The following is a 72,089-nucleotide window of genomic DNA, read 5'->3' as shown; positions in this document are numbered from 1 at the left end:
CTATCTATCTATCTATCTATCTATCTATCTATCTATCTATCTATCTATCTATCTATCTATCTATCTATCTATCTATCTATCTATCTTTCAAATATCCTATCTCTTACTTGACCGCAAGCATGTCCTTATTTGCAAGGTCTCTATCTATGCTTATCTATCTATCTATCTATCGATTACACATCTCATAAACCCATATTTTATTTACAATATAAAATATATCAAATGTTTAAACTGAGAAGATGTACCCTTAAAAAACAAAACAAAAAGGTCATTTTGAAATTGATGGCAGCAACATATATCAAGAAAGTTGGGACAGAGCCATGTTTACCACAGAGTAGCATGTAACACTCTGTAAATGTCTCGGAACAAAGAAGACCAATTGCTGGAGTTTTAGGAGAGGAATGTTGTCCCATTCTTGCCTTATATAGGATTCTAACTGCTCAACAGTCCTGGGTGTTCTTTGTCATTTTTTTCATTTCAAAATGCAAAAATTTTCAATTAGTGAAAGGACTGGACTACAGGCAGGCCAGTTAAAGCGGAGTTCCAGCCTAATCACACACTCACCTGTCCAACGGTCCAGCAATGCGGCCGCCCGAAGCCTCGCTCTTCTCCCTCTCTGCTCTGTGGCGCCGGCATCACTGGTGTGGGCACCCGGCTGTGACAGTTTGCGGCTTCACAGCCGGGTATGCACTGCGCATGCGCGAGTTGCGCTACGCGTTGTGATTGTCCGGCAATCTTCTGGGACCTCTGACATGTCCCAGAAGATTGCAGGGAGGGAAGGGGAGAGGAGAACTTCCGCTCAAAGCACCGCGGCGCTCCGAGCGGAAGTGGGAGCAGGTACCTGTCAAATCTAGGTACCTGCTCCCCCCCAAAAAAAATGACATGCCAAATGTGGCATGTCAGGGGGTTAGAACTACCTAAAGCGGAAGTTCTACTTTTGGGTGGAACTCCGCTTTAAGCACCCGGACTCTTCTACTGTGAAGTCATGCTGTTCTCATAGATCGTATGCGGTATAGAACTGCCCTGCTGAAATACTCAAGGCCTTCCCTGAAAAAGACTTTGCCTTGATGGGAGCATATGCTGCTCTAAAACCTAAATATATCTTTTAGCATTGATGGATTGATGGCACCTTTCCAGATGTGCAGGCTGCCCATTCTATACAGACTAATGCACCCCCATACCATCAGAGATGCAGGCTTTTAAACTGAGCAATGATAACAGGATGGAAGGTCCCTCTTCTCTTTAAGCTGGAGGACACAGCATATATATATATATGTATACATATATTTTATATATATATGTATATGTATATATATATATATATATATATATATATATATATATATATATATATATATATATATATATAACATATGTATACATATATATATATATATATATATATATATATATATATATAAATAAATGTATACAGTTGGTTTGGGCTGCTCATTCACAAGAATTACACACACACACACACACACACACATATATATATATATATATATATATATACATATATATACTGTATATACATATACATATATGCATATATATATATATATATATATATATATATATATATATATATATATATATATATACGTATATATATATACGTATATATATACATAAAAAGTACAATAAAACTGCAGGAAAGGGCACTGGGGGGCAAACTAATATGATTTTTTTTTATTTTGAATAGTATCAGTGTGTTTGGTGTGTTTTTACATTTGAATTTGCCGCCATTTCCACCCCCCTGCGAACATCACGTCACAGAAGACGGAAGCTGGGGCACGGAGACAATCGGGAGGAAGATCCGCCGCGAGTCACCGTCGGGACACATCGCTGGATCCCGGTGACAAGGTAAGTAACCCTGCTTACAGGATTCAACGATGTTTCTGGCGGTACCCCGAGTGTGGCTCGGGGTTACCGCTTTTGGCTCTGAAATTTAACCCCGAGCCACGCTCCGGAATACCGCTGAGAAGGTTAAAGTGGAGTTCCACCCTATTTTTATACTTACCTCCATCTTCTCGCTCCGGGTCACCTGAAAAAGAAATGGATAATCGCATATTTTTTTTTTTTTTACTTACCTCGTAGCGAAGAAAAAATACTTACCTTACTTCCTTCTTCCTCCTTCCTCGGCCGCGGCCCGTCGTCACTTCCTGGCTCTGCAATGATTCCTGGAAGCTGAACGTCATAGCTCCCAGGAATCATTGCGCCTGCACCGGCCCCGACGTCAGTTCCGGGGCGCGCGCGTCATCCCCTTCTAAACAGCTTCTGGGCATGCCCAGAAGCTGTAGAGGGTTGACGCGCGAGACCCGGAAGTGACGTCGGGGCCGGCGCAGAGCATCGTGGGACCAAAGAAGGCGGAAGAAGACGCCGAAGGGGATCTCGCTGGCTTCAAGCTGCCCACATCTGAGATGGCAGCGCTGGACAAGACGTTTGCAAGGTAAGTATTTGTCCTAACAGGTAAGTGCAACCCGGGACAGATCAGAGGCTAGCCATTGTGGAATGTACTAGCCCTGACTGTCCCGGGGGTATTAAAAAAAAAAAATAAATCCAGGGTGGAACTCCGCTTTAAGGTGTGTTGCTGTCATCATTTTCAAAATTACCCTACTTTTTTCTTAAAATGGTACATTTTCTTAGTTTAAACATTTGATATGTTTTCTATCGTGAATAAAATATAGGCTTATGAGATCTTTATCTCTATCCCACTATCTTGCTCTGTCTATCACTCTCTAATTCTATATATCTCTTTCTTTCTATATCCTAATCTCATTCTTGCCTGAAGGCATGTCCTTTTTTGCAATATCTATCTATCTATCTATCTATCTATCTATCTATCTATCTATCTATCTATCTATCTATCTATCTATCTATCTATCTATCTATCTATCTATCTATCTATCTATCTATCTATCTAGTTCAAGGTATGTCCTAAATCCGGAATGTGTTGCCTGCACAGTATGACACCTCTTAATTAAAGTGGAGTTTCACCCATTTTAGTAACTTTAGATGTATGTAATCCCCTTTAAAACGACTTTTACCAATGGAAACTTTTTTTTTTGCTAGTAAATACCTTATTTTCTTCTTTATTCATCCTCTCCTCACTTCCGGGTTTGGTCGGCGATTACGTCATTCGGCGATTCGCAGGGGGTGCTGGGATGTATCTCATAGCATGAAATCTCGCATTATTACACAGGAGCTGATCTGTACTGTTTGTATTGAGGTCGTGCTCTGCCCCGCCTCTGCCCCGCCTCCTCTCAGTGAGCTGTACTGTATGTATTGTATTGAGGCCGTGCTATGCCCCGCCTCCTCTCAGTGAGCGAGGACTGAAAGCATTATATCCTCACTGAGCTCACTGAGAGGAGGCGGGGCATAGCACAGCCTCACTACAAAACATACAATACAGCTCACTGAGAGGAGGCGGGGCAGAGGCGGGGCAGAGCACGACCTCAATACAAACAGTACAGATCAGCTCCTGTGTAATAATGCAAGATTTAATGCTATGAGATACATCCCAGCACCCCCTGCAAATCGCCGAATGACGTAATCCCTGACTGGACCCAGAAGTGAGGAGAGGATGAATAAAGAAGAAAATAAGGTATTTACTAGCAAAAAAAAAAAGTTTCCATTGGTAAAAGTCGTTTTAAAGGGGATTACATACATCTATGTAATCTAAGTTATTAAAAATGGGTGGAACTCCACTTTAAGCTCGTTATACAATTTTTCCACTCAGCCATTTAGCCGAACAGAAACAAAAAGGGGAAAATACATTAACAGATACTTCCATCCACACAAATGAGATGAATGAAGGAATCCCCCCAATCACCTGTTGGAACATTCTTTTCTGACAGCGGCATCTGCAAAGCAAAAGCAGCATTGTCACCCTTGGCTGCTTACTCACGATTTGGACTGCAAAGCTGACTAAAGGCCCGTACACACGTACCGATCGTCGGCATACAAACGTCGGCGGACGAAAGATCTGCCGATTGTACGCGTGTTAGTATGGTGCCTCCGTCAGATGTCTGCGCACAATCCGCGGACAAAAGTCTTTCGTGCAAACATGAAAATTTTTGTCTGCGGACACCAGAACGGACGATTGTTCGCCTGTCAGTACAGAATTCGGCCGACAGACCGCAGATTTGCAAGACTGGGCATGCTCAGAAAATTAAAAACAAAGGGAAAGTTAACCATTACATGACATCACTTCTGCAGTCAGCTGAAGTCTGCAGACAAAATTCTTGTGCTGTCCTTGTGCTGTCTTTGCACTTTTCAACAGACACCGACATCCCGGGGAGAAAAGACGAACATTTGTATGCCGACGATCGGTACGTGTGTACGGGGCTTTAGCCTAATGAGTTGCTGGTCAGGAAAGGAGCAGCACAGATTTAAAAAAAAAAAACTAAATGGTAAGTATGAAAACAGATTTAAATAATAATAATAATCAGTATTAAACCCTAGGAAAAATGTTATGGCTAAGGTTATGCTATACTGCAGAAGGGTGCACTCGTTTAAGTGTGCAGGGTGTATGAGAAGACTGGATAAACTTGGTTAAGTAGAAAACCCTTTAAATTGGAATGACTCACCGCTTTAAGATAAGCCATGTTACTCTGGCGAATAGCTTTCAAAAGTTCATCCCTTGGCATCAGTTTGACAAGAGGTGGTGGCTGGTTTCTTGGCACTGGCTTGAGAGTTTTTATTACATCCCTGAGATTGGTTTTCTCTGACAGCTCTGAATTTTGAGACGTGCTTGACTTGGGTGCTGCTCTCTTTAGTTGTATCATGTCTCGCAGGCTGGTTTTATGGAGTTTTTCTGGCGGAAGAAACACCCTGGCTGAGGACGAGTCCAAAGTCAGGCCGAGGTAGTCTAGTCTCATGGAAAGGACCAAGGATGACTTCTGAAGGCTCAGAATCCACCCGAACTCCTCCAGAGTTCTTATGGTGATTTCAAATTTGTTTCCAGCACCGTAGGAGACTCCGCATAGAGAAGCAGATCGTCCAGGTAACCCAGGCCCGATATCCGCCGCTGCCGCAACAGTGCCAGGATCGAAGCAAACACCTTTGTGAAGACCCGAGGAGCAGAGGCGAGACCAAAGGGCAATGCCACAAACTGATAGTGATCCTATCCCACGGCAAAATGGAAAAACCGTTGGTGTCCTGCACAGATTTGGATGTAAAGGTAGGCATCTTTGATGTCTATGGAGGCCAGGAAATCCCCCCCTAATGTAGGGAGACCACCACCATGCCAGGTAACCCAGGCCCGATATCAGCCGCTGCCGCAACAGTGCCAGGATCGAAGCAAACACCTTTGTGAAGACCCGAGGAGCAGAGGCGAGACCAAAGGGCAATGCCACAAACTGATAGTGATCCTATCCCACGGCAAAACGAAAAAACCGTTGGTGTCCTGCACAGATTTGGATGTGAAGGTAGGCATCTTTGATGTCTATGGAGGCCAGGAAATCCCCCCTAATGTATGGAGGCCACCACCATGCTAACCGATTCCATCTTGAATTTTTGAACTTGCATGAAGCAATTTAGTGTTTTTAAGTCCAGGATTGGATGCACCTTGCCTTCCTTCCTGGTAACCCTGAACAGGTTTGAATAAAAGCCCTTAAATGTTCCACACACGGAACCCGGAACTATTACCCCCTGTTGTACCAGGTCCTGAAATGCCCCAGAGAGCGCCCGCAATCGATCCAGGGACCGTCGCACATTGGAAAGGAAAAACCTCAACGGAGGGACGGATCGAAACTCGATCTTGTAACCGGACCATATGACCTCCTGAACCCATTTGTCTGGTATCTGGGATAGCCACAGGTCCGGAAACCGGCAAAGACGTCCCCCCTACCCAGATATGGGTGAGGGGGCACCTTCAGACCGAGGTAGGCTTGTCCGCAGGTCTGGAGAAACCAGACTTTTGTTTGCCAGACCAGGGTCGCTTAGAACCGCCCGAGGGAGCCTTGAAGCGCTTTGCCTTATCGACTGACCCTGAAGGACGAAAAAACTTCTTGTGTGCTGAAAAAGAAGGGACCCCATCTGCGACGAGGGTCTTTACCCTTGTTAGCCTGTGGAAGAAAGGTACCCTTCCCCCCCCCCCTGTGAGAGCCTTAATGATGTCATCCAGGGTAGCTCCAAACAGGCAATCTCCTTGAAAAGACAGATCAGTCAAGGCATTTCTTTGAAGTCTGATCCACAGTCCAGCACTTTAGCCAAAGTATACGCCGGAGGACCACTGCCGAAACCGACAGTTGGCCCAATATGGGAGCAGTGTCCAGCGCAGCATCACAAACAAATTGCAGCCCCTGCACCAGCTGGTCCAACAGCTCCTCAAAGGCAGGAGGGAGACGTTTACCCTCCAAGTCACGGCGTGGTAACTTAGCCCATTCAGTCAATGTTTGCGTGACAAGGGCAACCGTAAACACCGGTCTCAGTGCAGACCCCGCCAGGGAGTACATATTGTGGGCCACAGACTCCGCCTTCCTATCCTCCAGATCCTTAAAGGATGGGGAATCCTCCACTGGAATCACGGTAGCTTTATTCAGCCTAGAGACCGGAGGGTCCACCGTAGGTGGCACAGTCCACTTTTTTTTATCAGGGACTCCTCAAAAGGGTAGCATCTAGCAATCGGCTTAGGCACCCCAGAGGAACGCTTTGGGTGGTCCCATTCTTTTTTGAGCATGGCGTCAAAATACGCAGGTAAGGGAAAAACCTTTGCCGCTCTGGATGGCTTGTGAGTGCCAAACGTGACCTGCGCCTCAGTCGCAGCTGCATCCTCCATGTTTAGGGTTGCACACACAGAAACAACTAGTGCATCCACCAGCGCCTTATCTAACGTGGCAGTGGAGGTAGAAATGTATCATCCTCACTATCAGAGGAGACAGGGCGCGAGGTAGCTGACCCAGCAGGGAGACCCGCGTCTGCGGTGGCTGAATCAGACTTAGAACCTGAGACATCAGATGAGGCAGGGGTAGGCGGAGGGCGTTTCTTAGCAGCTCGCCCTTTAACCACCTCAATACAGGGCACTTAAACCCCCTTCCTTCCCAGACCAATTTTCAGCTTTTAGCGCTGTTGCAATTTGAATGACAATTGCGCGGTCATGCAACGCTGTACCTAAACCAAATTTGTGTCATTTTTTCCCCACAAATAGAGCTTTCTTTTGGTGGTATTTGATCACCGTCAGGTTTTTTTCTTTTTTGGTGCACAAATAAAAAAAGACTGAAAAGTTTGAAAAAAAAAAAAAAGTTTTTTTGTGTAGGTTATAAAATTTTGTAAATAGATATGTTTTTTCCTGCACTGATGAGCACTGATAATGCCGCACTGACAGGCACTGATGAGGAGACACTGATGGGGTGGCACTGATGGGGTGGCACTGATGGGGTGGCACTGATATGCAGCACTGATGGGCACTGATAGGTAGCACTGATATTCAGCACTGATGGGCACTGATATGTGGCACTCATAGATAGCACTGATATGCAGCATTGGTGGGCCCTGATAGGCAGTGCTGATGGGCACTGATAGGCAGCACTGATGGGCACTGATTGGCGGCACTGATGGGCACTGATAGGTGGCACTGTTGGGCGGCAATGATCGGCACTGATCGGCACTGATGGGTGGCACTGATTGGCACTGATGGGGGCACTGATGGGCACTGATAGGCAGCACTGGTGGGCAATAATGGGCACTGGTGGGCGGCACTGATAGATGGCAATAACGGCACTGGTGGGCAGCACTGATAGATGGCATTGGTGGGCAACACTGATAGGGAGGGCACTGGCAGGCTCTCTGGGCCCTGCTTGCCATCCCTGGTGGCCATAGTGGGCATCCCTGGTGGTCATCCCTGGTGGCTTAGTGGCACCCCTCCCCCCCCCCCCAGGGCTGCACTGGTAATCAATGTTCTGATTACCAGCACAGACCCCCCCTGTGATCAGTGAGTAATCAGAAATACTCACTGATCCCCCCGGCTGCAGCACCGATCCTTTCCTCTTCTCCTCACTGACAGGATCTGTCAGGAGGAGAAGAGATCGAAGCCGTTACAACGGCTCTATTTACATTACATGACATTACATTACATTACATTACATTGGACACAGCCGTCATGTGATCAGGAGGGCCAATCACAGGGCCCTCCTGCCGAATGATGTTGCTCTGTGTCCGAGGGACACAGGCACATCGAGATCGCGCCGCTGCGCGTGCCCGCGGCGGCGCGATCTCTCTCCTTCTGAAGGACGTCCATTCAGAAGGACGAGACTCCCGCCCGGCCGTATATGTACTATGGCCGGGTGGGAGGTGGCTAAAGGCCACCTCTACCTGGGACACAAACGCTTCCAGGACCGCCAAAATTGCATCTGTAGACAGCTGGGGTCAAGTGGGGACACAATATCTGTAGGGTCCATGTTGCACCAGGGGAACCCCTCAGCAAAGGCTGAAAAAAGTGACACAAAAAAAGTTTTTTTTTTCCAAAAAGTCCCACTAGGCCACACAGGCTGGTATCAAGCTCCCCAGTTTACACAAGCACAAAACTGGTTCTAGGATGGAGCAACTCTTTAAGCATGCTGGGAGTTTTTGTAGAGGCTCTAATGAGCCAACTTACTTCAGCTGGACTTATTACCTCTACCACTGAATGACTCCAAGCACTTCCCCATAGTGGAACAAATATATATATATATCTAGTATAATATAAAACAAGGTAACGCCAATATGATAAAAATCAACAACAATGAAAGTCCATAATACAGTTGAAAGGAATATACGTCCAGGACCAATGAATAGAAATGGATTATAGTTCATAAATCAACAATCATAGTCCATCATAAAGGTAGAGGGAAAATACGTCCAGCACCAGTGAATAGAGGTAGAATATAATGCATAGATCACCCCGTGGCTATTCCAAACTGCTTACCAGATGAACATGACCCTCAAATTATAGAGTGGTCATATAAGGCAATAGTAGCAGATATTCAGCAGTAGTGACACCAGATGAATGATAAATGGGTGACTTTCAACATTGATGAAGAGTGAATACCTCGGAACAAAAGAAGACTGGGATGGTGTAGTACATCCAAAATCAATCTTATATGTATGGGTGGTTCCTGCGCTATCCGAGGTCGTATATGTTTCCCTTCCTGCTGCTGCACCACAATACTGGTACCAGGAACCAGTCAATACAATAGTGCAATTTGGGTGGGTGGTGCGCTTCAGAAGTGGAAATGTAACTTATAAGGGTGTGGCTTAAAACATGGCTTAAAATGGTGAATATATAAAATAAAGACGTGTTCCTGTGATAAAATTGTGTATTCGTTAAATTATGCCGTGGTGATCAAACAAATTAAAATGTAAATAAACCATTACAATATATCTTCTATACAAAAAAAGTGCTGAGTACTTCAATTTCATAAAAAATCAGTAAATAAATAATCCGTTAATAAAGTATAAATATATAGATGGAGTTTCAAAACCAATTAAAGGTGCTTTGTGCTTTCTGAAATAAATAAATAAAGTGCACTGTTCAAGGTGTCCATTTATAAAAATCCAAAAATCAGGTACAATTCCCTTCAATAGCTTCAAAGAATAGTAAACGTGCTCTCATGCAAGAAATAAGGGTGTTGTGACTTGCTGCCTCCACCAGGTGTCACATCTAGGTGTTCTATATTCTCACCTCAATAAGGTGTATATTGCGCCTGTATGTAAAGCTTAGCCTCCGGGTAACATGTAGGCTTTTGCTAATTCCAGTCTCCTGTTTCGACCTCCGGGTGTTTTCCTGTCCTGTCCTTTCAGCTTTTGGGGTGTAATCTGTAATCTCAATAAGGTGTATATTGCGCCTGTATGTAAAGCTTAGCCTCCGGGTAACATGTAGGCTTTTGCTAATTCCAGTCTCCTGTTTCGACCTCCGGGTGTTTTCCTGTCCTGTCCTTTCAGCTTTTGGGGTGTAATCTGTAATCTGGCTATCCCGGGCCGGGCTGCTCCTGGCCGGGCCGCCCGGGATAGCCAGATTACAGATTACACCCCAAAAGCTGAAAGGACAGGACAGGAAAACACCCGGAGGTCGAAACAGGAGACTGGAATTAGCAAAAGCCTACATGTTACCCGGAGGCTAAGCTTTACATACAGGCGCAATATACACCTTATTGAGATTACAGATTACACCCCAAAAGCTGAAAGGACAGGACAGGAAAACACCCGGAGGTCGAAACAGGAGACTGGAATTAGCAAAAGCCTACATGTTACCCGGAGGCTAAGCTTTACATACAGGCGCAATATACACCTTATTGAGGTGAGAATATAGAACACCTAGATGTGACACCTGGTGGAGGCAGCAAGTCACAACACCCTTATTTCTTGCATGAGAGCACGTTTACTATTCTTTGAAGCTATTGAAGGGAATTGTACCTGATTTTTGGATTTTTATAAATGGACACCTTGAACAGTGCACTTTATTTATTTATTTCAGAAAGCACAAAGCACCTTTAATTGGTTTTGAAACTCCATCTATATATTTATACTTTATTAACGGATTATTTATTTACTGATTTTTTATGAAATTGAAGTACTCAGCACTTTTTTTTGTATAGAAGATATATTGTAATGGTTTATTTACATTTTAATTTGTTTGATCACCACGGCATAATTTAACGAATACACAATTTTATCACAGGAACACGTCTTTATTTTATATATTCACCATTTTAAGCCATGTTTTAAGCCACACCCTTATAAGTTACATTTCCACTTCTGAAGCGCACCACCCACCCAAATTGCACATCCAAAATCAAATAACATTTATTGAGAAATGCACTTACATAAAATCAGTTGAAAGCTGGCATGTAAACATATGTGAAAAGACTGCGATGCAAAGTGTGATGTCATCCAACGTAGGGTTCTGCCTTATGCATTTCGTCATCAATTTGACGTCTTTAGAGGCGTGGCCCATCAGACACAATGTCTCCTCTGCTGCCACTTCCAGCGACGCTGCCTCGCATATATATATAGGAATGCTATGATTGGGCAAGGTGGAGATTGCAATACCCCCCCCCCCGTCTCTCCACCTCTCCCAATTAGAAAATGCCTTGTAATCATTGATAAAAATACAAGGCATTGTGTGAATGGTGGCTGTGCTCAGTGAGCGCCCCCTGTATTCACTATGCAGAATGCACAAGACATAGAAGACTGTGGCGATCACTGTGGTAGTTGTGATAACTACAGTAATTACCTGTTTCCACAACAGTCCCACAGGTATGGAATATGTATACTTACATTGGTCTAAACTGGATCATTGTAACCAAGCAATACCAACCCTACCTGGAATTCAGTTTTGTTGTGTTACAGTCTATTGTTAGAATAGTACATGTCCTAAAGAGAAATTCACTTTATGTGGTGAAATGTGTCAAGGATATGCATCTTAGGCAGCAAATGGCCTTCTTTCCAGTCTCAAAATTTGAATCACCTCTCTGCACCCTGTTAGACACCCTTATCGTAGACATCATTAAACATTTCTAAGAAACCTTGCATGAAAACAGGGATTTTTGGTTCACATATATTGCAATACACGGTAAAGCTGATCAACTGCATCAAAGTAATCCCTCTCTAGCCAGTTCCTACTCTACAAAATGCTAATGACTGACTTGCTTATAGCCCCTACTTCAGCCACTATAGTGGCAATTTGGGGCAAATAGACACAAGTTGGTGAGCAACAGGTTTAGGTCCGGTCACTGAGCTGCACTGCAATAGAAATAAGATATTTCTGTGCTCAAATCCACATAGCTTTACACATAAATATAATCTATCAGGTGCTAAAGGGGTGTGACCACATGTGGGGTGTGAATAACAAAAAATCTGAATCAACACTTACACATTTTTATCAAACTTTACATAAAAACAGGGATTTTTTGGTTCACATGCATTGCCATACATGTTTAAGCTGGCCAACTGCGTCAAAGTAATCCCTCTCCGGCCAGTCCCTACTCTACTCTACTCTAATCTACCCGCAGTTGATCCAGAGGAAGGCGAAAAAATCCCTGCATAGCTTGATCCAATTTGCTACAGCAGGGGAAAAAAATTCCTTCCTGATCCCCCGAGAGGCAATCGGATATTCCCTGGATCAAGTTTATCTATAAGTGCCGGTTCACATTAGTGCGATCACAGAGATCGCATGTAATTCAGAGTGCACTGCTCCTAAATTACATGCGATCTCTTTGCGGTGCAAATTTCAGCCATACAGTTTGTATGGCTGAATTCGCACCGCAATCGCACTAAACACACACATGACCCTTTTTTTAATCCGCAGCAGAATCGGAACACATGGTGGTTCACACTAGTGCGATCCGCTTCTGTGCGAACTTGCAGATCGCACTGCGATATGCGATCTCAACTGGGGGTGTCGTTAACTTTTAATTGACACCCCCTGCGCATCTGGTGACAGGCAATGGTGACACGATGCATCTGGTGACAGGCAATGGTGACACGATGCATCTGGTGACAGGCAATAGTGACACATTGCATCTGGTGACAGGCAATGGTGACACGATGCATCTGGTGACAAGCAATAGTGACACATTGCATCTGGTGACAGGTAATGGTGACACACTGCATCCGGTGACAGGCAATGGTGACATGTTGACCCTGTGATAGGCAATGGTGACACAATGCATCTGGTGACAGGCAATGGTGACATGCTGCATCTGGTGACAGGCAATGGGGACACGTTGCATCTGATGACAGGCAAGGGTGACACGCTGCATCTGGTGACAGGCAATGATGACACGCTGCATCTGGTGACAGGCAATGGTGACACGCTGCATCTGATGACAGGAAATGGTGACACGCTGCATCTGGTGACAGGTAATGGTGACAAACTGCATCTGCTGGCAGGCAATGGTGACACGCTGCATCTGGTAGCAGACGATAGGAGCAACTGGCAAGCTGCATCTGGTCGCAGGCGAAAGTAGCACATTGCATCTGGTGGCAGGTGACTGTGGCAAGTGACGAGCTGCATCTGGTGGCAGGCGATGGTGGCAAGTGACAAGCTGCATCTGGTGGCAGGCAGGACAAGGTGATCCAGTGCCCAGGGCAAGGATGCCAAACTGCGCCCCCTTTCCCTTAGGGTTAGGGTTAAGGCGCCCCCCCATCCCTGCAATAAACCGTTGTGCCCAGAGTAACCGCTCCTCCTGCCCCCCCCCCCTGTCCCAGCACTGGTGGCAAGTGACACGCTGCATCTGGTGGAAGGCGATGGTGGCATGTAACAAGCTGCATCCGCTGGCAGGTGACGGTGGCATGATGCATCTGCAGGCAGGCAACGGTGGCATGCTGTATCTGCTTGCAGGCGACGGTGGCACACTGCATCTGCTGGCAGACGACTGTGGCACGCTGCATCTGGTTGCAAGTGACAAGCTTAGGGCTCCCACTGATTGTGCATTATGGTAAGTTTAACTATTTTAATATATATTAAAATGTAATAATATAAATAATGTGTTTCAATCATCCTGACACCATATCAAGCATGGTGTCTGGATGGTTTAAGTGCTAATACCAGCCATTCGCCTGAAAAATCAATCCCCTCCGAATTCCCTGTCAACCCCAAGACTACATCCCCCCCCCCAGTCCTTGGCAAATGTTTCCTCCATGAAGCCGGTCCTTTATGTCAAAAAAGGGGTTCGGGACCGCTGCCCTAAGGTGACATCACTCCCTACTAATGCTCTATGCTATAAATAGCCACGCAGGAGAGAAAAGAGTGACAGATGCCATGGTCAGCGAGGGTTTTGAAATCATCTTTTTTTGGGAAGGTGGGGGGAGGCAGAGGGGGTTCCTGAATGGCAGTTTAGAAACGTGGTCACCTTAAGCTGATGGGCATGAGTGGGCCCTTATGTCTACGTTTTTTGCCGTCTACACCAGCAGGGCAAAGGGGGTGGAGTCTGGGGCGGAGTCAGTGGGGCGGCAAAACGAGGTTTCGTCTAGGGTGTCAAAAATCCTTGCACCAGCCCTGACTTGTGTCCACCTAGTGTGGTCATCTATAATGTGTTCATCAAGTGTGGACATCTATTTTAAAGCCATAGCAAACATATAGCAAGCAATGTTATCAGGAGTTAATGGCACACCACAATGCTACTATGTGCAGTGTTGGGGGTAACTAGTTACAAAGTAACTAATTACAGTAACTACATTACTTTTTTTGGTAACTAAGTAAAGTAACTAGTTACAATACTAATATTGGTAACTACACTACTTTACTAGGCTATAGGAGGTAACTACACTACTTTACTAGACTATAGGAACGCGCTTTCCTGCGTTACCCAAGCCGTGCGATACAATCGTTATTTCGAGAGGGATGAAGTTTATGACTTTTTGTTGCACTTTATGTTTTATTCTGTTTTTTCAGGTTTTGTTCTCATGTTTCCCAAAGCCTGTGTTATACAATAAACTTTATGCAGAAAGAATGTCATGTATCTTCTTCTACACGTTCAATTAAGAAAGAGGAAAGTAAAGTAATAAGTAGTGAAGTTACTTTTCAAATGCAGTAACTAGTAAAGTAATCTCATTACAATTTACAGAGGTTACTAGTAACTAGTTACATTTTTTGAGTAACTACCCCAACACTGACTATGTGTAATGTCAAGGAATCTCTTTTGCACAGCCTAGTAACACCAATCTTTTCATTATCTGTCTATATGGTGCCAGTGATACCATCGCTATAGATTTTTTTTCTGTTACTGGTCCAGGAGCAACTTCAGAAATAGCCCTAAAGATCAGCAGGACAGTATGTTCCAGAAAAAGAGGGGGAAAGAAAATGAGAAAGAGAAAGAATTAAAATATTGGCAGAAAAAGAGAGAGAGTGAAAGACGTAGAGGATGAGAGATGGAGAGAAGGCGTAGACAGAGAAAGATTTAGACTCCATTGAACACAATGCAAGCAAGTAGGCTGTCAGCATATTTACATTTAATGAAGAGACATTAGTTTAAATGAAGCATTAGGTCAGTATTTCTATGTAACAGAAACTGTTACATGAAGGTTGGTGATCAATCATGTCAAACATGCACAGGTATTAGTAGAATGACAACATGCTTATTAGGCTTGCCTGTCCATATGCAATTTCATCCTTCAGCACAATTTCAGTAAGGTGATCCATATATTCTCATTTCTGCCAGTGTTCTTACCTAAACATTTCCCATGATTCCAGAACCTATTGCATAAAGTGTAATCTTACCCCTGTGAGAGCCACTGGTTATGATGGGTGCCCAGTTTTGCCTCGACTCTTTAAACTGCTGTCCCCACTGACACACCTGGTTATGTTGTAAACTATTCACACCTGTGTAACTTAAGTGTTAGTATATTACCACTAATATTCACTAAATACGTCACAGACTGCTGAGTGATAAGATAAAGTAGGTATATTGTAATAAAGCAAGTCAAACACAAGGCATAAACCAGTAGGTTGAACACGTTTAAAGATGCTGAACTAATTAGGGCGAACACTGGCCTATATTATGGTAATTACTAAACTGCAGTGATGCTAAAAAAAACTTTAACGAATGCAAACAGGCTTAAAAGTATCAGCATTAACTAGCTCAAAAGAGTAAAGGTCCTCATGTGCACACATCGCATACAGCCCTAATAGCGGGTGGGCACATGCGTTTCTAATAAAGGGGTCCTCTAGAGGTGATGGCAAAGTGCCTGGCACCTAAATGTTGGCCAGCTTTCATTGGGGCCTGTCTATTAAGTGGTGCACATAAAGCGGTCCCTTTAAGAGTGTGTAATGGTTGGCTGATGGGCTTCTAAACAAGGATGATTCTCTATTGCCTTAAATGTGTAAGTGTAGAGATAAGAGCAGAAGATTCGTCCCACCCCTTATGACATGCAACGAGTCTGGTCCTTTACGCTTGGTGGTATGTGGTCCTAGAACCCGCCAATCCTCCCATTCAGGTTCTCATATGGCTCAGTTTTTCAGCTCTGGTCCTCACCAGACTCAGCCTCCCACTGGCATAAGCAACAGGTCTCTCCAGCTCTGGTCCCAGCTTAGTGAAAGACCTCCCAGTGTCTCAGTACCAGGCTCTCTCTCATACAGTGCAGAGGCCCCAGAAACAGGACTGTGTTCCTCATGCCGATCTCCTCTATCTCTAGAATTGCCCAGAAAAAACACTGATCTTTCCTCTGGGCAGCAGGCAATTCTGGGTAATAAAGTCTGCAGCTTCATTAGCTTCTATTGACTTGTATTGTGCAGCAGCCCTTTAAGGACTACAGTTCTCAGAATCCTTAGCATATTCACAATAAATCCTCATTCCCCCTGATTGGCTCAGATCCTCTGCTGCCAGGAGGGAGGGGGAGCAGGAGCGAACGGGAAGATTTCACAGCTGGTGGCAGCACCCAGTTATACCCAGTTACATTTTGTTTTTTTATTAGACAGGATAAAAAAAGGTAAACCTATTTATTCTTTAGCAAGGTTTCCAGGCCTGTGGCCTAATGTGGGTCTGCCATTAGTACCGGAATCCTCTCCAGCCCATGTGAGCTGAGTCCCTGGGTGTGACAACTGAACCAATGACAATTCCGGCATCTTTGTTTGTGGTTTTTATTATAAGTTAAAGGGGATGGGAGAAGGGAATGAGTGGGATACTCCTTTAGGCTCGAACTAATTACAATTGGGACTTTGATCCTGAAAATGCTCGTTGGCGCTTCCCTGATGCCAACCGGCGCCAGCCAACGCTCACTAACACTGAGTACACACTGCAACTTGATAGAAGTGCTGAATCTTCGACTGAAAGTCCAGAAGATCCAGGACTGTGAAACTGTAGAACTCCTGACACTGTTATGCTGTACAATTCACTGAATACTGTCCACCGCTTTGGCAAGCTTGAGGTAGTATGAAGTAGAACTCTGCAAATCTGTACTTGCAACTGACACACTCTATGCAATTCAGGGCCCAGATCCAGATGCCCCCTTGACTGTAACTGTTCAGGTTCCACTGACTAGATACCCCCTTTGCAGCTAGCTGACATTGGATCCTAGAACCTCTTCCAGAGTGGTCCCCTCTGACTCTAGGCAGACCCCCCAGGGGCAATCCTCAGTACTCACGACCTGTGTAGGCTTTCCTGGGACTGGACCCCTCTTGCTCTCCACAGGCTCTCGGCACACCGGATCCCCTCAGCTCAACTCAGCACTCTCTGGATACTCAGACGACACCCCGAGATATCCTCTTCCTCAGACAAGAGGAGAGACAGCCGTACTCTCCCTTCTGGGACTCTTCTCCCGCCAAAGACACTGTGCCACGCACTTCCCCCCAAACTTATTCCCACTCCCAGAATCCTTTGCAGCCTAATCGGCCTTGTGGGGTAGTTACAAGCTGGGATGTGTCCCTTGATTGGGCTTCCCACACTGCCCTTTCGAGAAGCCTCTCACAGGAGCCAGTGGGGATTCCTTTCCCTTCAGCAGGCACATCTGGAAGCCCTGACACCCTAGCCAAATAAATCATAGCCCTGCTGTTAGGCAGACAAGGCCCACTATACATTTACCTAGCACCTACCTGTAGGGTGCTAAACCCACCCCACACCAAATGAGTCAGGTCCCTCTGACTCTGAGGCAGCCGCCTCCTTTCAAAACTCTGCCAAAAATCAGGAGTATCCCACAAACCTGGAAAGGGGGAAAAGGGAAAAACAAATTTACAGAATAAGTTAGTGTGAAAAAAAATATATATACAATCTGCTGTACATATATAATACACAGTTTAAGGTGCATGAAAACTGATGCACCCCCTACCAAACAAACTCACCTGGTGGAGAACAATAAGGAAAAACAATGCAATACAAACATCCTGACTGTCTAACTCTAAGGTGGTCCCACCTGTATAGAGAAAAGGAAGCAAAAGTTAGTCAATCTCATCACATAGAAATCACATCACATTTCTAACTAACTGAACAGTTGAATGGAAAGACATTACTTAAAAAAAAACAAGGGCAACCTTTCCATTCCCTCCCTGACTACCTCTGCCAACCAGTGTCTTGACATGCCGGGGTCCTCCTTTAACTCGAAGGAGCTTGTTCCCTAACACTGGCTGTCTAGACAGAGTCAGTGGCGGCTGGTGCTCAAAAACTTTGGGGGGGGGGGGCGCAAAAAGAAAAATGTAATAGGTATTGCTTTGCGGCAAAAAATGCGGTTAAAAATTGCGTGACTTTGAGGTCATGGTACAGGCATGGCACAGATGATGGTATAGGCATGGCACAGGTGATGGTATAGGCATGGCATAGGTCATGGTACAGGCATGGCACAGATGATGGTATAGGCATGGCATAGGTGATGGTACAGGCATGTCACAGGCCATGGTACAGGCATGTCACAGGTCATGGTCCAGGAGATGGTATAGGCATGGCACAGGTGATGGTACAGGCATGGTACAGATGGTGGTATAGGCATGGCACAGGTGATGGTATAGGCATGGCACAGGTCATGGTACAGGAGATGGTATAGGCATTGCACAGTTCATGGTAAGGGCATGGCACAGATGGTGGTATAGGCATGGCACAGGTGATGGTATAGGCATGGCATAGGTCATTGTACAGGCATGGCACAGATGATGGTATAGGCATGGCATAGGTGATGGTACAGGCATGTCACAGGCCATGGTACAGGCATGTCACAGGTCATGGTCCAGGAGATGGTATAGGCATGGCACAGGTCATGGCACAGGTGATGGTACAGGCATGGTACAGATGGTGGTATAGGCATGGCACAGGTGATGGTATAGGCATGGCACAGGTCATGGTACAGGAGAGGGTATAGGCATGGCACAGGTCATGGTAAGGGCATGGCACAGATGGTGGTATAGGCATGGCACAGGTGATGGTATAGGCATGGCACAGGTCATGGTACAGGAGATGGTATAGGCATGGCAATGGTCATGGTAAGGGCATGGCACAGGTGATGGTACACGCATGGCACAGGCATGGCACAGATGGTGGTATAGGCATGGCACAGGTCAAGGTATAGGCATGGCACAGGTCATGGTACAGGAGATGGTATAGGCATGGCACAGGTCATGGTAAGGGCATGGCACAGGTGATGGTACAGGCATGGCACAGGCATGGCACAGATGGTGGTATAGGCGTGGCACAGGTGATGGTATAGGCATGGCACAGGTCATGGTACAGGAGATGGTTTAGGCATGGCACAGGTCATGGTAAGGGCATGGCACAGGTGATGGTAGAGGCATGGCACAGGTATGGCACAGATGATGATATAGGCATGGCACAGATTATGATATAGGCATGGCACAGGTGATGGTACAGGCATGGCACAGAATAGTAAATGGTTATGGCACACAGTGGCCTGGGCTGATAGTCGTTTAATTTCCACATATAGAGATATCATACAAAGAACTCAATTATAAACAGAAGTTACAATATGCTTATACTGTAGTAAAAATGTTTTATGTATGGTGAAGATTACAATGGTGAACATAAAGTTATTCACTAACATATACTCACTTGTACACACAACAGATGAGCCCACACCAAAGACCTCTGCAATTCTGACCTCTGGCTCGCAGATGCTCACTCCTCCAGGATGTTTTTCTCCCATACAACTAGCAAAGCCATCTATTCCACAGTGTGTCAATGTACAGTGTGTGCTGTGTGTGTGTGCTGTGTGATGTATGTATTGTCTGAATGTACAGTGTGTGTGCTGTTTGTGTGTGTACAGTGTGTGGATGTACAGTGTGTGAATGTACAGCGTGTGTGTGTGTGTCTGTCTGTGTGTGTACAGTGTGAGTGTATGTGTGAATGTACAGTATGTGTGTGTGCTGTGTGAGTGTATGTATCGTGTGAATGTACAGTGTGTGTGTGTTCTCTCCTGCATGGACCCTGGCTGTAGAAGAGAAGACCTGCCTTGTAGTGGGATATCCAGGATGGCATACCTGTGGATGGAGGAAAGGATCTCTCTATGACAGCTGATAGAGTGGGTGAGGGGGTTGGTGCGATGAAGTCCTGCAGATCGCACTCATGGACCATAGAGCACACAGTAAGTGCCCATGTCCCCCACCCCCGTTATCCTTCTGTCACTCTGTGTGTGTTTTGCAAGTTTGCATAGCACAGACCTGCTCTGTGTCAGTCCTGCCTGATGGCCGCTTCCTCCTCCGGCTCCCTGCTGACAAAGATCATGACCCCAGACCTCCTGCTGTGTCTAATCACAGCGGGGGGTGCCGCTCCGTCGACGTGCATGCGCCCTGAAACTGCGTGCACGTAATCACGTAGATCTACGTGATTATGCGCAACCGAGCAACCCTGTCGCAGTAAATCTGCATGGGGCTGTCGGCAAGTGGTTAATCATGATCAGGCAGTGGTGAAACTGATTCCACAGGGGCCAGTGAAAGTACATAGGGCCTGTGAATTATGAGGCCTAATGTAACCAACTTGTCCTTCCTGTATTCTCCCCTCCCTGCCTTCTTTATAAATCCTCAGACGTGCTGACAATATTTATTGTCATTTTTTATTGTCATTATTGAATATTTAATTAAAATATAGCACCTGCATATGGTTTATATGAGACTAGCTGAAATTCAGACAAAATGATCCAAATAATCCATATGCTTAGCAAGAGCGCATCAGGGCAAAAATGGAAAACTAACAGCAGAGAGGACAGTTGCCAGGAGACAAAAGTTGCTTCTGACCAAAACATCTAAGTGGCCCCTGGCAGCTTCCTACTTATTTCCAATGTGCGCAATATGCAGCACCACTATTACCACAGATGTATAGTAACTAAGTAGAACTACTTCACTACTGTACTTAAGTACTGAAAGGCGGTATCTGTACTTTCCTAGAGTAGAATTTTTTTCTCCTACTTCCACTTTTACTTCACTACATTTTTTCGATGATTTCAATATTTCTACTCCGATATTTTTTTTTTGTGCTGCATAGTTACTCGTTACAATTATAAAAATTACCACTGCCAGAACAGTAGATGGCAGGTTTCATGAAGCTCAAAACGTGTGTATTATCAGTGCATACGAAAATAAATGCTACTGTATGTATAAATAAAAGCTGCATTTGAAATAATAAAAAACAATATGATGTTCAAACTTTTGACTTCTTTCTTTAATAACTACATAACACAGTACTTGTACTTTTACTTTCAGTACTTGAGTAGCAATTTTTTTTTCAAAACTACTAGTACTTTTACTTTCAGTACTTGAGTAGCAAAATTTTTAAAAAAACTACTTGCAATACTTAAGTACAAAGTCACTTTTTGATAGAGCACTTCCACTTCTACTCAAGTCACTTTTTGATCGAGCACTTGTACTTTTACTCAAGTATGGGTTTCGAGTACTTTATATAACTCTGACTATTACCCTCAGTTCCGTCAACACTGTATTTCTGGACTTTTCCAGCCACAGGAGAAATGTGAAGGATTTAGCAATTAAGAGCCTAATGCCCCGTACACACGTGCAGATTATCTGAAGACTTTTGTCTGCAGACTTACCAAAACCATATAATATGAGGTCAAACCTAAACACTTTCAATTTGTATGCAATCCGGCAGGCCCTTGCACTACATAGAAAAGGTAAGTCTGCAGACAAAAGTCTACAGATAATCTGCACGTGTGTACGGAGCATCAGTTTAAACCCTGACCATTATCCCTGGTTTAATGTTATTTGTTTGAGCTAATTCCTCTGTGTGCTATTGTTACCTCTTGTGTGTGAAGTTCCCCAAAACAGAAACTGAACATGCAAATGTGACATATTTTGTTACTAGAATGGATTTTACTACCAAAAAGCCTTGCACGTTACAACGCAAACACCTATGCAAACTGAAATGGTAAATAACAGACCAAGCCAGCTGTACTAACTGCTAACATGAAATTTAGCTTCAGTGCGGTATTCAACTTGAGAAGGTCCCATGTAAATATGTGAATATGGACAGGTGGGAATGTCCTGGCAATTCTTTGTCCGAGTTCACTAGCATAACATTTTTTAAACCTTAATGCTTTGCCTATGTCTTGTGTCTACATTTTGGCCTAACGAAAAAGATATTGGGGGGCATACCCTAAACACACAATTCTAAGGTTGGTGCTGCTAAAAGACCAATATACAAATTAAACAATATAATAGAGCACGCATACACAAAAAAAAGTTGCTTTCAAATCTTGCAAGGCTATTTAAAAAACACCTGCTCTTATTAAGTAAACATGGGGATTTAGACACACCATATGGCCATATTGTGCTTAAGCTCACCACTACATCAAAGTACCCCATTTTTAGTGGGTCCTACACTATTCATAGAAAAGATGTATCCCACTTCTCAGAACCATAGGGCATACTCACTCTTTGATTGCTTGTATTGGTCTTTTAGCAGCATCAACCTTAGAATTGTGTGTTTAGGGTGTGCCCCCCAATATCTTTTTTGTTACATGTTTAGTCCTGACCAGCTTTCTGGGTGGAGCACCCCACTCTCCCACACCAATACCTAATTATCATTGTCCACCTGTGAGTAGTTATAGGAGGGGTCAATTCATTGCAGTTTTAGCAGAGGAATCTGCAGCTAGCAAACTTATCCCATGAAAGGAGTGATTATGCCCTAAGGTTCTGAGAAGTGGGATTTATCTTTTCTATGAATAGTTTAGGACCCACTGAAAATGGGGTACTTTGACGTAGTGGTGAGCTTAAGCACAATATGGCCATATGGTGGGACTAAATCCCCATATTTACGTAATAAGAGCAGGTGTTTTTAAGTAGCCTTGCAAGATTTGAAAGCAACTTTTTTTTGTGTATGTGTGCGCTATTATATTGTTCAATTTACATTTTGGCCTATTCTGGCCTATTAAAACTTTCCTGCCAGCCAGTTTAATGCAGAACTAACATCTATTGTCTTGTGTCTTTAGAGTGAAAACTATTGGAACCATACATATCGAAAATATATTGGAACCCTAACCCCAGTACATCATAGTGGAAAAACCTGCCTGAACACAGAATTCTCCTTAACCACTTAAGCTAGATTAAGCTTTTACCCCCTTCCTGACCAGGGGGTATTTTGCGATTCGGCACTGCGTGACTTTAACGGACAATTGTGCGGTCGTGCAACGATGTTCCCAAATGAATTTGACGTCCTTTTTTTCCCACAAACAGAGCTTTCTTTTGGTGGTATTTGATCACCTGTGCGATTTTTTGATCATGCGCTATAAACAAAAAAAGAGCGACAATTTTGCAAAAATAATAACATTTTTCACATTTATTTTATATGAAATTCCCCCCCAAAAAAAAGTAAAAATCTAATTTTTTTTAAATTTTTGGCCAATTTGTTTTCTGCTACCTATGTTTGGTAAAAAAAATCACAATTAGCGTATTTTGATTGGTTTGCGCAAAAGTTATTGCGTTTACTAACTAAGGGAAAGATTTTTGTCATTTTTGTTGTTTTTTTTTTTAACGAGTAATGGCGGCGATCTGCGATTTTTTTTGCGGTACTGCGACATTGCGGCGGACAGATCGGACCCTTGACTGACATTTTTTACGCTTTTGGGGGTACCAGTGACATTACTACAGTGATCAGTGCTATACATATGCACTGTTACTGTAAAAATGACACTGGGAGGGAAGGGGTTAACTTTATTGGAGAGGGAGGGGTTAAGTGTGTCCCTAGGGGCGTGTTTCTTACTGTAATTGGATGTTGCTGTGTGTGTAACAGCACAGATCAACGGTCCTACATAGCAGGACCGAGTGATCTGTGCTTTTACACAGGGGAGAATGACAGGCGGCTTTGTTTACATTAGCCACCTGCCTTTCTCCCTCTCTACCCGATGATCGCGAGTGACCGGCGGACATCGGGTCCGCCGGTCACACGCGCCGGCTTCTTCGGGTACGAGCGGGGGCGGGAGCGTGTCTCCGGTGGTGCGCGCTCACCCCTATTCGCTCCCAGGTTAGTGACGTACCGGTACGTCACTTTGCCTGGGAGAAGATGACCGCCGCCGTATGTAGTCCGGCGGCGGTCGGCAAGTGGTTACATTTTATATAGCACAGAGGCCTTCTTATACCCAGCGCCAACAATATGAAACCAGAACCTGTACCCGTTTCAACAAAAATCTTCCAACAAGATTATATATGCATTATACATATTTTTTGCATGGTATTTACCTGTAAAAGCCTTTCCTTGACAGCACATCCAAGAGTGCTACTGAGCGCTGCCATTTTGGATGTGCGGTCAGCAGCCCCACAGAACTTAGAGCTGTCACTCAATTGACACTCTATACTAATGCCTCTTCCCCTGGCAGCTGCATGAAAGGTTATGTAGGAAGGTGAAGGGGATATGGTATATGTAAAGAAGCTGTGGCCAGCAAAGAGAAATAATTAGATGCTTGTAAATGAAGAGAGGGCTATGATGTGCAAGTGACTCATCCTGGAGTAGTCACATATTCTGGAAAGTTCAAAGGTACATTGCAATTGAATAAAAAATAATTCATGGGCAGGAAAACACTGCATGTAAACATTGAAATACTTTAAACTGAATGGTTCAAAGAGTTGACAGGATCTTTTTAATTCCAGAAGGCACCATCACTAAATGTACTTAAAGTGTTACTAAACCCAGGAGCCTGCATTCACTATATCTGGTCTCCCACAGTACACAGAACATTGAATAGTTTTAGTAAATATAAATTGCTAAATATCTTTTCTCATCAGCAGTTTTCACTTTACTCTGACTGTCCTATGAGGCCACAGGACCCCTGACCCTCTGTCTGGACAGTGCTGATTGGCCCTGTGCTAATCACATACACTCTCCAAAGAAAAGAAAAAAATCAGATGGTTGGGGACAGTGGAAGAAGGGGAGTATCAGAGAAGACAGGATCAAACAACCTTTTTACGCAATGCAGAGGATAAAACTCTTAGGTTCCACAGTGAGTATAACAAGCATGCTTTACTGCATACACAGGCTGATTTTACTATTGTGGGTTTAGCAACACTTAAAAAGCAATAGATCTTTAATAAACAAGTAGGTTTTAAGTCCCCTATGAGTCCCCATGCACATAGGACTTGCCCCCTTAAAATCCAAGCATTAAAAATATGAAATAAAATAATTATTTCATTTCTGTCATTGCTGGCTGTCGCTCAACCCCCTTAAGCTTACAATCAGTGGCGGCTGGTGAAGTTTTAAGATGGGGGGGCGCAAGACCCCGCCCTTCCATTTGACCCCTCCCATTTATCAGAAGCCCCACCCCTTATAGACTCCACCCATTTTGTCCCCTGTATTTTGCTTGCGTGAACCAATTCTCCCAATATATCACATATTAAGGGGTCCATCAGTACTAGTATATCCCATAATAGGGAACAGGGGCCCTATTATGGGATATACTGTGAGAGACATCCTATTATGGGATACATGGACTGAGAGTGGCACAAACCCCACAGTACAGACCCCCCCAGCACAAACCTCACAGTACAGACCCCCCCAGCACAAACCCCTCAGGCACAAACCCCGCACAAACAGCTCAAGCACAAACCCCACAGTACAGGCCCTCTAGCATAAACCCCACAGTACAGGCCCCTAGCAAAAACCCCACAGTACATGCCCCCTTCAATATAGTGACCAGTATAAATGCCCCCTTTCAATGTAGTGACCAGCATAAATGTCCCCAATGCAGTGACCAGTATACATGTCCCCAATGCAGAGCTATGCGTGCGTGCCTCCAATGCAGTGACCACCAGTGTACATGTCCCCAATGCAGAGATATGCGTGCGTGCCTCCAATGGAGTGACCACCAGCGTACATGTCCCCAATGCAGAGCTATGCGTGCGTGCCTCCAGTGCAGCCAGTGACCACCAGTATACATGTCCCCCAATGCAGAGCTATGCGTGTGTGCCTCCAGTGCAGCCAGTGACCACCAGTATACATGTCCCCCAATGCAGAGCTATGCGTGCGTGCCTCCAATGCAGCCAGTGACCACCAGTATACGTCCCCCAATGCAGATCTATGCGTGCGTGCCTCCAGTGCAGCCAGTGACCACCAGTATACGTCCCCCAATGCAGAGCTATGCGTGCGTGCCTCCAGTGCAGCCAGTGACCACCAGTATACGTCCCCCAATGCAGAGCTATGCGTGCGTGCCTCCAATGCAGCCAGTGACCACCAGTATACGTCCCCCAATGCCGAGCAATGCGTGCGTGCCTCCAATGCAGCCAGTGACCACCAGTATACGTCCCCCAATGCAGAGCTATGCGTGCGTGCTTCCAATGCAGCCAGTGACCACCAGTATATGTCCCCCAATGCAGAGCTATGCGTGCGTGCCTCCAATGCAGCCAGTGACCACCAGTAAACGTCCCCCAATGCAGAGCTATGCGTGCGTGCCTCCAATGCAGCCAGTGACCACCAGTATACGTCCCCCAATGCAGAGCTATGCGTGCGTGCCTCCAGTGCAGCCAGTGACCACCAGTATACATGTCCCCCAATGCAGAGCTATGCGTGCATGCCTCCAGTGCAGCCAGTGACCACCAGTATATGTCCCCCAATGCAGAGCTATGCGTGCGTGCCTCCAGTGCAGCCAGTGACCACCAGTATACGTCCCCCAATGCAGAGCTATGCGTGCGTGCCTCCAGTGCAGCCAGTGACCACCAGTATACGTCCCTGAAAGATTGTATTAACATGCCTTATGATATTTCAGATATATATTTCAGTTTAATGCCATCCTGTGATGAAATGTGGGCCCTTGCATTTACATATTAACGAGCTAAGACTGACAACCATTCATCCACCTTGGACAGCAGCCAGCCGTAATCTGCATTTAGACGACATGTTAAACCGCCTCTCCATTCATTCATTTGAACACTTGACAGTTGGATATTTTGCATTTAGATTACAAGACATGTTGCATAGGGATTGCTGACGCCACCCATAAACAATTGACAATTGCTTACATTAACACATGACAACTGAATGCAGACGGGGCGACTCTCACAGGACACATATTCAGATACGGGAACACCTCATATTGACACAAATGCATGGCGAAAGCAAAGGCCCTTTTATGTACTATTCTGTCTGATATGTGCTATTGACTGATGAATCGTAAACCAGTTGAAGCAGTTTTTTCCCGCTTAAATATGCTTTAAATAAGAGCTACACTTGCAATAAAATTAGTTGTGACTGCACTAAGTTTGAGTGCTGTGTGTCGTCATAACTCCCGGCTGGATGGAGGGGAAATTCATTATCTATTGGGGGGTTAGCAACTGAAGGGCTGTAATATCATCGTGATTGCCTCCTGACGAGATTTGAGCTAACAGTTTTGGTGTCAGAAAGTGAGATCTGCCAAAAACACAGTATGGGGTAAGTAATTATATTTTTTATTATTATTATTACTACCCTATACTGTCAGAGCAGATAAACGGTACCCAGTTAACCGCTAATTTTAGCACCTCCCGGGAATCCGAAATTCCCAAAGATGGGGTCTGATACTCCAGGGCCTGAAGCCCAAAGATAACATAGGGTCTGGGACCCGGTTACAAAGCAGTACTGTGTGTGATAGTGAATTCTCCCTCCAAAACGTGTATATATTTGTATAGACACTTAAGTGTATTTAGTCGTTATATAAGATTGCATGCCATTGTGCAGATGTATGTGGAGATTGTATGTGATATTAAGCTGAGCCTGAAGGTATACACTTGGCCACCAAGGATAGTTAACATAGATGAGTCGGATGTGTATAAATCTGATTATTAAGACGCAGGAAACCAAATAAGTTGGGAAACGAGGTTTCCCAATAAAGTCTAAACACTGACCTTACCACCCATATATATATATATAAACCTTCAAACTCAGCTGATCTCACTTTGTATTCTGAGCCTAGATAATGGGAAATTCTCAAGGTAATCCCGAAAAATGATGAAATTTACGTTTAGGAAGATTGTATGAAAATTGTATCGTGTATGGGCAACCTTAGATCCATGAATCGTTATGTTGTGTTCGTTTTAACACTGTTCCTAAAGGTGCTGTATCAGCAAAGCATTTCATAACATTGAATGAATGTTGGTTGCATAATAATTTGTTTTGTGTTTATTACTTATGTTTTAAAGTGATGTGATTTTGCCGTACTATACTGGTCATGGCAGCTTTTAGAAGCAAGGAAATATATATTTGGTGTGTAAAGTGTGACCTTAAGGACTAAAATTGTATCTCTATCCTTAAAAAATCGTAAGCAATTTTGAACTTTTATCAGTAAGGTTTTGTGTCACCGACTTTTCTTTCTTTATCACTGACTTTTAAAAAAAAATATATATATATTTTCTAGTGCCTTTTTAGCAAACAAACCCCCCTCCCCCCTCTTTCTGTCTGTGACACAGGTAATAGCAAGAGGGACTGTAAATAGTTGTATTGTCATACAAATTAACGATCAGTTTTGCTTTGTAGAAGAAAACCAGTTTTTGAGGAATGTTCCGAATGGGTGAAAAATGGTGACGTATTGGGTTCTTGTATTCAAATGTGAAATTACAAACGTTTATTTTTGAGCTGCTCATTTTTTCAACCATGGTGAACAATAATAATTTTTTTCTTTATGGTATACCATAATAATATAAAAAAATCTAGAAATCCACGTGGTAATAATTAATTTGACGTCAACAATTTTTGGTATTAGAGAAGTGCACTGTTAGGAAGGGAAATGTTTGACATGCTTACTGTATGCTAAATTCCTCTAACCGTTGGTTTGTTTTTAGGAGGAAAAGTAAAATGTTTTGTTACTAAACTTTTCTTGATGCTTATTCCTCAGATAACTTTAATTTGAGATTTTCAGAACGACCAAGCACAGCCTTCAACGACAACCAACCTTATGGGAGTATTGTTTCCAAATTGTTTTTTTTCTGATTGATTAGACTGTTTTTATGGGTGTTAGAAAGTTTTTATTTATTGGGTGTCAGATATTTGATGTGTTCTAATTTGATATATATGAGCTGTGGCATAAATGAGGTGCTATGCTTTAGATCAGGGGTATTGAATTAAAATTCATGGAGGTCCGATTAGCAAAATTTTCTTCCAGCAGAGGTCCAGATTGCATTTTTGCGTGATGACTCGGATTCTTTACATCACAGCCCAGGTGTGCAGGCACGACAGCCCATTCATTTGAATGGGCTGTTGTGTCTGTGTTTTCTGCTGGGAAAAGGCCCTGGCACCTTTTTAAAAACGCTGTCGCATTGAAACTGCATGGCGCGTATGTACCATGCAATTTCCATGTGTGGGAAACCGCACCTTGTATTTCATTGCATTTAAGAGTCAATTGTACCCTGCACGTTTTCTGTGCAGCTGCTTATCCCCCTTTACATCACCACTCACAGCACTGTCCCCCTTCACATCACCACTGTCCCCCCCCCCCCCCACACACAGCACTGTCCCCCTTCACATCACCACCCCCCACACACACACACACAAAGCACTGCCCCCTTCATATATTCCCCCATCAGCACTGTCCCCTTCATATATCCCCCCATCAGCACTGTCCCCTTCATATATCCCCCCCATCAGCACTGTCCCCTTCATATATCCCCCCATCAGCACTGTCCCCTTCATATATCTCCCCATCAGCACTGTCCCCTTCATATATCCCCCCATCAGCACTGTCCCCTTCATATATCCCCCCCATCAGCACTGTCCCCTTCATATATCCCCCCCATCAGCACTGTCCCCTTCATATATCCCCCCCATCAGCACTGTCCCCTTCATATATCCCCCCATCAGCACTGTCCCCTTCATATATCCCCCCATCAGCACTGTCCCCTTCATATATCCCCCCATCAGCACTGTCCCTCTTGCATATCCCCCCAACAGCACTGTCTCTCTTTACATCACCCCCCCACCCCCCCCACACACACACACCACTGCCCCCTTATATCACCCCCACAGACCTGCCCCTTTGCATCACCCTCACACACATACACAGCACTGCCCTGTTAACACACACCCCCATAGCACTGCCCCCCTTTACATCAACACAGACCACTACCCTCTTAACATATCACCCCCACAGCATTGCTCCCCTTTACATGAAACACCACACTACCCCCCCCTGCACATGACCCCTGCTCCCCAATCAAACTTCACAGCCCTGTCCTCCCTTCACTCTCCTACCTTACACAGAGCGGAGAGCAGGAGGCGGGACAATCTCGAGGAAGACAGAGGAACAGCAGCGCTGCATGCATAGAGGCAGCCGACTGTGTGCCTCCCAGCCAATCACCTCCCGCCTCCCAGCAGCCAATCACCTTCCGCTTCCCAGCAGCCAATCACCTCCCGCCTCCCAGCAGCCAATCACCTTCCGCCTCCCAGCAGCCAATCACCTCCAGCCTGAAATGCTAATTCAGGCAGCTGCCTCCCTCCATTCAATGCCGGTCCCGCCCCCAGTCTCAGTCCCGCCTCCTGCCATCCGCCCTGCTCTGCTAATGACAGCAGCAGAGACAGGGAAGAAATCCAGCAGCTGATGGCGGCGGTCCTGATGGAGCAGCAGCGCGGGCTGGAGACGGCCCGCGGGCCGCCATTTAGTGATGCCCGCTTTAGATAATTAAGCATCTCTGGTCTTTTTTTAAAGTTTTCTTTTAGTATATTGGTACATACTTTTGTATTCTGGTGCTAAACACTAATTTTTGCATCCATGATCGAATTTATGCACTCATGCTTTTACTACCTTTTCTCTTGACAAGATTATTGGTATGGGATAATGTGCTTAGGCAGATAATGTAGTACTACTCTTATATATAATCTTGGATACAAATGAAATTTTACAGATTTGTGTACATATACCATATGTAACTCTGGAAACTAGTGAGCTGATTGTCATTTATATGTCACAGCACGTTATCAGATGTGCAGTATGTGAAATCTGTATTGTTAAATAATAAAATAGAAAGCTGTCATTTAAAAAAAAAAATAGGATGGAAGTGGTTGGCTTGTTGATAGTATGCTAAAAATTAAAATGAATTTTTGCCAGCGTTACTACTTTGATAAAATTTTAAGGTAACCTCCTGCGGTGAATTCAATTAGTTGATCTCTTTTCATCCTAAAGGTGACTCATTGCCCAGGTTTTGCATATGAATGGTCCTTGAAGTCAGATCTTGTGTCTCCAAGGCTATTTGGTTTCAATTTCCTGTTCAGGTGTCACCAAGCAAACTGTGCAATCTCTTATAAATTTATGTTTGCATGAGTACTGACTTCTAGCTGTTTTGTGTGTCTCTATGTGTCCATGTACACAAGACAGCTTGAATTTCACTCCCTGTTGTTCAGTGATTACAGCATCTTAGCCATGCAAGGGATGCTCAGTTCTAGGTAGCTGCCTGCTTGGGTGAGTCAGAGGACTGCAATTTAACCCATCTCCACCTTTGGAGGAATACAAGGCAGTTCAACCCCTCCAAGGGCCCTCACCATTGTTGCATGCGAAGACATGCTGTGTTCTCCCAAAACAGTGCCATTAGGTATCCTTCCTGTTACCTGCCTTCCTGTAGGCCCTAAACCTCAGTGCTGCGAGTAGTTTCACTAGCATTTATTTTTTTGCTGCGTGCCTGTAGGCCAGAAGCCCAGTGGCGCAAAATACTCCTGCCATTCTTGTAAAACTTGTATTTTTGTCTCTGTACTTACCTGCTATTCTTGCTAAAGTCAGAATGACTTCAGACCCGTCTCAACCCCATGAGTCCATTTATTCTCATATCTAGAGATTTTGCAAGAGGAATATGTGGCAGAATGGATTAGTTGAAAAAATTAAACAGTGATTATGGTGATATCTCGCTCTCGTTTCCTTTGCCAACAGGTGCACCAACCCACCCATTCAAGCCTGGAGACAGAGTCCTGGTGAAGGCCCCTCCATAAGCTGACGTCGCTAGACCCACCCTACGGACCCCCTGCAATAGTTCAAGCAGTGACCAGAACAGTGGTATTGACAGACGACTCCCCGGTTTGGATCCACGCATCGCGACTGAAGGAAGCCCCACCCCTGGACCCCACGACAACTTACCGGAGATTGTGACGAGCACCAGCCGAATCATTGGAGTTTGTGACGACGAGCATCAGACGAATTGCAGCTGGATCTAGACAGACGCATTGGTACAATGCCAGTGGACACCCCTACTCCTGGAAGACTTCGCATTCGTGCGACAGTGGTACGCTTTGTAGCAAGCTGAGCACTAGTAGCCACTGTCTGGTTACTTGCAACATGTGCTCACCCCCCGAGAACCTCTCCTCATTTTGCCCTTGCTCACCCCAGGAAAAGAGAGAGACACAAGACATTCATGTCTCCAGTTTACAGTCAAAGTCAAGCCGATTGGACACAAAGGACATTGTTTTTTCGTTATAGCCGCCAGGGACTTGGTCTGACCGCTCTGAAACGAGGGTTGAAAGGGAATTTTTTTCCTCTCATTAGACGGGAGGTTTATTTTTTGCCCTTTCCTGGAAAAGGCCTTAGGACATGTTGAAAAATCACATGCCATCGTCAACAGGTGGTATTTGCTGCCATGGTCTACTTGTAGTGACTTTATTGCAATAATATGGAGTTTGGATTTTTCAGGCCATGGATTCTTGCAACCTATGGCCCTCCCCATTGAACATGTCTGTTTTGATTTGATAGAATTCTAAGAAGTTATATCCCTATGTGCACACAACCAAGTCACCAGCCTACATACACCTTGGAATATAATGTCACCTGTTTTGTGCTATTCAGAGACTCCAAGTGATCCCACCGTTATGAATAAAGCTGGGATCAAAGGTTGGGTTGAAAGATTGTATTAACATGCCTTATGATATTTCAGATATATATTTCAGTTTATGCCCATCCTGTGATGAAATGTGGGCCCTTGCATTTACATATTAACGAGCTAAGACTGACAACCATTCATCCACCTTGGACAGCAGCCAGCCGTAATCTGCATTTAGACGACATGTTAAACCGCCTCTCCATTCATTCATTTGAACACTTGACAGTTGGATATTTTGCATTTAGATTACAAGACATGTTGCATAGAGATTGCTGACGCCACCCATAAACAATTGACAATTGCTTACATTAACACATGACAACTGAATGCAGACGGGGCGACTCTCACAGGACACATATTCAGATACGGGAACACCTCATATTGACACAAATGCATGGCGAAAGCAAAGGCCCTTTTATGTACTATTCTGTCTGATATGTGCTATTGACTGATGAATCGTAAACCAGTTGAAGCAGTTTTTTCCCGCTTAAATGTGCTTTAAATAAGAGCTACACTTGCAATAAAATTAGTTGTGACTGCACTAAGTTTGAGTGCTGTGTGTCGTCATAACTCCCGGCTGGATGGAGGGGAAATTCATTATCTATTGGGGGGTTAGCAACTGAAGGGCTGTAATATCATCGGGATTGCCTCCTGACAAGAATTGAGCTAACAGTCCCCCAATGCAGAGCTATGCGTGCATGCCTCCAGTGCAGCCAGTGACCACCAGTATACGTCCCCCAATGCCGAGCTATGCGTGCGTGCCTCCAATGCAGCCAGTGACCACCAGTATACGTTCCCCAATGCAGAGCTATGTGTGCGTGCCTTCAGTGCAGCCAGTGACCACCAGTATACGTCCCCCAATGCAGAGCTATGCGTGCGTGCCTCCAGTGCAGCCAGTGACCACCAGTATACATGTCCCCCAATGCAGAGCTATGCGTGCGTGCCTCCAGTGCAGCCAGTGACCACCAGTATACGTCCCCCAATGCAGAGCTATGCGTGCGTGCCTCCAATGCAGCCAGTGACCACCAGTATACGTCCCCCAATGCCGAGCTATGCGTGCGTGCCTCCAATGCAGCCAGTGACAACCAGTATACGTCCCCAATGCAGAGCTATGCGTGCGTGCCTCCAGTACAGCCAGTGACCACCAGTATACGTCCCCCAATGCAGAGCTATGCGTGCGTGCCTCCAATGCAGCCAGTGACCACCAGTATACGTCCCCCAATGCCGAGCTATGCGTGCGTGCCTCCAATGCAGCCAGTGACCACCAGTATACGTCCCCCAATACAGAGCTATGCGTGCGTGCCTCCAATGCAGCCAGTGACCACCAGTATACGTCCCCCAATGCAGAGCTATGCGTGCGTGCCTCCAGTGCAGCCAGTGACCACCAGTATACGTCCCCCAATGCAGAGCTATGCGTGTGTGCCTCCAGTGCAGCCAGTGACCACCAGTATACATGTCCCCCAATGCAGAGCTATGCGTGCGTGCCTCCAGTGCAGCCAGTTACCACCAGTATACGTCCCCCAATGCAGAGCTATGCGTGCGTGCCCGACAGAGCAGTGCACTTACCTGAAGGCTGGAGCCCTGTGAGTCACGGCGGCTTCTCCCTCTCCTCTTCTCCGGTCTTCTCTCCACTCCGCTCCGCTCTCTGCAATGCCGGTCCACGCGACGTCAGCGGGGTCAGCATGGGGCCATGGGATGTCCAGGATGATGATTGGTCCAGGCTGTAGACTGGACCAATCACAGCCAGGATATCAGGAAAGTGGGGGTGTCCAAGCGCAATGACTTGCGCCCAGGTTACGCCCCCAGAAGGCAGCCAATCGGCGCCTTTTCTGGGTCGTAAACCCCCCCCCCCGGCCCCATAGCCACCACATAGGCCGGTGTAGCAGCGAACACAAAAATCTGTTCGTTTTGTAATTTTTTTTTCAAAACTTTATTTGTTCGTTTTGTAAGTTTTTTTTCTTTTTCTTAGGAGTAGGGGAGGGGGGGGGGCGGCGCCCTGGCGCCCCCTATGCACGGGCCGCCACTGCTTACAATATGGGCATCCCTATAGCTTAGCTACAGCAACCCCTGATCCCCACCCCGTCTTCATTCTAAAGTGCTGTCTCCTCATTTCTCCTGTTTAGTTTACACAGAGTACATTGCTGAAGCTTGCTATTCAGGGGACCAGAGATAGTGGAAACCGTCAGCTTGTGTTGTGAATGATTGCAACAAGAGAACAGGAGCTTTCATTCACAAAAACATAAGCTTACAATAGCACACACTGGCTACTACACTTTTCAGTAACATCCTAGTATAGTATCTGGCTTGTGCTGTTGTCAGCTTGTGTTTTTGTAAATTAAAGCCCTCTTCTTGAGCTGCTATCATTCATAATACAAGAAAGCAGTTTGTACTCTCTCAATTGCCCTAAATAGTAGGCTACAGGACCAGACTGTGTAAACTAAACAGGAGATATGAGCAGACAGCACAGCAGCACAGCAATGCACAATGTGTCTCTGTCAGGGCACTACCAATGTCATTGCTAATCAGCGAATTCGCGCATTTGCGAACGCAGTCCGAAATGTGCGTGCGCCAATGCGCACGCGCATACGCAAGTGCGTAATGGCGCTTGGCGCTAAACGGCCTATTTAAAGCCAGCAATCTCAACAACAAGTTGCTGGATGATCAACAGCCTCCCGTGTTCCCTGTGCCTTGTAACCTGCTGATCGTGATTCCCTGTTGCCGACCCGGACTGTCTGACGTTGTTTCTCCTGGCTCCTGACCCCTTGGCTTACTCCTGGTTTCCTGTTGTCTGCTCCTATACTTGACCTCGGCTTGGCTCTTGACTTCTCTACAGCATACTCCCAGTCTATTCCTGTTTGCATCCTGCTACTGCCTGGCTTGCCAAAGTGTTCCGGACCAGCTTGGAACTTCACAACAAGCTTTGTTCCTGCTTCCATCTGGTCATCCCAACCGGCAACCCGTGCAACTTCGGGCACAGCACTCCCTGTCCCACTTCCAGGGGTGCTCTGCACCTAGCCGCAAGGGGGAGCCCTCTCTACACTCCGGCTTCGGATCAGGTACGTGACAGTATCATCCAGCCATGACAGAAGCCGAGAGAGGTGTCTCCCCGTTGGAAGCTTTATGTCAACAAGTAACAGCATTAACCCAAGCGGTTAAGAACCTCCAAGATGGTTACTTCCAGATAGAAGGTCGCCTCCAGAACCTGTCAGCACCATCTTTGCCGGCAACCCCTGTCCATCCGCTGCAGTCTCCGCCTCCGCTCCTTCAGCTTCAGGATCCTCAGCACCTGCTGTGATGGCTCCTCCCCCTGAGCCGAGGGTACCCACTCCGGAACGTTTCTCTGGTGACCGCAAGAAATTCAAGTCGTTTAAAAACGCTTGCCTGCTATATCTGGCTCTACAGCCTAGAACTTTTGCCTCAGAGACAGTTAAAGTGGGGTTTGTTATTTCCTTATTATCCGATGAACCCCAATCATGGGCCCACCATCTGTTGGAACAGAAAGACCCTGTCTTGAACTCTATAGACGTTTTCTTTGCTTCTATGGGTCAATTGTATGATGACCCACAACGCACGGCCACTGCCGAGGCAACCCTCCACAAGTTACAGCAAGGCCGACGCCCTGTGGAGGACTATACCGTGGACTTTCGTAGGTGGGCTGCAGACACGGGTTGGAATGAGGCCTCCCTCAAATATCAGTATCGGCTAGGCCTTTCCGAGACCCTTAAGGATGAACTCACAAGAATAGAGACCCCCACCACATTGGAAGGTCTCATTCAGCTTTCTATTCAGCTGGACAGACGTTTACGGGAGCGTCGGTCGGAACGTACACAATTATTTCTGCCATCTTGGATGCTGCCCAAAGTTCCGCCAACTCCGGCACCGCTGCCCACGGCTGCCAGTCCGGTTCCCCCTGACGAACCGATGCAGATTGGGGCGGTCCGCGCAGCTTTAACTCCTGATGAACGACTTCGTTGCCGGCAAGCAAACCTGTGCCTTTACTGTGGAGGAGATGGACACTTCCTTTGCAACTGCCCGGTGAGACCAAGTAAGGCTCCTTCTCCCAGCTGCATGCATCTACAGATTCCGGGACCTTCCCCAACTCACCTAGTCCTCTCTGTGTCTTTGCAGGTTTCGGAAGGGGAAGTCAAGCTGCCCGCCATCATTGACTCCGGAGCCTGCAGTTGCTTCCTGGATATCTCTCTAGCAAAGGCCCTTCATATCCCGCTTCAGACTAAGGGCCATAAACTAGAGATCCACCTTGCAGATGGCACCACGCCCAGATCAGGGCCCATTACTCAGGAAACCCTACCCATCCTTTCCACAACTGGCCCCAACCATCAGGAATTCCTTCACTTTGATGTTCTTCCTTCACCCATGTTTCCCATAATTTTGGGAATTCCTTGGTTATGGGCACATAACCCACAGATAGACTGGCTCAAAGGGGAGGTTTCCTTCAAATCAATGTACTGCCTCCAACACTGTATACCATCGGGAATCCCGCAGTCTACAAGCTGTCTCTCCATTCAACCTGTTTCTAATGCCAGCCAAGAGGTCCCTTCAGTTTATCACGACTTTCTGGATGTCTTTGACAAGAAAAAAGCGGACGCACTACCACCTCACCGTCCCTATGATTGCCCAATTGAACTGTTGCCCGGTGCAGAAATTCCCTTTGGGCGTATCTTTCCACTTTCAGAAACAGAGCTTGAAGCCTTACGTCAATATATTGATGAGAACCTCAAGAAGGGATTTATTCGTCCTTCTTCTTCCCCGGCAGGAGCTGGGATCTTCTTCGTGGAGAAGAAGGATCACACTCTCAGGCCATGTGTGGATTACAGGGACCTAAATAAAATTACCATTAAAAATCGGTACCCTCTTCCCCTCGTTCCCGAACTCTTTCAAAGGTTCCGTACCGCCCGAGTTTTCACTAAACTAGACTTGCGAGGGGCCTACAACCTGGTACGGATCCGCGAGGGCGACGAGTGGAAAACTGCCTTTCGAACCCGCTTCGGGCACTACGAATACCTTGTCATGCCCTTCGGGCTGTGCAACGCTCCAGCCACTTTTCAACACCTAGTGAATGATATCTTCAGAGAATTTTTGGACAACTTTCTCATTGTTTACTTGGATGATATCCTTATTTTTTCTGCCACCCTGGAACTGCACAGAATGCATGTAAGAAAGGTACTGGCTACTCTAAGGAAACACGGACTTTATGCAAAATCAGAAAAGTGCGAATTCGAAAAATCGTCTATACAATTCCTGGGCTTGATCATCTCAACAGATGGAGTGGCAATGGATCCTCAAAAAGTATCTGCCATCCTGGAGTGGCCTGCTCCCACAGACAAGAAAGGCATCCAAAGGTTTGTAAGTTTTGCAAACTTCTACCGGAGGTTCATCAAAGACTTTTCTCGCATTATTGCTCCTATTACCCAAATGACCCGGCAACACACCCGTTTTCAATGGTCCTCAGCAGCTCAGATGGCATTTAACAAGCTCAAAGCCCTGTTTACCTGTGCCCCTGTGTTACAACATCCAGATCCAGCCTTGCCTTACGTCCTAGAGGTCGATGCTTCAGAAGTGGCCACAGGAGCAGTTCTCTCCCAGCGCCAAGGACCCAAGGCGATGCTTCACCCAGTTGCTTTTTTCTCCCGGAAGCTCAGCCAACCTGAAAGGAATTACGATGTGGGTGATCGGGAACTGTTGGCCATTAAGGCTGCTTTTGAAGAATGGCGGTATCTGTTAGAAGGTGCAGCACATCCGATAATGATATTCACCGACCACAAAAATCTTGAATATCTCAGATCGGCCAAACGTTTGAGACCTCGACAAGCCAGATGGGCATTATTTTTCTCAAGATTCAATTTTCATCTCACGTACCGTCCGGGCTCCAAAAACGGGAAGGCGGACGCTCTCTCACGGATGTTCCCTGAAACCCCTGTGGATACCACCCCCAGCACTATCCTGTCCTCCCAAAATTTTCTCCTAATGCAACCAGACCTTAGGTCTACCCTGGAATCAGCCTCTGCCCAATGTTTTGTTCCTGAGATCCCTTCACTCGAGAAACGAGGAAAACTTTTTTGGCACAAGGACAAGATCTTTGTACCTCAGGAAACCAGACTCGCAGTCTTTAAAGCATGCCACGATCACCAACTAGCTGGCCACTTCGGGGTCCGCAAAACTCTGGAACTAATCCAACGAGCCTATTGGTGGCCAAACTTAAGGCAGGACTGTCAAAATTACGTGAGCTCCTGTACAACCTGCCTTCGTAACAAGGGCAGCCACGTCCAAGCCTGGGGTCTACTAAGACCACTTCCTGTCCCAAGTCGGCCATGGGAAATGTTGTCTATCTACTTCATAGTAGATCTACCCTCTTCAGACGGATTCTCCACAATCATGGTGGTGGTGGATCGCCTATCAAAAATGGCCCACTTCTTGCCCATGATAGGTACTCCTTCGGCCATGGACACGGAACACACTTTTGTGAAAGAGATCTTAAGGCTACATGGTCTACCCGGCAGTATCGTGTCCGATCGTGGGGTACAATTTACCTCCAGATTCTGGAGGGCGCTCTGTAAGGTCTTAAACATCCAGGTCTGCTTGTCTTCAGCTTACCACCCTCAAACTAATGGCCAAACTGAAAGAACTAACCAGACATTGGAGCAATACCTCCGCTGCTTTTCTACCTTTTCCCAGGACAACTGGGCAGTCTTACTGCCATGTGCGGAATTCGCTTATAACAACTCCATCCATGCCTCCACTCGTCAGTCTCCATTCTGGGCGAACTACGGATTCCACCCATCTTCTCTGCCTACACCTATGCCCGAAGCTACTGTACCTGCCATCCAAGACAGGGTAGCCCTTATACAAGAAAACTTCCTACTCTTACAGGAAACCTTGCAAAAAGCACAAATGGATTACAAGGAATTCTATGACAAGAGGAAGAAGGACAGTCCAGCTCTGAAGGTAGGAGACAAAGTGTGGCTCTCCACAGTGAACCTTAAGTTGTCCTGCCCATCCAGAAAGCTGGGTCCGAAGTTCATTGGCCCCTTTTCGATCAAAAGGATGATCAATCCCGTGGCCTTTGAACTTTGTCTTCCAAGCACATACAGGATTCACCCAGTCTTCCACGTCTCCCTGCTAAAGCCTGCAAATCCTGGCCCCTTTCCTGGAAGAGATGACTTGCCTCCACCTCCTGTTACGGTAGATGGAGAAACTGAGTACGAGATTGAATCCATCTTGGATTGCCGGAAAAGAGGAAGGCAGGTTCAGTACCTGATAAAATGGAAAGGCTATGCACCTGAGGAGAGTTCGTGGGAACAGGCGAAGAACATATACACTCCCAGACTCCTACGAGTATTCTTCAACAGATTCCCTGAAAAGCGATCTTACTTGGGCATCCGGAGGCTGCCCCTCGGGGGGGGGCACTGTCAGGGCACTACCAACGTCATTGCTAATCAGCGAATTTGCGCATTGGCGCGAACACGCATGCGCGCCCAATCACGGGCGAACGCAGTCCGAAATGTGCGTGCGCCAATGCGCACGCGCATACGCAAGTGCGTAATGGCGCTTGGCGCTAAACGGCCTATTTTAAGCCAGCAATCTCAACAACAAGTTGCTGGATGATCAACAGCCTCCCGTGTTCCCTGTGCCTTGTAACCTGCTGATCGTGATTCCCTGTTGCCGACCCGGACTGTCTGACGTTGTTTCTCCTGGCTCCTGACCCCTTGGCTTACTCCTGGTTTCCTGTTGTCTGCTCCTATACTTGACCTCGGCTTGGCTCTTGACTTCTCTACAGCATACTCCCAGTCTGTTCCTGTTTGCATCCTGCTACTGCCTGGCTTGCCAAAGTGTTCCGGAGCTGCTTGGAACTTCACAACAAGCTTTGTTCCTGCTTCCATCTGGTCATCCCAACCGGCAACCCGTGCAACTTTGGGCACAGCACTCCCTGTCCCACTTCCAGGGGTGCTCTGCACCTAGCCGCAAGGGGGAGCCCTCTCTACACTCCGGCTTCGGATCAGGTACGTGACAGTCTCCATTGATCAGTGTTGTCGGGTAGCTAGGTGAGTGTACGAGGCTAGCTATCCAACAACACAGCTCAGCAACCCCTGCATGGGCTTAGATGTGCATATAATTATTTTCTTCTGGTGATAGTTTTTCCTAAGGTCTATAGCAGGGGTATTGAATTAAAATTCATGGAGGTCCGATTAGCAAAATTTTCTTCCAGCAGAGGTCCAGATTGCATTTTTGCGTGATGACTCGGATTCTTTACATCACAGCCCAGGTGTGCAGGCACGACAGCCCATTCATTTGAATGGGCTGTTGTGTCTGTGTTTTCTGCTGGGAAAAGGCCCTGGCACCTTTTTAAAAACGCTGTCGCATTGAAACTGCATGGCGCGTATGTACCATGCAATTTCCATGTGTGGGAAACCGCACCTTGTATTTCATTGCATTTAAGAGTCAATTGTACCCTGCACGTTTTCTGTGCAGCTGCTTATCCCCCTTTACATCACCACTCACAGCACTGTCCCCCTTCACATCACCACTGTCCCCCCCCCCCCCACACACACAGCACTGTCCCCCTTCACATCACCACCCCCCACACACACACACACAAAGCACTGCCCCCTTCATATATTCCCCCATCAGCACTGTCCCCTTCATATATCCCCCCATCAGCACTGTCCCCTTCATATATCCCCCCCATCAGCACTGTCCCCTTCATATATCCCCCCATCAGCACTGTCCCCTTCATATATCTCCCCATCAGCACTGTCCCCTTCATATATCCCCCCATCAGCACTGTCCCCTTCATATATCCCCCCCATCAGCACTGTCCCCTTCATATATCCCCCCCCATCAGCACTGTCCCCTTCATATATCCCCCCCATCAGCACTGTCCCCTTCATATATCCCCCCCATCAGCACTGTCCCCTTCATATATCCCCCCATCAGCACTGTCCCCTTCATATATCCCCCCATCAGCACTGTCCCCTTCATATATCCCCCCATCAGCACTGTCCCTCTTGCATATCCCCCCAACAGCACTGTCTCTCTTTACATCACCCCCCCACCCCCCCCACACACACACACCACTGCCCCCTTATATCACCCCCACAGACCTGCCCCTTTGCATCACCCTCACACACATACACAGCACTGCCCTGTTAACACACACCCCCATAGCACTGCCCCCCTTTACATCAACACAGACCACTACCCTCTTAACATATCACCCCCACAGCATTGCTCCCCTTTACATGAAACACCACACTACCCCCCCCTGCACATGACCCCTGCTCCCCAATCAAACTTCACAGCCCTGTCCTCCCTTCACTCTCCTACCTTACACAGAGCGGAGAGCAGGAGGCGGGACAATCTCGAGGAAGACAGAGGAACAGCAGCGCTGCATGCATAGAGGCAGCCGACTGTGTGCCTCCCAGCCAATCACCTCCCGCCTCCCAGCAGCCAATCACCTTCCGCTTCCCAGCAGCCAATCACCTCCCGCCTCCCAGCAGCCAATCACCTTCCGCCTCCCAGCAGCCAATCACCTCCAGCCTGAAATGCTAATTCAGGCAGCTGCCTCCCTCCATTCAATGCCGGTCCCGCCCCCAGTCTCAGTCCCGCCTCCTGCCATCCGCCCTGCTCTGCTAATGACAGCAGCAGAGACAGGGAAGAAATCCAGCAGCTGATGGCGGCGGTCCTGATGGAGCCGCCATCTAGTGATGCCCGGTCTATAGGATCCACCAGTTGTTGCCTTTACAGTAAACAGTAAGCAGTACGGTTTTAACTCCCCCCTCTTCTATACAATGCTTTGAGTACTTGGGGAGAAAATTGCTATACAATGTTTATTATCCAAACTATCTACTGCCAATCCAAAATTTTTTAAACATTTTTTTTAGATGGAGCAGGGCAGAGTTGGAACCTATATCTATGTAGCGACCACACCGCTGAAGCTGCTGGTGATGGTGGGGACTAACTTGACTGCTCAGTCAGCACTGACGCACTTGGTCCTATACTAAAAGCCATTTACACTGATTTGACTTAAGAGTTAGTGCGCTAACACTCTATAATAATAAACGGGAATTAGACCAAAAGCAATTGAGTGGTAAATAAATTAAATGTATTATAGCAATGCAATTAAAAAAGGCATGAATCTTCCTTATCAAATTGCTTGGGAGAGGGATCTGGGCATTGCCCCATCAGTGTAGCCTCCTTAGTGCAGCTTATCAGTGCCTCCTCAGTACAGTTTATCAGTGCCCATCAGTGCAGCATATCAGTGCTGCCTTATCAGTGCAGCTTATCAGTGGCCATGAGTGCAGCCTCATCAGTGCCGCCTCAGTGCCCATCAGTGCAGAATATCAGTGCTGCCTTAGCAGCTTCATCAGTGCAGCCTCATAAGTGCCCATCAGTCCTGCCTCAGTGCAGCTTCAACAGTACAGCCTCATCAGTACCCATCAGTGCAGCCTCATTAGTGCCCATCAGTGCAGCTTATTTGTGCCCATCAGTGCAGCTTATCTGTGCCAATCAGTGCAGCAGGGATCGTTAGGAGAGCCGGCTGGATGACACGGATCTCCCACTGTGACAGATCTTGTAGGTGAAACGCAAGTCGCCGTAAAGTCCCATCTCCTGCAACGGCATTGGACCAGTGTGCTGTCTATCACAGGAGCGGGTCCTGGAGGCAGGACTATAATGCGACCGGCATTTCACTTTCAACAGGGATCTCCGAGCTATAGCCCTCCAGTTGTTCAGGAACTACGATTCCCATTATGCCTAGTCATGTCTTTATATATCAGTTTTGCAATGCCTCATTGGACGTAGCAGCTTGAGGGCCGTAGTTTGGAGATCCCTGACCTACATAATCTGTCACAGCAGGAGATCCACGCTCTGTCATTCAGCCGCCTCTCCAAACGATACCTGTGCAGCAGTGACAAATGGCTGGCGGGCGGGCGACGGGCAGCAGGGGTTTTGGTGGTGGTGAATGTTGTCAGGAAGCAGAGGAGGGGGAAGGAGGAAGACACCACCTCCATGGGCGGTACAGACCGGGCGTCTGTGAGACCCCTCCGCCGTTTACAGCAAGCAGGGACAGAAGTACATGTCCCTGCTTGCTGGAAATAACTACAAATGGGCTGTCCCAAGACCAGTGGCTGGGGATTAACTGTTTTACTTCAAAATCATCAGGCTATTACAGAGGAACTACTGAGCTAACAAGAAGATGGGTGGCATAGTCGGTGAGGGTAGGAGATCAGCAACAAGGACTAGGAAAAAGGTTTTTGCCCAGAGACCTCCTTTAACTTTCCTCAACTTATGCAAAAGTAAAAGGTTTTTTTTAGCAAGAGATGGACTTAACGCACACTTGGGATTTTTGTATGCTGGAAATACTAACACTGGTCAATAAGATATGAAAGTTTTCTAAAACCAGCATCTAAGAATGAGAATAAGGGGCTGTCAGTGTTGTCACCCTATCACAGTAAGCCCACAGAGAATGCAGAAACTGACTGTATAAATAGGTATTTTCTACACCAATACTAAGAACCATAAAAAAAACTTGCAGAACCACATTTAACAGATAAATTGTTTATAGAATTTAACAATTTGGGTGTACTCACATTGAAGTACACTATTTTACCAAAAGTTTTGGGACATCTGCCTTGACAAGCACTTGAACTCTAATGGCATCCCAGTCTTAGTCCGTAGGGTTCAGTATTAAGTTGGCCCACCCTTTGCAGCTTCAACTGTTCTGGAAAGGCTGTTTACAGGGTTTAGGAGTGTGTCTATGGGAATGTTTGACCATTAAAGTTCATGTGCGTGTAAAGGCAGGCGTCCCAGTACTTTTGGTAATATAGTGTATAACTAAAATGTATTATTATAACTTTAGAAAGAGTATGAAATCGTTTATAAGCCCAATAAAGGTTTTTTTCTGTTTCCAAATTTTTGTACACCCTGGAAACAAAAATCTCACCAAAGTGAGGGAAATCGCCTCGTAGATAACTATTACTGAAGCAAGTGTCCCCGTTGTGAGAATTTTTTCCTGTCCTGGGACAACTATACATTTTTTGAATTTAGTTTTCATGAAATGGTCGCCACAATAAAATATGATGAATCTATCCTGTGGGGACACAGACAGTAAAAATCTGAAATGGGTTCTAATTTTTCTCTGCTCCAAATTTAAAAATAAAAAAAACATTTTTGGTTTCAGATCCCCTTCAATAATTTTTTTACCTTCAGTCAGTTTCAACATGCAACTGATCAGAATCGTTCATCCTCAAGGAGGGCATATTTATAAAGCAATCAATAATTGGTTAGGTCACATTTACTGCTTTTTAAATATGACCCTTGTAGAATGGCAAGACTGGATGCTATCTAACTGTCCACAGGCACAATATAGGTAGATGGCATCAGCACACTCATCTCATGATAAAAATCAACATTTTTTTTTAAATCTACAGCATAGTATCCACTTTCTTGTTCATGACATACAGCTGTACGAATTTGCAGAAAACACTCCACTCTCCTGCGCTTGAAGATGGGCCTCACAATAGATGTATATCAGGACTCAAAATGTTTGTTCGCCGGGATATCACTAGCCTTGCTGGGGATGTCAAGAAACACTGAAAGCAAAAGAAGAAAAAAAGAAGGAGCACTGGCCTAGCGCATTATCCTCAAAAATATGGCTTTATTAAAATAATTACAAATTCATACTCCCAAACATACGTTTTAACAAAGGCACATCAATATTCATGTTGTACACCAAGATTGTCGCATCACAGATGTATAGTCCTACAGCAAATGGCTAACGCGTTTTGAGGCTGTGCCTCTTCCCCTGAGACTCTAAGACCGCATTCACACTGAAGCGGCACGACTCCTGCACGACTTCGGGGGCAACCTGTGAAGTCCCGTGCACCGCGACTTCGGCGCGACTTGCACGGACTTCACATAATGGAAGTCAATGCAAGTCGCCTCCAGGTCGCCCCAAAGTAGTACAGGACCCTTTTTCTAAGTCGGAGCGACTTGTGTCGCTCCTATTAAAACGGGTCCTGTACCAGTCAATGGACCACGAGGGACCACGACTTGTCAGGCTGACAGGTCGCCTGACAAGTCACGGCAGTGTGAATGGAGCCTAAGGAAGAGGCTCAGCCTCGAAAAGCGTTAGCCAGTCGCTGTAGGACTATACATCTGTGATGTGATAATATTGATGTACCTTTGTCTAAACTTACGTTTGTGAGTATGAATTTGTAATTCTTTTAATAAAGCCATTTTATTGAGGATAATGCGCTAGGCCATACAGCTGTACCCCTTTTGTTAATTTAGGGCCACATATTACAAAGCAGTGTTCACCTACCTTAATCAACTGTCTTGCAAGACGACTTTCAATGTCCACTAGATGGCATCAAAACATTGTTTTAGGCTTTAATAATTTGACTCTAAAAAAGTAGATAAACAAATCATTTTCCATAGCGTGAGTGACAAAAAGTGGAAACATCCTGTGTTCAAAATGATGCAGTTGGTAATTCGCATTAAACACTGAAAATATTCACACCAACTTTGAATCGCATAGCAAATGACCTATGCAAAGAGTCAACAATATGGTTACCTCATGAGTAAATGTTCTTTTCATTTGCATTCAATATACTGACAGCACAACACATTAATCCTTTTCTTCGGACATAAAAGAGGAACATACACCAGGACAGGAGTCCAATGCGAAGAACACAGCAAAACAAACAAGAGAGACACATTCCTATTCAAGATAAAAGGAGAGAAACTTGAAAGAAATAAAAATGTATAAGGCAGACAATCAAACACACCAAGAAAATTCACAACCATCATCTACTACAGAACTGTCAACATATGAATTATTATCATTGACTTTCTTGATTTTGGAAACGGTCATTGGAACCTTAGTGAATGGATACATTGTGATTGTATTCCTACTAGACCTGGTTACCCGAAGAAAACTTGGCTCTGGCAACATAATCCTTACTAGCCTTAGTTTGTCTCGCTTTGGTTTTCAGTATCTGGTTTTAGGTTTGTACTTGTTGTCCTTCTTATTTTCAGATTCTGTTAGCTCACAAAGCAGCATAAACAATCTACAATATGTATGGCTGTTTTTCCATAACATCAACGTATGGCTGACTGCTTTACTCGCCACATTCTACTGTGTAAGAATAGTCACTATTCAGCAATATATTTTTGTCTTTTTGAAAACCCATTTTGACAGATGCGTACCTTATTTCATCTTAGCCAGTGCTGGAATCTCAGCGCTTTGTAGCAACTCTTTTACTTACACCAGCCTCAACAATGTGTTCAACGTTGACAAATTTGACAAAGATAACAGGTCGTCACCATTTATTTTAGGTGGCTCAGACTTTGCAACCTTCTCGACTACTTCAGCAGTGAGCACTGCTCCTCCATTTCTCCTGTTTTGTGTCTCATCTGGGCTAGTGGTGGGCTCTCTTTTCAGGCACATGCGCAAGGTTAAAGGGCAAGAGAGAACTGGCTTCAGAGAGCCATCGTTGCATGCCCATTATAGAGCTGTTAATATGATGGGTGCCTTTTTCATTTTCTTCTCCCTTTACACATTATCATTTAATTTCTACGTATCCGGAGTATTGGGTAACGGAATGTGGTCCAGTTTTTGCACTATCGTTATTGGTGCTTACCCTTCCCTACACTCCCTTGTGCTTGCCATTGGAAATCCTAAGCTCAAACAGACTTTCATGAAGATTCTACAAAAGGGACACTGCTACTGCTGTCAAGCAGAGTTGACTCAGATAGAGACTATTGATTACTAATGATTTTTTCTGCATTCATCTATACACAGTTCATCATCAGGAAACTCTTAATCATAACATCTGAATTAGAAGGTCGGGTTGCTCTATAAGACATGCAGAACAAACAGCTTAATGGATAACTTTCACCTATGCCCAACAGTTGTAAGATGGATGTATCCAACTAAATCTGTCATCATTTTAGCGTTAGACTTTCTATAATCATAATTTCTCTGTGCTCATAATACTAACAATATGCATACTGAGATAAATGTTAATGAATACCAATCATAGGTTGAACTGGATGGACTTGTGTCTTTTTTCAGCCTCACTAACTATGTAACTATATGTAACTATGTAACTATGTAATTACAATATAAGTAGCTTATTTACTATTATTTTTCAGAGGGAGGAGGGGTGAGAGAGAACGGGGGTATGAGGGAGGGGGTGAGAGAGAGAGAGGGGTTGTGAGAGAGAGAGGTGATGAGAGACAGAGGCGGGGGAGTGAGAGAAAGTGGGGATAGTTACATAGTTAGTGAGGTTGAAAAAAGACATCAGTCCATCAAGTTCAACCTATAATGTGTGTGTGTGTTTGCTGTTAACCATACATTGTATACCCCTGTATGTTGTGGTCTTTAAGGTGCCCATCTAATAGTTTTTTGAAACTATCAATGCTCCCTGCTGATACGACTGTTTGCGGAAGAGAATTCCACATCCTTACTGCTCTTACAGTGAAGAACCCCCTGCATATTTTAAGGATGCGGAGGGAGCAGGGGTAAGAAAGAGCGGGAGGATGGGTGAGAGAGAGCTGGGGTAAGAGGGAGGGGGTGAGAGAGAGAGAGAGGTGATGGGGGTGAGAGAGAGTGGAGATGAGAGAGAGCAGAGGTGAGAGAGAGCAGGGGTAAAAGAGAGCGGGAGGAGGGGGTGAAAATTTTGAAACTTTCAAATGTTGAAAAAATACATCATAAACTATGGACTTCAGAATAATCCTGAATATTTTGCTCCAAACTAACACCTTGCAATTTTTATCTATGACCGAAGAGGGATACTGACCACTCAGGGCTACCAACTGTCAGTAAATTTACAAATAGTTTGTAAAATTCATAATTTTTGCATCTGTCCATACATGTCCATTACGAACATGCAGACTGCATATCCGTAATAGATATTTAAGGACAGATGTAAAAATTACGGATTTTACAAACTGTAAATTTACTGACAGTTGGCAACCCTGCTGACCACTATACCACCTGTTTTTTAAAGAGACCCCCCAATGTTAAATTATTTATTTTAACAAAAACTTTCCCTTAAGAATACATCAACATTTAACATATTTTGTGCATGCTATTTATTTGTAAAAACCTACCTTATGTAGATATCCAAAAGTGCTGAGACGGTTGCTGGGCACCACCATCTTGAATGGTATGTCAGCAGCTCTAGTGGACTCAGAGCTCTCACTCAAGTGACATTCTATAGCAGCCATTCTCAACCAAGGTTCCTACACAGGTTGCTAAAGGTTTCTTGAGCTCAGTGGTGCCTACATTGTTCCATAACCAAACCAGTGCCATGACACCAATGATAATTTTATCTGTCTTAAAGGGTAGAATTCTGATTGATAATCTGCCAGGGGTTGCATTCCTTCCACTAACCACCAATGTATGAGGCTTATTTTTCAATTACTCCTAATGAAATGGTTTTAGCAGGGGTTCTCCAAGACCTAAAAATTATTTAAGGGTAAGACATTTGAGAAAGGCTGCTTTTATAGTACTCCCCTTTACTCCTTTCCTGGTTGTTATATAAAAGGTTATGTGGGGAGAGGAGGTGACTGGAGGAGCTGGGTCAGCACAGAAAGTATTTAAAAAAACTCCCATAAGAGGAGAGGGCTATGATGAGGCAGAAGGAAAGGGGCTGCACTAGAGAAGTAATTCTTCCTGTAGTTTAAAGGATAAGTTCACCTTTTAAAAAATAAATAAATAAATAAATGCACATCTTTTTGCAGGTAAAACAATTTGTGCATTTATTTATATATTTTTTACTTGGAACTTGTAATGCATTGCACACACCATGAACAGATTGTGGGTGCCATGCAGGATTCCTGCAGACTTGTCAGTGTATCTGTCTGTTTGTACCCTGTAAAGGCAGGCAGATACACATTGACAGGAAGAGCACTCAACAGCACTGTAGTAGTTCACTGAGAACTGCAAGCCAACAGCAGCAAAGGTCGTCCGTACTTGTAGTTTCCCATTCACAGAACTCAGCAAAACTGTAATATTGATGTGTGTAAATGAGAGGAATAACGTAATATTGATTTTAATATTGGGCAATACTGGATAGATAAACACAAAATATTCTTTAGTATATTTATTTACATATTTTTTTCCATAGTATTTTTGAATATAAAATAATTTTTGTTAGATAAAATAATTTTTTAAATATGGTATAATAATTTTTTTTGGTATATAATAAGGATTATTGTTAATTTCATTTTTATTTACATTTTTGCTATTCATTTTGAATTACATTTATTTTTTTATCTCTATTTCCGTTCCTATTTTTGTTTTTATTTTATTTTGTTGTTTCCAGAGTAAGAATGGATAAGCTAATGCATTACATTTTAAAGTACCTGGTGCCCTATGGCGTATATATTCCTTAGGAAGGGATGAATTACATAATAATTTTGAGTATTTTAGACTAGCCATGGCACAGTTTAACTTAACATGGCTTTCAGAATTTCTTTCAACAAATGTGAGCTACAACAAAAATGGCAACGCCAGTTCATAGAGAGATAAACTACAATAAAATGGTGGTAGGACAACTCTATAAAAACCTCGAGCAGCAGACTGTCCAATCAATCCCTCTAATGAAGTCATGTGTTGTGTGTCAAAACGCGTAGGGTTGGGGCTTGGATGATGTCACAATGCAAGATTTAGGTCGGCAAGTGTATTCTCTCTATCATAGCGATATTGCACAGTATTACTATACTCAAAAATAGGCTGGATATATATGATTCGATTGAGCACCCACTAAAAGTGAGTGTGTTTTACAAGTATTTTTTATACTAATAAATAATATAAAGGATAAAGCACTATCTTAAGTACTTTGTTTGCATGGCAAAGAGCAGATACTAAGGAGGAGGAGAGAGTACAAGTGAGGAAAACTGGCCATTCAGCACAATGAGGATTACAGATCACAGTCCTATCCAAGGGGCAAAAGCGGGATATTACCGTACAATAAAATGTGAGGTCATAATTTTAAGGTGATAGTACATCTGGTTGAGGTTTCAGCACAGTGTGGATACACAAAACATGAAGGTGGAATCCAGTCAGGGTTAAAATTATTAGGAACACGTTACCCCTCAAGGACTTGTGGTGGACTGATTTTGGTTCTGTGTTTTTAGTTTTGCCTTTTGATGGTCTTTTTCAGATTTTAGGATAGATTTGAGAGTAGATGTAGTTTGGGTACATTTTTACATCTAGGAGTGAATATAGGTTTATCTATATTATAGGTTTTGTTTAGAACATACTAGCGCTGCACATTTGTATGACTATCTGTGAATTAATTTTGTGGCTGGGAGGGCAGGGAGAGAATGACAGCAAGTGGAGGGAGAAGATCCCCATCTTGCTGTCAGTAGAGGCAGAGGAGCGAGCGGCAGCTGCAGGAGTGGGAACAAGTTCACATGTTCCACACTAAAAACTGGTTCCCAAAGGTGAACTTATCCTTTATTCTGTGCTACATGGCCCCCCTTTTTTTTTACATCTTATGTATAATTAGTATCCAATTACATTTCTATATTTGAGGAAAACCTACTGTATGTCTTCTTTTCTTACCCTCCAAACTGCATTTTTGTCAAATTTTTTTCATTAAGGAATTGAGCATTAGCCCCAGAGAGCTAAAAAAAAAATGTATATAATAATAAAGTCATACAAAATTGTTCCATATATGTTTACATAAAGTTATCATTGGTAAAAGGAGGAAGGGACACTACATGCCATCCAGAGCTATGTTACATTACACATCACCATCAGCTTACAGAAAGGAAGAGTACAGGGGTGTGCTCAGTAAAGTTTCGGAGCTCACTCATTACCCAATCACATGCTGGGCCCTGGACTCAAGTGATACAGCAGTGTGGCCTGAGTGTGGTCCAAGACCTGGCTGTGCTGTCTGGCAGGACTGCTTGGATCATAAGACTAGCTGAACAAATCCCTTCAAAACAGTTTACATACTGTATGTATTTTAGTGGTGTATTTTGGTGTTTGGTTGCTGTCTAACATTAACTTTCTTGTATATTATCTTTGTGAGCACATTCTGCTTAAGTAAATGCGTGCTGCAAAGCTATACTTATTTAAAAACAATATCTGCTCTCATGCTACTTTTATCTGACAATAACACAGTTATTGTCAATAAAAAATAAATATATATATATATATATATATATATATATATATATATATATATATATATATATAATCTCTTTTTATTGAACTTTAAAGTAGAACTAAAGGCTGAGGGTCCCCAGAACTAGGATCCCCATTTAAAGATTCCCCCTCTATTCCTGTTCTAGTGATGAACCAAAATTTGGAATTTTCTTTCACTTTCTCGTTCATGGATAAGGGGCACAGGGACAAATAAAGAGGGTGACTCTCCTTAATGAGGACACAGCAATATAAACAGGTGTCCTAATCCCTCTTCACTTTATCCAAAACTAAAAAAATATATTTTAAGACTTCATGCACACTAGCGTTTTTATAAGCTCCTAGAAGCTGTTCTTAACATTTTTTAAATGCTAAATAATGTTGTCCTATGTGTCGATGCACACTTTAGGCTATTAGCATTTTTTGAGCTTCAGCGTCTAGGAGCAAAAAAAAAAAAAATGTTTTTGTAGAGTTTCTTGGAGGGTTTTTCCAGCAGAAACCCTCCTAAACCCAGCTAAACCCTCCTAAACCCAGCTAAACCCTCCTAAACCTTGCTAAACCCTCCTAAACGCTCCTAAATGATACTAATAGTTTTTTTTTAGCTTTTTTTCCCTTTTTCTTAAGGAACTCCAAAAATGCTAATAAAATTCTAATGCTCCTGCAACACTACTACAAAAAAACTATTACCAGCGTTTTTTTATCCAGCGTTTTTTTATCTTAAAAAAAATTCCAGTGTGCATGGAGCCTAAAGAATATATATTTTAAAGGAGTAGAGGAACATGCAGGCTGGCTTAGCAGATGTCTTGTTGCCTGGGTGTCATGCTGACCCTTATTCTTCATTACTTTACATTACTTACCCAGAACAAGAATGCTGATAAGCATGTATGACTTTCTCTGACTTTCCTGATCCGGGTACTTATTGTGGGTAAGAATTAAATTAAAACCAAAGGGTTGGTATAAACAGGCAATTAGCATTTTCAGAGGAAGGTAGCAAAGAAGTTCCCTGAATATCTTTTATGGAAAGCTTCCTTTACTTTTGCATTATATATTTTGCATAGATATCTTTTGCGGTGTGCTTTTCTACTTAAAATATGTTTTTGTGTGGTAGTTGTGTGTTTGCTTTCTTGTAGTATTTAATGAAAAATAAAGATTATTTATTAACATAAAGAAAAGCCATCCTTTCTTGCGTCAATAGTATAATTAAAGGCTAAGCGCATTCCTGAGTGAACATTTTATGAATCAGTGATCATACTGATTATGATGTAAATCTTACTGGTTAAAACAGTCCTCTGCTGGTGACAAATGATCCATTAAGGGGGAAAAAAATCCTTGCTACAGTTAATATCTACCTTTCCTCTACAGAATAAATTGCAATAGTGTATGTTGTCCAGCAGGTGGCAGGCAAGCCATAACTTTCACTGGAAGCTACTAAGAATAATATCAAATTATATATCCTAGTGAACTAATATATGCTGGAAGAAAACTGCTAAACAACCTACAATACATCTCTGTGAGATATGAGTAAAATTCAGCAACATATTCTAAACTTTTTTTTAAAATTGCATGATACTTACACATACCCTAAGCTGTATTTTCTTGACTCCATTCCTTATTTTCTCTCACAAGGCATAAAACTGCACTTCGCAAACATAACCAAATAGGGATTGAATTGCTATTTTTTTACAAGTTTAAATTATTTAAAGACTCATTTTATGAATTATCTCATAAAGATTTATTTTATCATAGCTTCAAGCAGCTCTTTTTTTCTGCTCTCCTTAATAAACACCTTATAAAAACTCAGTTATCTCCTGTTGAAGCAATAGTATTTTATGGAGTGATAACCTCTGCAATAATACGTGTGCAATTAAAATGCCTAAAAAAAAAAATACAAGTACTAAGTAAATGTTTACTGTAGTAAATGGATTTTAAAATATGTAAAATATTCTGTTCTTTAAAACATGTAAAATATTCAGTCCTGCAGAAACGTGGATAAATCACAAATGTTAAAAACAAAACACTATGCAACCTATTTATAAAGCATTTATTGCATGAACAGGACTGGCGCAAGGATTTTTGACACCCTAGACGAAACCTCATTTTGCCCCCCCCACCCTGGCTTAGTGGCAGCGGTGGTGGTGGGATGGGATGAGTGGCAGCAGAGATGGGATGAGTGGCAGCAGAGATGGGATGAGTGGCAGCAGAGATGGGATGGGTGGCAGAAGAGATGGAATGGGTGGCAGCAGGGATGGGGGAGGGGGAAATTGGATCAGTGGTGATTGGATAGGATGAGTGGCAGAGGGGAAGGGGGGGGTAAAGGATGATCACCACAGGACCCATCCCTATCCCCCCCACCCCATCACCTCTACAGCGAGGGGGGGGGGATAGGGATGAAACCTGTGGTGATGGGGAGGGGGGTTGGCAAATACTCACCTTGCCAGTTGATGGATTCCTCCTTACTCTCTTCACGTGCCTCCAGTGCTGGCTCTGATGACATCGCTCCTCGCAGAGCTCCTCCCCCTTACCTCTATTGGATGTCAGCTAGTCAGCTGACTTTGTCCTTCAGTTTCTTCCTCCGTACAGGTTACATGTCTTCTCTCAGGAGAGAATGGGCAGTGACAGTGCTTAGCCTCCCCAATGGCGAGTTAGCAGGCAGCAGCCACCCCCTCATCCCACAGTGGTGGAACGGACAGCAGCAGAACAGGCGAGCGACTGCCTGCCCCCTAGTTTCAGCCCTGGCAGCACCCACGACTGATGTGCACTCTAGGCCAGTGCCTACTTTGCCTATAGGAGAAGTTGGAAAATACGCTCCCAGATAGCGGTGTGCTGGGCGTATGGGTAAGGTAATAAGTGCCACATCCTAAATTGGGTCAAAAATTGCGAAAAAAGGAAACATGGACTTTTCAGGCACTGGGTATCATAAAATCACATACTTTATTTTACAATGCATTTAAAAACATCAAAAAATGAGAAAAAAAGCATACAACAGTCATATCCCATATGAGGGGAATATGAGAGACAGGATTAGTAGGGAAATAATTTACATTGGTGGTAATAATACACATTAATACAGTCACAATAATATGCCAGTAGTATTGAAACTTCACATCGGGACGATCATGGCCACAGGTGACAGGGAACGGTACTGTCATCCCGGGGCGATCGAACAATGTGTGTTAGCAGTAGATCATACAGTATCGTTGAACCATATTGCTCGACATGTTTCGCCTTATGCTTCCTCTCGGAGCTAATGGATCAATATTCTGTAGAGTTCAGTAGGCAGTGAAGGTACAAGTAAAAGGTATAACAAATACCCGACAGGAAGGATATATGAAGGATCAGATTTGTCACTTGGGTGATTGTATAGGTAAACACGCAACCCGGCGTTAAAAATCAACACAAGTTGGTATAAGACAACTCAATTGATGTGCCAATAGAGCATACTTGTACAGAGTAAAATACTCATACACATAACAAGTATCTGTATTCACAAATGCCTGGTAAGGCCAGAGGGATATCCCTTAACATACACCCAATCCCACAGCATACATCCTCCCTGGATGGGGGGTAGCCGCATATAGGTGGCCCTGGCCCTGTGCATGAATGTCAGAAGCATTTGTGGAAGCTGATGGAAGTATCAACGTAATTTTTCCAAGACGTTAATTCCTGTACCATCAGTTCTATCTAGTGGACAAAATTCAATGTAGTTTTCTCGTTGAGGTATTTCAGAAAACTATACCGCCTTTTGGCAACTAGATGGATCTGACGATACATGCATTAATCTCTTAGGAAAATTACAGTGATGTTTCATTCAGCTTCTCTTAATAGATCCCTATGGTAAGAAGCGTGGCTCCTGGTAGCTGTTGAATACAGTGTTTGCAGCATAAGGTCTCCTCCATTCTGATTATCTCCAGATGTCAAGCACAAAAACACTACAATACAATATTTCAGCACCTTGCAGCCTTCTGAAAAATTGTGTCAATGATTCCCTATACTATAATAAAGGAAAACGTTATGTAACTATTCTCCTAATCTAAGTAAATCCAGAAAGTCCCAATAGATTTATTTTTTTAATTAGCAGGCTTCTGTTACCTGGAGGATGATACAAGCTTAGGACACACCAGTATTTAAATTTCCACTTTTTTTTTTTTTTTTTTAAGTTCTGAATACAATAGAGAAGGATTACAACCTTTGCCAGTTTACTATTTTTTTTTGCACGATCCATATCTTTAATGGGAGCTTTTCTTTTTTCCTTTTTTTTCACTTACTTCCTGCTCTGATGACATTTGTAACTGAAAGAGCAAGTGAGGGTTCTCCTCTGAGAAGATGCAGACAGCAATAAAAACCCGAAAGACACTTATCCACTCCATCCAAAAATAATGTCAAACGTTTAACCACTTCAATACAGGGCACTTTCCTCCCTTCCTGCCCAGGCCAATTTTCATTGGTCTGATTACCAGTGCCGACCCCCCCCCTGTCAGGAGAGCCACCGATCGGCGCTCCTTTACCCGTGCCTGTCAGGCACGAACTAAGGAAAGCCAATCAACGGCTCTTCCTGTTTACTATGTGACCCGCCGTGATTGGACACGGCTGATCACATGGTAAAGAGCTATGTCAGTAGTCTCTTTACCGAGATCGGAGATGCAGGGTGTCAGGCTGACACATCGCATCACCGATCGCCGCTCTGCTCATATGACGTCCGGTCAGGATAATACAACCACATTCCCGCCGTCAATCTGTTATAGGGCGGGCGGGAAGTGGTTAAATAAAAGTGTAGGTGAATGAATAAACCATTCTATTTGGTTTATGTATTTATTTTTTGAAATAGATAAGGCATAAAAGCATAATGCTTTCTAACTGGGGGAGAGAGCATAGAGCTGACCTTCCTGGTATAATGCTGTTCCTTCGCTATCCAATTGCAATAGACAACCACATTTTATTACATAGACTGCAGTTGAGAAAAGTAAGAAGACTGAACCATATATAAGGTATGCCTAAACAGAAAAATATTTTTTTTGGTAGTTAAGACCAATAACACATAAGTATTTCAATGGAATATTCAGTTTTTTTGCCTACAATTTAATAACTTTTGGGTGTAATTCCACTTTAAAAGAAGTGTCCAGCATATATACTGTAAAATAATGCTGGATATAGAATTCTATGGATTGAAACAAATTGTGCTAATATTGCATTACCAAGGATATTAACTGAGTATTGATAAATGGAAAAAGAGGAAAAGGGACTTTAAATGAGGTGCGTTGATGGCAGTGAACAATTAGCATCACATGTGAAACTAATGAAGATTCATGTATATAAAAGAAGGGGATAGTATTTGTAAGAACAAGTATTTTATTGCCTTATTGGCAGTAAAAAATGAATATACATCATGGTTACAAAATTTCATATGGTAAAACATGTTCATCAAGTCACTTCTGCTTTACATAATAATATCTATGTTTGCAAATAATATCTGGTGAAAACAAAGTAGATTTAAATACTTTTGTACCTATTTAGGAATATATTAAAAGAGCAGCTGGACATGGCTCCCACTCGCATGGGGGATGGTTACTCACTGTAAGGAAAAAGATCTGATGTTTTATTGACTAGCATCTCTCTAAGGGGGTACAACTGCATTCCCCTGCACTCTCCAAGTGAAGTTGATACCTCCTGCCTGAATATCATAGGCACGGTCCGGTGCACATCAACCCCACCCCTGCCGGCAATTGACTGTTTTTCACATGCTATCCATGCTCAATGGATGAAAGGTTCTCAATGGATTGTAATGTTTGTAGAAACCAATTAGCCAACATTTAATGGTCCCTGAAGAAGCAATATATGAACAAAATGTTCCGCGAAACGCTTTGGACAGTCTAATAGGTTTAATTATCGACATACAACCCTAGAATGTATTGGAGTTGGTGTAACTTGTACAAATTCTGTATCTGTATCTCTCTATGAGTAGTTTTCAGCTTTGTATATTGAATAAATAAATATGTTTTTATATAATTATTCAACAATTGTTTTAATGCTCATCTGTTGTGATGGCTCCACATCCTTTAAAGTCCCACCGCATTGCAAGGGATATGGGAAAGTTTTTTGCTCCCTCACCCCTTCTTTGATTTTATTGTGCAACTTTAGTTCATGGATGTGGATGTGGTTAGCCGTTCCGAGAACTGATATATTTATTTCTATGTATTAAAAGAGTTGCATCCTTCGCCACCTTCATAGTTGACCAGAATCTTCTTGCTGGAAAATATCATAAGTCAGCAGTTTTAGCAGACTGCCATACAGCTCCAAGGCTATCATTATCTCATCTTTCAGCGATTGGCTTCGGAAACCTAACGCCTTCCATTTCGCACTGAAAAACAATGCATTTCTAAAGCCAAGTGGCTTATAAAAATAAAAAAATACTCTTTAAGATTTTGGAAGCCTCAGCTTGCCACCAGCTAAACATCAAATCAGTGTTGGGGAAGGGGAATATGAGACATGTGGACAGGTTTCTATTATCTGCTTGCTTGAAAAAAATGTCTTTAACCACCTAAACAGTAGCCTGTATATACCCCTCATTACCAGGCTTTTACTTTTCGGTGCAGTGATAGTTTGATTGACAATCCCTTGAATGTTTTCTTTTGGCACTGTTTATCAATATTTTGTTTTTAGATATTTTACTAACAATTACAAGTAGGTGGTGGCACAATTGCCACATCCCAAAATTATACAATACAAAAAGCACAACATGTCCTACAGGGATTTTTAGGGCATAGGCCAGCCAAAGAAGTAGGTAAAGTAAAGTAGTAGACAGTATATACAAATTCAACAATTTTTAATCAAAATTACACATGGGTAAAAGAGTGGGGGTTAGCCCCACCCAAATGTTAAAACAAAAAAGACACAATTCCAAACATAAGAAAATATGCTCGTGGTCTAGAACATATAGTTGGTTTCATACAGTAGGAGATCAAACGAATCGTAGTTCATATAGACATCCCGGCATGTTTCAAAATCTGAGATGATTTCTTCTTCAGCAAAAATATTCTTCTACAAATACAATATACATGTATTAGTATTGTACATAAACATCTAGGCCAAAAACATCCATCAATGTTATTGGAACATGCAAGCAGGCTGCCATACTTACAATGGGGAAGTGTGCCAGTATTTTAATATGGAAGGGAACCCAGGGCTCTTGAAGCTGTCCTCTCTGGAAGAGGAGGGGTGGAAGGAGAAGGAAGACACTGAAGAATCTAGAGTATCCCACCCCTCCATCCCTCACACCTTCACCTTTGATCTACTGCAATCCCCCCTACTGCCCGTATATACAAATATTCACTGCTCCTCTTCCTACAAAGTGAATGGGCTTAAAACACTGGCAGTGGTTACACTTTTGATGGCTGTAAAGGGTTCACAGCAATCACAAGGTACAGAGCTATTGTGATTGGCGCTGTACATTGCGATTGTGATCTGAACTGTCCAATGACGAAGCAATGGTCCCTGAAGAAGCAATATATGAGCAAAATGTTCCGCGAAACGCTTTGGACAGTCTAATAGGTTTAATTATCGACATACAACCCTAGAATGTATTGGAGTTGGTGTAACTTGTACAATTTCTGTATCTGTATCTCTCTATGAGTAGTTTTCAGCTTTGTATATTGAATAAATAAATATGTTTTTATATAATTATTCAACAATTGTTTTAATGCTCATCTGTTGTGATGGCTTCACATCCTTTAAAGCGTTTGTTAGCGTTTTGTCCAATGACAAAACGCTAGCAAACATTTACTGGTGCACTGGTAAGCTACGTGTGTTTTCTGCAACGCCGTTTATAGATAGTGCTCCAGAAAATGGATTCCACCTTTCTGCTGTTTTTAACTATATCTTTGTATTGAGAGTGTGAAAGTCTATCTGTAGCCAGCTGTGGATAGAGTGGGTTAGGTTTAAAATTTCAGTCCAGTGTAACTTCCATTGGAGGCTCTATTGCCAAGGTCTTTCCTGTTCCTGTCTGGTAAAAGGTTATCCTCAGAATAGAAAGTGGTCGGGAAATCTTTATTATGGAGCCCATTTTAGAAGGTAAAACCTGACAGAAGTTCTAACATTTCCCCATTCTAATAAAAACAAAAAAAAGTATCTAGTGTACTGTAGGTGCATTTTAACTCTGAATCCTCGATTGCTCATATTTGATACTCCTTTTGTATTTTTTGCAGGCACAAAGCAGAAATATCTTTAGGTCACTGCACTGATTTGTCATGGCAGCGGTTGGGTAAAGAAGAAAGAGTACAAAGCCTTATATCTTGATGATAGCATGTTCTTTCTATATACTGTTTCTCAGCTCATCATTCCTCAAAGAATTATCTACTGCCACAGATCCTTTCATCTGCCTGCCCTGATAACGGATTAAGTACAGCAAACTAAACACTGGAAGTTAGTTTCTGGCATATTTCCTTGAAAATCATAGTCTATTAGAGATATTGTTGTCATTTTAAAGTACAGAAACATTTGGGAGTTTCATCGCTTCTCTAATGTGAACAATTTTCTGAAAAATTAATGAACTTGTTGGAACTCAGTGTTATTTTCATTCCACTATTTTAACAAAAACGATCATTTCTAAGACGCTTCTACTCTAGAATAATAATCATTTCTAATGTAAAAGAATAGTAAATTTTCACATGAATCAAATGAGAGCGTGGGCGTTCTGCTTCTAATAATACAGTAAAATGTATGTAGTAGAGAATGGAATTCTTAAACAAGGTCCAATTAAGTAGATTATTAGATGAAATCTGATTATATTTTGAATAAGAAACGTCGTCAATGACACTGATCCACCGCTGGCTGCTTGCTATTGTAGGGAAGATCAGCGGTACTACAAAGCTCCAAAGATTAAATAGGAAACCCATCCTGATCCATGGGCTGGTCAATTGGGACCATCTCTGGTGATCTTTCTGCCCTAAGTTTAGGCCTAAATGGCCTGCCCACAAATCCAGACTAGATACATGAAAGATGGTCATAAATGTTAATGGGTGGAAAAATATTCAATAGCCCTCAGGCTACAGTATCTTCATTCCTTTGCAGAGCATGTTATAAACTTTTATCCTTGATTCTGCTGAACAAAAAAGTTTACTGGAGTGGGCATAAGAAAACAAAAAAAAGAAAGAAGTAACTTCAGATGTAGACACAGTCTCATCAAAGGGAGGGAAAATCTAGTAACAAAGATCTTCTAACCTGTTCAGTGGTTGCTTTTTCTAAAAGCTGATGGCTGGGAGATTCTACTGCACCCATGGACATTAATTCACACAGGATAAGCCAAGTGATTTCAGCTACAGTAACTTGATTTTACGTTTTATTTTTTTTTTTATAAAAGCAGAAACTCTCAATATCACTTATTGAGCTGCTTAGGTGGAATTTATGTGAAAATAAATAAAAAATCAACCTTTTTTATTTATTTTGAAGGTGTGTTTTTTTTCCGGTAGTTATGTTTTGCTTTTTTTAACATTCTTTGTGGTATTTCGTATGATTGTTTTCATTATTGTGGTAAAAAAAAATAATGATGCTAATAAGGAGCTGTTTTTGGTACAAGAACAGCTGTAGAATTGGTAAAAGAAGCTTCCATAAACCTAAGAAATCACTTGCAACTTTAAGAATAACAAAAAACACCTTCCCCATTGACATCAATGCATTTAATCAAAGTCTCACAATTTTCATTGAAATTTAGAGGGTATTTCCAGTTTGCATTTGTTAAACCTCACTGCTTGTTTGTTATGTGTCCCCATTCACACTGAATATCTTTTTTTTTTTATATATATTTCTTACCTTTTAGATGTTTCCTAGGAGAAGGTGTCATGACTGACTGCAAGCATTTCTCAACATGTTCAATGTGATCTGTCCCAAGGTAAAGTCTTGGGACAGAATGAGCTTGTTCTCATTAACATACAATGAAGAAGCCCAACTTGGAAATCTTTAACCCTTTGTTAAGATAAACATTGTTCACATCTAGTTTGGAACTAATAAGATGAGATCTGTCAGCTCAGTACAAACAGTTCTCCACCCCCTCATAAACAAAGAAAACTGAGTGGGATTTTTCCTAGCTGGCGTTTCCTGAACAGAGCATCTAAAAAACATAAGCTGCATTTTTTTAAATATTTTTTTAAAGGTATGCCATGTAAATGGGGACATGTAACGAATATAAAATAGGTTTTACCCCAATTTGGTTGCAGAAGTGGAAATACACTTAATTTTGTTAATTCCTAGTAATGGTAAAAATGGGCAGTTTGTGAAACGTTTAACCTATGTCTATTGGTTACATTACAGCAAACTCAAGGGCTTAAAACAGAAAATTCAAATATGTTAAATAAAAATATATATTATAAATAAATACAGTATAATGTCACACAAGCCACTGTGCAATCAACTATTTTTACAATTACTTTTCAATCTCAACGCGCAGCTGTTGTGATTTCCTAAAGCAAACAAAAACTTAAAACTGCAATGTGCCAACCTACAGGCATCCACTAAACTTTATGTATACATAACTGCATCAGACATGTTTTTTGGTTGCATGATTGACTTACTGTTTTTCTCAGAAGTGGGTGCTGACTTACAAGTCAGAATACAGGCAACCCCTACAACCTTGCAAAAGCATTTCATATTGCAACACTGAAACTGATCAGTTGGTGATAATTAAGGCAAACCTTTCCATTCAAAATTCAGTTTAGGAAAGTACATGGCAAGGAAAGTGTGAATTTCTTCAAAATGTAAAAATGCATGAATCTGGAAATGCTTTACAGCGGATCGCTTGTCAAAATGTAAAATCACATATCCATTCTCACAATGAATTTAAATTATTTCTAGCCTACTCCTAATAATCTGATTCTGAATGATCTTGAACTTTGTAAACTTACTTTGTAAAGAATCCCATGCATTTACCTCTTTGAATTCTGTAAAACGTACAGTATATATAAAAAGGTAACACATTATGCATAACTACTTACTAATAAACGTACATATGCATAATTACTTACTAATAAACTTACGTTTCCTAAACTATCTCTATTCAAAAGAATTTGTTTGGTCCCACATGTCAACATTAGAGATGAGCGAACACCTGGATGTCCCGGGTTCGGCGGGTTAGGCCGAACTTGAAAAAAAGTCTGGGTTCCTGACTCAAACTTAACCTGAACTTTACCCCGATCCCAAACCCCATTGAAGTCAATGGTGACCCGAACTTTGGAGCACTAAAATGGCTCTAAAAAAAACATGGAAAGGGCTAGAGGGCTGCAAATGGCAGCACAATCTTCTTAAGAGCATGGCAAGTGCTCTGCAAACAAATGTGGATAGGGAAATAACTTAAAATAACATAAAAAACATAAAAATAAAAAAGGTGGCGGTGGATGTGGCGGTGTAGGTGGAATCGGCGGTGGAGGAGGACAAGGTAGCCAACACTGGTTTTTGTTTTTAATTTTAAATTTCTTTTTAAATTAGGGTACACCCCAAAAGAGTGAGAAAGATCCAAAATACAACAATGGCTGGGTAAGGCCAGTATACATGTCTATTCTGCACAAGGTACGGACAAGTCCTGTGGGATCCATGCCTGGTTCATTTTAATGAACGTGAGCTTGTCCACATTGGCTCTGGACAGGTGGCTGCGCTTGTCTGTAATAACGCCCCCAGCCATGCTAAATACACGTTCAGATAATACACTGGCTGCAGGGCAGGCCAGCACCTCCAAGGCGAACAGGGCAAGCTCAGGCCATTTGCCCAATTTGGAGACCCAGAAGTTGAAGGGGGCAGACCCGTCATTCAGTATGTCTAGGCGTGTGCACACATACTGCTCCACCATGTTGGTGAAATGCTGCCTCCTGCTAAGACGTTCCATATCAGCTGGTGGTGCTGTTGCTTGGTGTGGCGTGCTGACAAAGCTTTTCCACATTTCAGCCATGCTAACCCTGCCTTCTAAGGTGCTGGCAGTGCCCTGGCTGCGTTGGCAACCTCTTCCTCATCCTCTGCCTTGGCCTTGTGCTTCCACTGTGCCCCCGCTGTCAGGTGGGAATGCCACCAGCAGTGCGTCTACCAGCGTGCGCTTATACTCGCGCATATTCCGATCACGCTTCAGTGAGGGAAAGGAAATAAGGTCGGTACGTTTTCCTTGTAATGGGGATCCAGCAGCATGGCCATCCAGTAATCAGCACAAGTTACAATGTGGGAAACTCAGCAGTCGTTGCGGAGACACTGCAGCATGTAATCGCTCATGTGTGCCAGGCTGCCCAGAGGCAATGAAAAGCTGCCCTCTGTGGGAGGTGTATCGTCTGTGTCCTCTGTATCCCCCCAGCCACGCACCAGTGATGGCCATGAGCTGGCCTGGGTTCCACCCTGCTGTGAACATGGTTCCATCTCCTCCTCATCATCCTCCAGAACTGTGCCCCTGCTGGACAATTGTGTACCTGGCGTTTGTGGGTGCAGGAACCCACCCTCGGAGCCACTTGTGAATGACTTCCCTGAAAGCCTTGGAAATTATACCTCTTCCTCCTCCTGTGCCACACCCTCTTCCATCATCGCCCGAAGCGTTTTTTCAAGGAGGCATAGAAGTGGGATAGTTAAGCTGAGAACGGCGTCATCGGCACTGGCCATGTTGGTGGAGTAGTCGAAACAGTGCAACAAGGCACACAGGTCTCGCATGGAGGCCCAGTTATTGGTGGTGAAGTGGTGCTGTTCCGCAGAGCGACTCACGCGAGCGTGCTGCAGCTGAAACTCCACTATGGCCTGCTGCTGCTCGCACAGTCTGGCCAGCATGTGCAAGGTGGAGTTCCACCTTGTGAGCACGTCACATATGAGGCGGTGAGTGGGAAGGCCGAAGTTACGCTGCAGCGCTGACAGGCGAGCAGCAGCAGGGTGAGAACACCGAAATCGCGCACAGACGGCCCGCACTTTCTGCAGCAGCTCTCACATATCGGGGTAATTTCTAAGGAACCTCTGCACCACCAAATTCAGCACATGTGCCAGGCAAGGGATGTGTGTCAAACCGGCTAGGCCCAGAGCTGCTACGAGATTTTGCCCGTTATCGCACACCACCAGGCCGGGCTTGAGGCTCACTGGCACCAACCACTCATCGGTCTGCTGTTCAATGCCCCTTCACAACTCCTGCGCAGTGTGGTGTTTTTCCCCCAAACAGGCAAGTTTTATAACTGCCTGCTGTCGTTTACCCCTGGCCGTGCTGAAGTGGGAGGTGAAGGTGTTAAGATGACCGGATGAGGAGGCAGTAGAGGATGAGGAAGCGGAGTAGGAGGAGTTAGGAACAGGAGGCAATCCTCATTGGTGGAAGGACATGCGCCAAACTGCTATCCGCCTCAGGCCCAGCCGCCACTGCATTTACCCAGTGTGCTGTTAGGGAGATATAACATCCCTGACCGTGCTTACTGGTCCACGTATCCGTAGTTAGGTGGACCTTGCCACAGATGGCGTTGCGCAGGGCACACCTGATTTTGTCACCCACTTGGTTGTGCAGGGAAGGGATAGCTTGCCTAGAAAAGTAGTGGCGGCTGGGCAAGACATACTGTGGGACAGCCACCGCCATAAGGCTTTTAAAACTTTACGTCTCCACCAGACGGAATGACAGCATTTCAAAGGCCAGGAATTTTGAAATGCTGGCATTCAGGGCCAGGGATCGTGGGTGGGTAGGGGGGTACTTCCTCTTCCCCTCCAGTGTTTGGGAGATAGACAGCTGAACGCTTCCATGGGGCATTGTGGAGATGGTTGTTGGTGACCCAGGTGGTGGTGTTGCTGGCAGATCCTCTGTTTGCGGTGTGGCAGGTGCCACTGCCACTACAGAGGTGGATGAAGTGGCCGAGACTGCAGCAGAAGAGGAAGCAGGAGGAGCCAGAGACCTTTCTTGGTTTTTGAGGTGTCTACTCCACTGCAGCTGGTGCTTTGCACTTAGATGCCTGGTCATACAGGTTGTGCTCAGGTTGAGAAGGTTTATGCCTCGCTTCAGGCTCTGATTGCACAGCGTGCAAACCACTCGTGTCCTGTCATCAGCACATTGTCTTAAGAGCTGCCACGCTAGGGGACTCCTGTGAGCTGGCTTTAATGTGCTCGGTCCCTTGCTGCGTTGGGTAGTAGCAGGCGTAGTGTCTAGGGCACGGCCGCTCTGCTTTTGCACCCTGCTCCCTCTTCTGCTGTGCTGGTGGTTCTGTGCGACCACCGCCTTTTCCTCCAAACTACTCAGGTCACCTGCATGACGTTGATTCCATGTGGGGTCGAGGACCTCATCGTCGTCCACATCATCTTCCTTCCAGTCTTCATCCCTGCCCTCCTTGTCGGTCTCCACAATTCGGAATTCCACAGCAGTTGGCACCTGTGTATCCTCATCATCCGAGACGTGATGCGATGGTCCTCCCATGTACTCATCTTGAGACATAAGTGGTTGGTCATCGGTGCACTCAATCTCTTCTACTTCTGGGGCAGGGCTAGGTGGACGGCCCTGGGAAACCATGCTAACAGAGTCATCAAAAAGAAGAAGAGACTGCTGCATGACTTGGGGCTCAGACTGCTTGGCTGATTTGCAAGGGGGTGAGGTGAAACATTGATGGACATCGGCTGCAGGTGCCAACTCTGACCTTTCAGCAGTAGACTGGGTGGGAGACAATGTGAAGGAACTGGAGGCACTGTCAGCAACCCAATCTACTGTTGCCTGTACTTGTTCTGGCCTCAACATTTGTAGAGGCACATTAGGCCCTGCCAAATACTGCTGCAGGTTCTGTCACCTACTCACACCCGAGGAAGGTGTTTCACTTGTGCGTGTAGCTGGCACAGATCGATCCAAATCCTCTCCTTGCAACAGGAGCTCCACCAGCAGCATCATGACCCAGGACACGTTCCTTATTTGACCTTCTCCTCATATTTCTCTAATTTAGGATCTTCCCCTAAATGGGTGTTTATTGAATAGTGGAATAGAACAACAGTATCCAACGGGTGTATCTCACAGTAACATATGCAGACTAGGCCGCAATTTAATTTTTTTCCCCTAAATGTTTTTTTCTGAAAAGCGGAATAGAACAACAGTATCCAATGGGTGTATCTCACCATAACATATGCAGACTAGGCTGCAATTTAATTTTTTTCCCCTAAAGGGGTTTTTATTGAAAGCGGAATAGAACAACAGTATCCAATGGGTGTATCTCACAGTAACTTATGCAGACTAGGCTGCAATTTAATTTTTTTCCCCTAAATGGTTTTTTTTTGAAAAGCAGAATAGAACAACAGTATCCAATGAGTGTATCTCACAGTAGCATATGCAGACTAGGCTGCAATTTAATTTTTTTTCCCCTAAATGGGTTTTTATTGAAAAGCGGAATACAACAACAGTATCCAATGGGTGTATCTCACAGTAACATATGCAGACTAGGCTGCAATTTAATTTTTTTCCCCTAAATGGGTTTTTATTGAAAAGCGAAATAGAACAACAGTATCAATGGGTGTATCTCAATGTAACATATGCAGACTAGGCTGCAATTTATTTTTTTACCCTAAATGGGTTTTTATTGAAAAGCGGAATACAACAACAGTATCCAATGGGTGTATCTCACAGTCACAGAAGAGTGGACCCTTCACTGGTGATCGTTTTTATACCTCATGCTTGGTGGACCTTCCGTAACAGGGGGTCTAAAAATCTGGTAAGGAGATTACCTTATTTATGCACGTGGTGATCGTCAGGATTGTGTCTGCACTCACGGTGTTGGAATTCATTTGTATTTATTTCTGCACCTCAGCACCAGTTTCAGATGGACTTCATGGACTTTGTATACTCATTTATTTAGGGTCCTTTATTAATGTGGCGCTGTACTTGAACACAATTGCTTTATGGTCTGATAATACCTTTGTACTGGCAGCCTTTTTCTTATCAGTGTATTGAGCGCAGCTTTCTCCTTCCTTTGTATCTCACAGTAACATATGCAGACTAGGCTGAAATTTAATTTTTTCCCCCCTAAATGGGTTTTTATTGAAAAGCGGAATAGAACAACAGTATCCAATAGGTGTATCTCACAGTAAAGTATGAATGAAAAATTTATATTTTTTCCCTTAAATTGGTGAATTTTTTTTAAGAGCAGATTAGAACAGCAGTGTCTAAACGCTGTATGTCAGTGTCACAGTAAAGTATGAATGAAAAAGTGAAAAATAATTGTCCCCTTAAATTGGTGCTTGTTGAATAGCACATTAGAACAGCAGTGTCTAAACGCTGTAAGTCACAGTAAAATATGAAGGAAAAAAAGTTGTTTTTTTTTTTAAATCCAGATTAAGCAGACACATATGCACTGAGCTTGCATTACGTGGTTGCTGCACGCCGCACACCTAACAGACTGATAAAAGTTTTTTTTTTCTCCCTCCTCCTCACTGGGCTCAGGTCAGGGCAAAAAGATTGTGCACTGCACCCCCACACAATAAAATCGATGTAGATCGCTGTCTGATTAAAGAAGATTCTTCCTATTCTTTCCCTGAAAGCAATCTCCAGCCTGCCCCTACAATAATCTCCTATCTTTCCCTCAGCAGCATCAGGAACCTCTCCCTACAGTAGTTAGAGCAGAGTGACATGCGGCGCTATGTGACTCCAGCTTATACAGAGGCTGGGTCACATGCTGCACTGGCCAATCACAGCCATGCCATTAGTAGGAATGGCTGTGATTGCTTCTAAGGGCACACTAGTTAAACTCTTGTTGATTGGCTGCCCTGCAGCTGTTGAAACCGCGCCATTAAAACTGTGCCAAAACAACCAGAACAACGGACTGTATCCCGAACATACAGTGAAATGTTCGGGTCCGTGTCCAGGTACCGAACACCCAAAAGTCCCGTACGATCCCGAACAATACAGTCCGTGTTCGCTCAACCCTAGTCAACATCCTTTTACAGACATCTAAAGACTTCTTACCACAATCGACACACTCCCATTTCCTAAACATACTGTAGTTACAAGCTTAAGTGGGAGAATGCATTGTCCTGCACTCTAGAATTGGAAGACTCAGATAACATTTAGGATAATGCTAATAAAACATCCTTATGTTCACTTCATAAACAAAACTCGTATAAAAATCTATTTAATTGATATCTCACACCTGAAACCCTACACGCTATAAACCCAATATTGCCTTCCACCTGTTAGACGTGTAATGAACTTACAGGGACACTATTCCATATTTATTGGGAATGTCCTAGGTTATGTCCCTTTTGGGAATCTACTGGAAGTCTTTTAGAATCTCTATTTGGCGCTCCAATCCCTTTAAATCAAGTTAATTTACTTCTAGGGCTGCCCATACTGAACACATCCAAATCAGCTGTCAAATTGATCAACCATTTCTTACCTGATGCCTGATAGCTTGAAGTTAAAACAATAGCTATCACCCTCTCTAGCAGATCTCTATAAACATATCCATGGTGCTCATAAAATTGAATACTTGGCAACTCAACTTCAAAATATTATCCCTAAATTTAACAAACTTGGCACCCCTGGCACTTCCTAAAACCTCAGACTCATCTGTAGAGATACCTCTCTAATACTCTATTAAACCACCCGGAGATACTTGGTATTGTCGGGATCATGCCACTCCTTCACACTCTTTCCTCTCTTACTTTATCTTTATCTGCTTTTTTTTCCTCTTTTTTTTTGTTTCTTTATTTACAACCTGGTTGTAAGATTTTTGTTACAGTGAACACTTTGTTCTATTTCCACATATACTCTAACAATGGAAGTCATGTTTTCAAATTCATACTTACAGGGCCTTAAAGCATTATTATTGGTAATGGCTTGAGATTTTTGTACTTGTGCTATTTAGTTTGTTAACTAGGATTATACCAGTACTTATATGATGACTTCTGGATTTCTACTACGTGATACCTATTGGTGGTATGTTTGTAATACGTTACTCTATTGCTTGAAGACCTCTTTTTTTACTTTTCTTTTTCATGTACTGAAATCCACTGTAACCCACTGTATATGTATTTCTCATAAAAATAATTATATAAATAGAAAGCTAAAAAGGTAACAAGCAAAAATAAGGGGTGACAATAATTCATGATTGTCCATGTCTCTATCAAGACCCTAGAAAAACAAAATAGTGAATAAATTAATAAAAAATATATAAATCATGTGTATAGGCATTTATATAAGTAGTAGAAAGATAAATAAAGCTACACAAACTGCATAAACTACTCAAACTGCATAAACAATTAATATATTGTTAAACCTTTAAGCAATCATTAGAAATAACTTAATCCCCCTACCCAATCAGAGCAACATTCTAAAACCATAATGCCTATAATCCACATTCATGACTATACAATTCTTATGACATACCAATGAATATCATATCTACCTTGTATTAGGGAGCAAGCAAAAGAATGAGCCATGGTTACAACAGTTAGTTGCACGCTGTGCAATGCATGCATCCAAAAATACCACAAAAGGCAAAAGCATACAATCTCTACCCCTCATTATGAGGGTTTGGGAACCTGCTCAGTTACTTGGCCTCTAAATTCATAGAATTGATGGCCACACCTAGCAACATGAACAGCTATAGGCTTATGGGCATTAAGTACATTATTGTTTTTTTTTTTTTTATCTTTTTTTTTTCTTTTTTTATCATTATTTTTTTGCTTTGCTTTTGCACTGCTTTGATAACTAATCATAGTGATTCTTCTGAAACTTTCTTCCAAATGATCCTATAGTCTTTCTTATACAACCCAAAAAGCAAGGGCAACATAGCAAATATACACAGACGTCTGTATCAAAGGTGAGTAAGCCCTATATTTTATAAGGCTGTCCTTTAAGGGGATGATACATATTTTTCTTGAGTAATGGAATAAAAGATGTTGCAATTGCAACATCTATTATTCCAGTCTTTCTTAAAGATTTTAAAGAACCTCAGGGCACACTTGTGAACAGGGTCAGCTTGTACTAGGTGTGACTTAATGGTCATTTGAGTCCTGTGCGCATGGAGTGGGACTTTATCCATGATTACAGAGAACTTTCTGCTTGCAAAATACTTAAATGTTTAAAAGTAGAACCTCTGTGAGTACTCTTTCTGGTTAGCTCTTTTTGCAACATTTTTTAACATGTCGAGAATCTTATGATCACAATCATTAAGAATCGAAAATAACATGCAAGAATTGTGAAACTGGTAGACTTTCAATCAGCCATCTGAAATATGAACTCCTATAGTGAAATAGTGTGATGTGATCAGTAGGCTTTGTTAACAGAGATCTGACCCAACTCTGATTGTGTGAGACATCAACTGCAAGTAAATGAAATTCAAGACTGAAAAAGGAAAATAGACACTGGAAAATATGGAATTATAATCCTTAAGAATCTTCAATTCACTCTGAGAGCCCTGCCATACCAGTAAAATATCATCAATGTATCTTCTCTACAGTAGCACATTGTTAGTAAACAAGACTGAGAAGAACATACACTGTTTCTTGAAACATCTCACCAACTAGTTAGCAAAAGAGTTGGTCCCTGATGTCCCTTGTATTTGTTGATTCATTTTACATTTAAAAATGTATTGTGAAGGACAAGTTCCAGTCTGGTTAGTGAAAATTGAGAAATCATAGATGATGTAGGAACCTTAGATGAATACAACAAAGTGGCATACATTGTAGCTAAAAAAAATCTTGAGTAGGTTGATTAATATAATTAGAAAATACAAAATGTCTTCTGTATCCCCAACATAATCAGGGAGTTTCCTTGCATATGGTTGAAGAAAAAAAAAAAATGTGCCAGAGGTTGTGTGTTTGTTTCACCCCTGAGGATGGATGGATCTATATTTTAGTTGGTTCACTGCCTTGTGAATCGTAGGCATATGAATGTTTTGGGTACACAATGTCAGGGTATTTGCAATTATCTACACTTAGCTACCCAATTCTATGGCTAATCTCAATTTTAAACCACTGTTTGGACTGTACAACCATTATGGGATCTTGTGTCAGCTGTCAATAATTCAGAAGGAGGAGGAGTCATACCTCTGACATCATCTGCGGCTATCTTTCTGCATGATGTTGATTGTTTGATACCAAACGCTTGGTTATGCACTTTTGGAAAATTGCCATCTTTGTAAGTGTATTTTTAAACCTTTTTTTATTACAATAAATATAGCAGAGCACTATTAGCTTTCTCTTGATTTTTATGTACATTTAAAGCTTCTGACAGACTCGAAGATTGCTCATTCTGGAATTGTGGTGTGAACTTCCCAGGTGTTACTC

The 72,089-nt window shown here is 43.6% G+C and overlaps 1 protein-coding gene across 1 annotated transcript; it reads left to right on the top strand.

Moving 5' to 3' along the window:
• Positions 1-46,455: 46,455 nt before the first annotated feature.
• Positions 46,456-47,469, top strand: LOC309564252 (taste receptor type 2 member 13-like; the record flags this gene model as incomplete). Its single annotated transcript, XM_082268877.1, has 1 exon — positions 46,456-47,469. The coding sequence occupies one exon, from the start codon at positions 46,456-46,458 to the stop codon at positions 47,467-47,469; it is 1,014 nt and encodes a 337-aa protein (XP_082125003.1).
• Positions 47,470-72,089: the final 24,620 nt, after the last annotated feature.

This window comes from Pelophylax lessonae, assembly GCF_965119305.1.
Source record: "Pelophylax lessonae genome assembly, chromosome: 9".
Classification (NCBI taxonomy): domain Eukaryota; kingdom Metazoa; phylum Chordata; class Amphibia; order Anura; family Ranidae; genus Pelophylax; species Pelophylax lessonae.
The sequence above is the reverse complement of the archived record's forward strand: the minus strand, read 5'-3'. Positions and strand labels throughout refer to the sequence as shown.